We start from the raw sequence: 72089 nt of genomic DNA on the forward strand, positions 1-72089 counted from the left end.
TATCAGCTTCTGAATTCTCTGGCAAGAGTCACTGTATCTCAACTTTCTTTGAATCCTCACAATATCCTCATTATAATAAAAATCACCAAATATTCCATATACTAATATTTAATTTCTAATAATTAATAACTAAATGTTAATTGTCTTGAAAACACAGTCTGGTAGTGGACAGAGGTATTTTAGAAATCCTTTCATTAATATTGAACAAATACTTTGGGGGAGCAATTCAAATCACATGAACTTAATTTTGTTTATATTAATGAAGGAAAATCATAAAGGGAACACAAAATACATTGAAAATACAACTTCCTAAAGTGTCCCCCTAAATCCCTTCTCCACTTATCTACATAGCTTCATTGGAGAATCAGAAATGCAAACTCACAAGTGCTTTTACAGACCTTTTACAGAATCAGTAAAATCCTATAGAATGGGGACCCAGTAATCAGTGTTCTTAAAAGGCTTATACATGATTCTGATGTATGCTAAAGTTTGAGCATCATTGGGTTTGATGATGCAAACAGTTATTAACGCTTCTACAGAAATGATGGAGATAATGGTTTGCATGCACTAGCTCATCTACAGAACGTGGTCAGTAAGTTCTCAGCTCTTCATTATTCTACTTCTGAAGCCAATTTTGCTCACAGTTTTGCTTTCTAACTTGTTATCTCAAGGTTACATTAGGGCTACTACAAGCCCAATGACCATATTCTCATAAAAACAGGAAGGAATGAAACAAAAGAAAATGGGCAAGGCCATTTGGCTCTAGGAAACTAAATGCTGTAGAAGGCTACATTCTAAATTTTTCATATATGTAATTGAGCATGACTGAATCACATAGCTTTCTTGGTTCCCATGTGAATGATCAGATTTGTCAGATTTGGTTTTAGTATTGGGTTAGGAAAGAATGGGAGAAGAAGGAAGAAGGCAGACTATTTGGTTAGCTTGCCAGCAATGGTCTCAACTAAATGTAGGATGATAGCCTAATCCCAACAATTTAGAAGATAAATCTTGGCAATGAGAAAATGTATGGAAAGATGAGTATATCTGTCTTCAAATTCTGTACTTGAAAGGCTGCCATGTGGAAAAAGTTCAGATGTTGTATGAAGTTTCATGAAACAGAAACAATAGATGGAACTTGACATAACAGATGTTGGCTCAACAGAAAAGAATTTTCTAATGATCAAACCTATTCAAAAGAAAATATGAGGTTTGTGGAGAAATGAGCACCTCATCACTTTGTAACCATTTCTCAACTAGAGAGTGATGGAGATTCTGGTAGTGGATCTCTTCCAACTATTTTACTGTGTGTTTTAATTGACTAAAGAGAAGTACATTACAGATAATAATTACTGACACTCAATGTGCGTTTACTTTTTGACTGACACTGTATAAAGTATCTCATTTTCGACTAAAACAAACCAATGAGGTAAGCACTATCCTTACTCTCATTTGAAGAAACAGACAGAGAACTAATATACTTTACTCAAACACATAATACTGAATTATGAACCCAGGAAGTCTACTTAAAAGAATCAAACACCTTGCTCTTGCAACAATTTCCTGAATTTAAAAACCACCATATGTTTGATTTGTTGAGTTGAATCTTCTTTACATAACTACTTAATAGATAATAAAAGAAGAAGAAATTTAAAAACCTTTAAATTAATTAAATATTAAATTACCTAACCGATGAATTTAAAATGTACATTGTAAGTATCTCAGGACAATGTTCAATGCCTAATATGTATTTGTAGACTGTTTCTGTGAACCATAATGTTAATTAGAATGGTATACGATGGGAAAAAGTGAAAAATAATAATAAAACAGCTGCAAGATTTTGAAAACTTAAGACATAAAATATAAATCACTTCTTTAAGTGCAGTTGTCTTGCTTTATTCTGGTTAATCACAGTAATAAATTTAAGCCTTCCACTACTCTTCCAAGCAATGTTAATATTCTCATATGTTCATTTTTACAGCTTCTACATAGACTGTCATTTTCTGGAATTTAATTCAAATAAGTAGAACAAGACACCTCATTGGGTTAACTTGACTCTTCAGTGTTTTTATTCCAGGGAGATCATACCATTGAGTGATCAATTGACAATTACTTTTTCTGTGCATTTACTATGACAATTTGCCTACCCCTACTTCTGATTATTATATACTCATAATGGCTGACACAAGATAGATATTAACTGACAATTTGTTGAATGAAGAATAAATTCATGGATGAAAATAGCAATCGCTCTTTTCAATAAGATGCAATTTTATTCATATAAACTTCTAACCACTTTTCTGTGTCTATACACTAGTCTGCACATGATTGATAAAAATAAAACAAAATTAAACAAAGCTATTTGTTTTCATAGGATAGGGGTAATCATTTATCAGTATTTGCAAGTGCTGTATTTCCACACCAAGATTTGTCACTTGGAAATCATACAAGCAAAACATATAATAAGGCGAATGAGGACATGAAAGTTAACTCACAAACCTTAAAGGAACACTATGGCCACAGATGTAATTACTAAACAGTTTTACTAATTTTAAAATAAAAGCCTAAGCTCCCCTATGATCCAGCAATCTCACTTTTGGGCATTTATCCAAACAATCACAAACAAGGCTATACTAAAGCCACCAGCACAACTATGTTTATCGCAACATTATTTTCCATAGCCAAGATATGGAACCAACACAGATGCTCCTCAGTAGATAAATGGATCAAAGAAATGTGATATATATATATATATATATATATATTAATTCTATGCCTCCATCAGAAAGAATGGCACTGCCCCATTTGTTAGGAAATGGAAAGACTTGGAAAAATGAAGTAAGCCAGGCCCAAAGAAACATAGGTCCCAGGTTCTTCCTTATTTGCAATAACTAGTATATGTCTAGGACAAGCAGAAAAGGTCAAAAGCTATGTACATATGACTATATAAGATGATGCTAAGCAAAATGAACCCCAAGATAGGGACACAAGTGGTTTTATCTTTCTTGCTGTTGTTTTTAATGTATTTCTAATGTACTATGTGATTTTTTTGTTTCTTTTTTATGCTTTTCCCCCATGGTATAACTCCTGTTTTCACTGTATTTGATTCCAGTGCCTTGCATCATGTATATACACTTCTAATTTGGGGAGGGGAAGGGAAATAACAAAATGCTGAAATAAAGATACAGATTGACCCAGTGTAACAATGAGATGTACAAGACATTATGTTGAAAATGAACTTTACAACTTTGGAGGGGAAGGAGGAGTTGGGGAAGTGGGGAAGGAAGGGATGGTAGGGGAATAACAAAGGAGGGGGTAACAATGCTCGGTAGGAAATGAACTCATTGCCTTACTCATGTAACTGTAACCCCTCTGTACAGTATTTTTACAATAAAAAATATAAATACTAAAATTCAAATAAATACAATAGAGACCAAAATGGCTAGGAGTAGAAGATTGGTTGGTGCCAAATATAAAAGAGACCAAACACCTTACAATAAGAAGTAATGGCATGGGGCTGGGCTGGGAAGGTGGCTCAGTAGTAGAGCTCTTTCCTTGCATGCACGAGGCCCTGAGTTTGATTCCTCAGCACAACATAAGCAGAAAAAGATGGAAGTGGCGCTATGGCTCAAATGGTAGAGCGCTAGCCTTGAGCTAAAGAGCTGAGGGATAGCGCCCAGGCCCAGAGTTCAGGCTCCAGGACTGGAAAACAAAAAGCAATAGGAGCAACATCCCAGACCACATTGCTTTACAGTTGTCATTGTTTTCTGCTACACAACATAAAAATCAGAGTAACATTTTAGCCATGTGTAAGAATACAATCCAGTGACATTGAATTCATTTATACTGATGCCAGCAATTACTACCATCTATACCCAAACTTTCTCAAAATTCAACACTATATATTGTTAGCAAGATCTCACCTCTAACACTGAGGTTGCCAATGTCCCCATTGTACCACTCAATTAGAGTGTTTCTGAAAATAAAGATGCTGACACGAGAAACTTACTTTAGCAAAAAGACATTTGTTCTAGTGCCTTACAGAAAGAATTACAGATGTCAAACTCATGTACCTAAAATAGGTACATTAAAAATTATGCTTAGTGTAATTTAGAAATTAGTTCCATTAAATATGAGCTCATAAAAATAAAGTTGTTAGAGGGAAGAATAAAGTATACTTGATTTGCAAGTTATTTCTTCAAGACTTTAGTAAAATGCACTTAATAAATTTGCTAGCTGATGGTGTCATTTAATAATCAATGATTAGATGTCAAATAAAAATCAAATACCTTAAAATTCAAGCAAGTACCACGTATTCTCCATTTTTTGTATACAATCCTAAGGTGGCAGATGATGAACTTCAAGGACACTCCATGCCCTGATTCAACATTCAAGTTGGCAGCTCAGTAATTATGCCAGGCACATCTCTTTGATGTTCAGCAATCAGAAACAAGGTGTTTTAAGTAATTTTCATTCTACTATTGCTTGCTATCGGTTATGCAAACAAGACAGCAACTAGAGACTTCAGGCATAGAAACAACTATTTGTGTGCATAGAAGTGGAAAAGTCTGCAGGTGATGCATCCCTTCCCCAACAGCAGCAGCCTAGAACTTCAAAGCTGGGAAGGAACTTCGAGGCTCACCCTCCTCAATCAGAAATTACAGAAACTTGGGCTGGGAAGGTGGCTCAGTGGTAGAGCGCTTGCCTTGCATGCCCGAGGCCTTGGGTTCGATTCCTCAGCACCACATAAGCAAAAAGAAAAAAAGCTGGAAATGGTGCTGTGGCTCAAGTGGTAGAGTGCTAGCCTTGAGCTGAAGAGCTGAGGGACAGTGCCCAGGCCCAGAGTTCAGGCCCCATGACCGGACCCTCCCCAAAAAAGAAAAGAAATTACAGAAACTGATTATCCACAAAGGTCAATCAAAACTAAGTTTTACATCTTTTTTTTTTTTATAAATGGCAACATTGCATGCACATTTCCATGGTATGTATATATAAAACCTGACATTTTAATTATTCAACTGTCTTTGTAAAAGGATACCCATGTATTTTCTTTGTAGAAAATTGCATTATTTGAAGATAATACAACCTATTTCTTATTCTCCTAAGAAAGGGCTTTCCAATCATTTCTATTGGTTTCCTTGTTTCACTGCTCTTTTTTTTTACTATTACAAATGATACTCATTATTTTTCAGATATATGTTGACAATCTATATAGCTATTTTCTTGGGGCATGTGCTTGACAATATAATTACTAACCAGAGTGAAAAGAAATAGGTATCTTTAGATTTAAAAACCAATACCAGAAGGTATTGGTATTCTCTCTGTACACTCCCAGAATCAATAAGACTTTCAATTTCTCAATATTCTCACCTCCTGGACACCAACCAGTTCCAAGTTTTCCAGTCTAGTTAGTGTGAGTTGTATCATAGGGTGATTTAAATCTGCTTCTTGTTTAGAGATACTGAGCATCATTTTTAAAATGTATGATTATTACCCATTCAGGTTTTCTCTTTTAGAAAATGCAAGCTCATGCACTTTGTCTATTTTTGTATTTGGAGGATTTTTTTCATTTTTTTTTTATTGATTTATAGGGATGTTGTTTTCAAAAGCTTCATTGGTTAAATGTATTGAAGATATCTCCTCCTAGATTATAACTTGCATTTCAGGTTTTTACATTGTCTTTTGACAAATGGAATGTTCTATTTTAATATAATCATATATATCGTCCTTTTATTTATAGATAGTGAATTGTGTGTCCTGTTTATAAAATCCTTCCCTATACTAAAGTAGTAAGATCCTTATTCCTCCAATTACCATTTTAACTCTAGTCCTTAGTAAGCCTGGCCAAATACAACAGCCTTGCAACTGACCTTTGTGAGCCCATTATTCTATATTCCTACATATATCTTCCAAAGTGTGGCCAGCTGCCTGCCTCATACATTACAGTCCCACAGTGAAAACCTTCCTGCCTTCCTAACTACAATGTCCTCTCAGAACATTCTTTCCCTTCCTTGCTTGATGCCTAAGGAAAGGGAGATGGTGGAGTCTCAGCAGCATTTACCAGACTTGTGCTGTTCTTTGGGGAGACACATCAGACTCAGCAGGATCTTTATGATAGCTGTGTTCCCACCCAACAAGTCAGATACAAATAGCTCATTTTCCACCAGTAATGCTGGGCCGTGATGCATAACTCCTTCCTTGGACTTTGCTGTTACTTCAATCAAGGGACTCATGATTTTCTGGTATACTGGGGTACCTTCATTGGGCCGTGTTTGGCTCTCAACTGCTTCATCCTTAGGATGGGTAAATCCTACATTGAAATCCTTCTGATGTAAATTTTTGAAATCTTTTCTATTTTCTCAGTTGAGACCCCAGTCTCCTTAATCCACTTTCTAAATTAATCCTATACATCTAGTCTTATTCTGACTAGCTACCGTTTCCCTCTGCAACTTTATCCTTTGCCTCTTTTTACCCCTAAAGTTTGTGATAAAGGAAGCCCAACTTTATTTCCTTTTTTATCATTCTTTTACTTTTTTTTCCTGGAAGATGACTCTTCCATGCCACCACATTCCATTACTCATTTTGTGAGAGAGCTTCAAGATGAAGCTTAGTCCGCTGTGCATCTGTCTCCACCAAAGTCAGACAGAAGTAGTCAATTCTTTTTCCTTCAGATGCATGTATTATACAAGGAAGGGAGTGGATTCTGATGGCTAAGCACACCAATACTCATCAAATTTTGCTTGTTTCAAATTCTGATTCCATTGCTAAGAACTGTACATCCCTAGACACATAGCTCAGCCTCCCTTCATCCTCCCCAAGTTCTGAAAATAACATTAAATATGTTATGGGATAATTGTTAATATTTTAGGAATGTCTAAAATAGTTAAGAAGTTGCTAGTTGAGATTACAATCTCATGCCTTCTCATAGTTTGGATTTAAATTCCACTGTAGTTTCTATGAGTAGTCTGTGATTTCTGAGTATGCTAAGGATAAAGACTTTATAGATTTTTATAGGTGGTTGTTCTAGTTTTATTTAGCAAACCCTTAGCTTAGTACTCAGTTTTGAACCTAGCAAGTGTTCTATGCATATTTATTAAAAAGCACAAATCTGTTCTAACCCTTGGGTAGAGTAAAGCCAGGAACATGGATATTGGGGGCCTTCTCCCACTTTACCTTCCATTTGGTGTGCCCTTACAGGGGACTTACCCTCCTCTTCTTACACATTCAGGCTCTTTGTTGCCTAACAAATTTAAATAGCAAAAAGAATCACATATCCAGGTCTGTTTTATTGGCTTGTGCCTCTCATCCGAGCATTAGGGAGGCTGAAGCAGGAGAACTGAAATTTTGAGGCCACTCTGGACTATAGAGTGAGATGATAATCTTAAAAAGAAAATAGTATAATATGCCTTTTTTAAAACCTCTCTGAGATAGTGGATAAGCAGATAAGATAAGGTTTTCACTGAACAGCAAATGCTCAAAAACACTATTTACAAAGCACACACTTTTTTCAGGAATTAAGGGAACAATATTTCTCTTTTAAAATGTTACAGCGGAGAGTGAGAAACCCAGCAGGAGTCACATTGCTGGTGCACAGAGGAAGAGGAAGGGGAGTCTTCAAGGCAGGCAAGTGATAGATTTGCCAGTGACTCCATTCACGAGCCATCAGAATGACCACCTAGAGCAAGTCTGCTCAATAGCATACTTCGCTCTGCACAATTCCTAGGCTTATGCAATAGTCTACCAGTTTCCCTTAGAACACAGGGATCAACAAACTAGAAATTCGCAGACCCATGAAATTAGAGATGATTGTACTTGTTTATAAAGAGCTTACATCCTTAAAATAGGTGCCATATAAATCTTAAAAGCTTTGAAGAAACAGTTAAATCTAACTTAGTTTCCTAACACACAAATGGCATTTGGGGTTTAACAACTTAGCAGATGGAAATGATCAAAGGTAAGCTTATATATTCAGGATTTCTTAGTTCTTAAAAGAATTTTGCCAGGGCTGAAACATAAGTGTCTCGGTCCTCCTTGTACCTACTTGGCTGAGCCTTAGGATATCTTTTATCTTCCAACATTCTGTATATCAAGTCCAGTGAGTATAAGACAAACCATCAACTTACTTTGATAGAAACCAGTGTCATGTTACTACAAATCTTGCTAAAAATTAAGAAGTTACCTATGAAAAAATGCATTTATTCCATCAAAGCTTTTGCCTAGAATGTTTTTTGAGAATTGGTGTTGATAAAATTCACTGCAATTAAAAAAGAAGAAAACGAAAAAAGCCACGCCAGCATTAGGATTTATACCAATATTACTGACCAGCAAGTTCCCTAGCATCAGTAAACTTCAATGAAAAATTAATTTCATGCTTGTCTGCCCTGGTAAAACCCCTTACTGAGTTGTTATAAAAAGAGAAAATTGAGATAGGCTGTGGGAATACCAAAAAGAGTTGATGCAGCTAAAAAGAATTGTCATGTTTACATGTTTTATTGCTTCAAGACTCTCATCCACCTACAACCCCCAATAAGTTTGCCTCGTCTGTTGGTGTCAGAACACAAATATTTTGCTTTCAAAACTTCTCACAGAAATTCCAGTCAGAAATAATGCAAACTAAGTAAGTTGGCGATATCACAATTATAATAAAAAATGATTAAGCCATTTCATAGACAGTAGACAATATTTTCATGTGAAACCTCAGTCAATCATAGGCACAGTTATGTGTGTGTCATAGTTATATATGGATCGTATTCCTCCCTTTTTTAATATCTGCTCCTTTTTATAATTTGTTGCATCATACTAAATCTATTGTACATTTATTTTACTTAGAGACTGGCATGACTTGAAAGTCTGTACAGAAATTCTTGAATAGCAACCAAATGTATTGTTTTATTTATCTTAGGAAGCAATTTGCTTCAAGGAAAAATTTCAAAAACAAATTCACCTTCCAAATGATTTCATATTTTGGTTATTATGCTTTTGAAAACAGCTTGGGCATGACATCTCACACCTTCTGCTCTTCGGAATCAGACTGAGAACAGATGGCGACTGACCTTTATCTCCAATTGGTTCTGCCTGCTAGAATATTACCTTATTTGTAAACATTAATCGTCTTACCTTAAAATATATTTTAGATCAAATCAGTTGATTCCACAGCAAATCAGTAATCAACTGAATCATTAAGACCTCAACACACAACTCTTATAAATTGCTGTTTGGGAAATGAACATTTTAGTAATCTAACAATCAAAACCCAAGAAAAGAAAAGAAAAGAAAAGAAAAGAAAGAGACTGAAGAAAAAAAAAAACAAAACAAAACAGTGTCCTCCGAAAATGCTCTGGTACATTTACTAAACAAATGGACCAAATCATTCAGATATCAACATAACAAAACCAATCTCACTGGTTCAGGTCACATAGAAAAATGCACCATTGCGAAGAAAACACATTATCTTCATTTTAAAGCATGTAATTATTTATCAGAAAAAGAAAGCACTTTATAGGTGCAAGTTCTTTGTGAAATATGCTTTTGCTTAGCAATGAAGCATATATTTGATCAAGATAGAGTTGATCTGTTTCATAGCAAATATTCCCAGAATCTTGAAGTATATCAAACATACCCATTGGTACATACAAATCTGGAACAAAAGTAGCAGTAACCATATGGAATGAATATTCCATACACATTCTTTCTGGTGTTTATCTCATTAGCTTTCATATATTATACTAAGTGATATATGTTGTATTCTAGTAGCTTGCAATCTAGAAAACAAACACATATTCAAAAAAAATTAGCAGTATATTACACATTTCAGAAGATGCTCTTACAGAAATAAAACATGCAAAATTATCTAAAATTGTGCTTTGACTACAAAGGCTCAAGCATCGTATAATATATTCATAGAAAGATCAAAATAATGGCATAAAGTTTAGAGACAATGATCTTTCAAACCATGTGTTGCCTAACACACTTTTGTTTGTTGTTCATTCATTTTGTTTTGTAGGTCATGGGGTTTGAACTCTGGGCCTAGGAAATGTCCCTGGGCTCCTTTTGCTCAAGGCTAATAAAAATAAATGCTGTAACCACTTTGAGTCACAGTACTACTTCCAGTTTTCTGGTGGTTAGAAGATAGGAGTCTCATGGACTTTCCTGCCCAGGGTTGTCTTTGAACCATGAACCTCAGATCTCAGCCTCCAGAAGCATGAGCCACCAGTGTCTTGCTTGTTGGTAGGGTTTTTATGCCAATACCAGGGCTTGAATTTAGAGTCCATAGTCTGGCTTAATGTTGTTGCTCATGGCCAGCACTCTTCTACTTGACCTATATCTTCAGCCAGGCATTTGACTTATAAATTAGAGATGGAAAATATGACTTTACTGCCTAGTCTGTTTTTAAATCACAATTCTCCAGCTTTCAGCCTTGTGAGTAGCTAAGATGAAAGGCAGCATCCAACAACACCAATACCCAGCTTAGTAATAACTATGTTATCAGAAAATAACCCTTCTCAAATTAACAATGGCTATTGGCACATAAATAATTTCTGGAAAATAATTTAAATATTTGCTCATTGTATGATATTTTTGATTAAAAACAAATAGATATGGCTGAATATATTCCCTTTATAAACAAAAGTGTTAATGTTACCTATATACTTTTTTTAACATATTTTTGATTTGTTGTTTTATTTTTAACACTATATCATTATCCTGCTATTTTTTTCTCCTTGAGAAAAATGCAATGTTTTTTCTTCAGGTGAATATTACCGTAGAAGTTTAATCTCCTGTCAATGTCCCTACAGATTCAATTTAGTATGACAACTTATAAATAATACAAAGCAAATTGTTGCTCACTCCATGGAGTCTATGAGAACTTTTCTTTTGATCACAAAAGTAATTAAAATAATGTAGATTGAAAAGATCAGAGCTCACAACTCTTCCTGAATCAGTTTTCCTGAGAATTGACTACAAACATTCAAAACTCTTTGAAAGGGAAATTATAATCATTCACTGTTCCTGGCTTATTAATTGCTGAAAACAAAACTCAACAATTCAAGCTGCAATCATAAAAAATAATGGCACTACTATGTTCCTAGTGTATTGCTAGAAAATGAATAGTACTTAATCATTGAAAAGCACAAAATTTGTATTTTTGGTCTACACTTTGTTTCATTTGGTTCTTACAAGTCTTATAAAAGGTATGGATCTTAAGAAATTATGCAGTATAGCTATTTTATATCATGTGTGCAAATATAAAATGAAATACAAAATGAAAATCATGTTTCCTAACTATTTATTTTACAACTTTGTTAACAATTTTTAAAGAATATAATTATAGATGATAATACCTACTTGGATACTCATAATCCCAGCTCCACAGGAAAATGAGATCTGAAGATCAAGGTTGAGGTAGAGATCAAGCTGACAAATTCGTGAGATTTTTTTTTTTTAATCAAGCAGTAGATTACCAATCCTGATTGAAATAAAAAAGCTATTTAAATAAGAATGTGAGGTCCTGAGTTAAAACCACAGAATGGTCAATACCACACACACACACACACACACACACACACACACACACACACACACACACACACCTAAAATAAAATAAATCATAGTAACTAAGAACACACTAATTTTAAAGAAGCAAAAATTTCAAATAAATGATATTGTTAAGGTACATAAAGTCCGAGAGTAGTAAAAATAGGCACTGCAAATGAAAGAATTCTTGGCTCAGAGCCTTAGAAATGTTCAAACTTCTATCAAATTATATCTATAAACTTTGAACATACTCCAGACTACTTGAGGAACTAATTCAAATAAGCAAAGGTATTAATTCCAAATCTCCTTGAGTCATATATTCTGCTTTTAAAAATCTAACAATATGTTTATACCGTAGGTGTTTAGTTCAGTAACCAGAAATTATGGAAAGTGTATAGTAATTACTAGTGCTCATCATGAGGTAGACAGCATGGAAACTCAGATATTTTAAAAATAAAGAAAAAGGAAGAAGAGGAAGGCAAGCAACAAAGGAAAACATGCAGAAACAAGATGAAGGAAGTTAAGCAGATTGAAGCAAGATCAGGACCAGAAGGAGCAGAGGCCCTTACATCAATAACTAGAGGTTTCAGAATACGATGAAGGGAAGGTTAGAAGCTGGAGAATTAGGAGTGTTAGATTCTGAGTCAAAACAAGACACTGAAAAATCAGAAGAGTGCAAGTATTTCTGCACCAAAGTGGACTATGCTGCTAAGCCATGGGTTTCCTGGGAGGTGGGAAGAGAAAAATGGAGCCTACACCACCACATTAACTACACTCATAAAGCAAGCTGACAGCAAAGTCACTAGAGAGCTTCCTAGAAACCATAGCTATGCAAGGCCCAGAACTATGGCTCCAGATGCTGCAAAGTAAGATTGCAGTCCTACCGGAAGATGTATTAGACAAGGCAGAGAAAACTGTCCAGTCAAAGTCACAAGTGTGGTTTTTACTTGAGTTAGTTGCTATCCTTGTATAATGGGAGATTTCCCATTAAAATTCCAGACTTACAACTTTTCTTCAAAACTCTTCCTGTGACTTGAACAAACTATTCCCCAGCTCTTTCCTATTTTAGTGACTGCCCCAGTATGCAATTGAGAAACTTAGGAATCAAACTCTCATGCTCAGTGCTTCCCAGGTGCCCACAAACCTGGTTTCATGTGATTACAGAGCTACAGGCCATGTGGTTTGAAACCCACCCCTGTACTCACCCTGAGCTTATGACTCCCAATAGATTCCTTAGTAGACTCACTACTGGAGGCAACCAACTCTTCTCACAGCTACTTTGCTTGCCAAGTCGCTCACAAACAACTCTGAAGACATTTCTCTTTGTAGGCACAGCAAAACGGGTCACTTCCACTTGCTAGTTTCTTCTTCTCCTTTTCTTGGGGTCAACGTTGCTTGGTGATTAGCCAGCTCTCCTCATCTCGCTTCTCTCACTCAACTCCGTGTTCTGATTAACCAGTCCTTCAGTTTTAGCCCTGATTGCTTCTACTACTCACAACACCCCGGACTAACACACCATCTTTTCCCTCTTTTTTGAATTTATTCCCATCATCATTAACAAGGTCTTTCAGGCCACTATTAGCTTTTGTTCAGCTCCTTTCTGTATTATTAGAATATAATGAATGCACAATCATATTCACTCATTTAAAATGTACAATTCAATTATTTTAGTGTAGCACATAATTGGACAATTATCTCCATATTGTGCTTTCCTCAAAAAGAAACCCCATAAATTGCAGTCATCCTATTTTCTCTTGGTCTTGGAAACAACTAATCTACTTTCTGCCTCTGTAGATTTGTCTGTTCTGAACATGTCATAGGAATGGAAGCACATCGTCTTCTCTGGATGTTTTATTCCCCCCCCCCCCATTAGCATGATATTTCTAAGGTTTCTGTATTTTGTAGCTTGTTAGAAGACTTAATTCCTTTTCATCTTGATGCCATTTTTATTTATTGATTCATAAATGGATGGCACTGGTTGCATTCTCTTTTATATATTATGAATAATTTTACCGTGTGTATATTTTATTTTGTGTGAAGATATTTTTCATTTCTCTAGCAGTGGAATTTCATATCACTAGCAGTGGAATTTCTATGCCACATGATGTGTTTGTAGACCAGTTTTCTATGATGGCTCAACAATTTTACATTCACATCAGCAGTGTATTAGAGTTCCAGCTCCTCCAAATCCTCACCAATTCATGTCCTTTCTGGTCTTTTCGAGTGGACATAAAGTTATAGATCAAGATTTTGATCCACATTTTCTTGATGCCAGCTGATTTTAAGTATCTTTACGTATGCTTTCTGGGCATTTGGTACATCTTTGTCGAACAAATACCTATTCAAAATCTTTCCCCATTTTAATTGGGTTATTTACCTTACATTATAGAGTTTTCACCATTCATTATGTTTTCCAGATACAACCTGCAATGCCTATTACATATATCACTTGCAATATTTTCTTTCACTTCTGTTTGTCCTTCATGGTTTTACTAGTGTCATTTGAAATACAAGTTTTAAATATTGATAAAGTCCAACTTTAATTTTTTTCTGGTATCATATAAAAATTTGCAAATCAATGGGCAGACACATCTGCTTATATCTTTTTCTAGGAGGTTTTTTAAAAAATACATTTAATCTTTATTAATTTCGAGTTAATTTTTGGTCTATTCTAAGGTTCTGTGAGCTGTTTCACAGACACAGAAGAGCACCCATTAATACAGTCATGCCTTCAAATTTCTGTTCGTCATGCCCACAAACTACTGCCTTCCCTCAGAAAAACAAGACATTTGATAGAGGTGATGAATTCTAGACACTCTATTTTCCAAAACCATCTGTTATAAGTGACTTTTAATAGTCCAAGAGAAATTCACATCCTGATGAGAACTGAAACAGTTATAGTAAAGAAATAAGCTGGACTGGGAAGGTGGCTCAGTGGTAGAGCGCTTGCCTTGCATGCACGAGGCCCTGGGTTTGATTCCTCAGCACCACATAAGCAGAAAAAAAAAAAAAAAGCCGAAAGTGGTGCTATGGCTCAAGTGGTAGTGTGCTGGCCTTGAGCTAAAGAGCTGAGGGACAGTGCCCAGGCCCAGTGTTCAGGCCCCACGACCCTACCCCCCCTCCAAAAAAAAAAGAAAAACAGAAAAAAGCTACCAAGCATAGTACCAGGTCTCATATTACAACTCTGCTCTCATCTGCCAAACCCTGGGCCCTGTGGAATTTAGGAGAACTCTATAGAAAGTTGATCATGTGACACATAGATGCTCACATTTCTCAGTTTTGTACTATTTATCGGTACTATGAAGTCAAAGGCAGACCAGGACCAAGGCTGAATAAAAGGTATTAATTTCTGTAATGACATCTTCAGCCCCCTCCTAAATCCTTCTTTTTGATTTTATCATATATACATAGAAAAGATGGGAGGAAGTAATACTTCTGTTATTTATCTTACTGTGGAAAGGAGTTGTCCTGCACTTTGATTTCTATAATTTATACCACAGAAGAATTTACACCCTGATTTCTCATCACCTCAGGCCATAAATTCAAAGTCCTATGTTATATAGATAGCATTAGTAATGCCACCAGAGAGAGAAATACATCTATCTCCTTCCCCAAACTAAATCTTTGCTCATAGCATGCCAAAGTTGGTCCCTAGGTACTATTTATAAGGGAGAAGTTATCTTTATAACCATTATGCTTAATTTTCATATGATTTTATCCTAAATCCATCAAGATAAATTTACAAACTATAATTCTAGTGATTCAGGGATTAAAATCTAGAAGTAATAATTTTTACTTTATCTTTCATTAGTATATAAATCTAAGTTTTATGTTTCCAAACTCTTGGTAGTCATTATCAAATTTAGTTCATTAAATGCTAATAAATATCAGCCAGTTGTGATAATCCTATCAATCAAGAAGCTCAGACAGAAGGATCTGGGTTTTACAGCAAGTTCAAGGCCACCCTGGGATACATAATTAAACCTTCTCCCAAAAAGTATAAATGTTTAATAAATAAATGTTATTTGTAATTTTCTAAGTCATAGTTTTTCTAGGGATTAAAAAGGTCCTAATAGTGAGCCATGTATTGGTGGGTCACCTAAGTAATATTAGCTATTCAAGAAGCTGAGACCTAAGGATCAAAGTTTGAAGCCAGCCTGGATAAACAAATTCAAGAGACTCTCACTTTCAATCAACCAACAAAAACACTGGAACTGGAGTTGTGCCTCAAGAAGCAAAAGTACAGAATATGAATTCAAGCCTCTATGTAATCCACTAAATGGAAAAGAGAACTAGACAAAATTATAAATGGTTTTATAATCATTAAAATAATTAAGCCAAATGAGCTTGATTTTTTAAATTATCCTGTCCTTCCTTTCATACAGGTTGCAGAATCATAAAATACACTTGGAGAGCAGAATTAACAGTCCAACTTGATTCAGTCTGATCACTAAAAAATAAAGGATAGAATCAAATTACAAACTGGACTTCAATTAGATTGCCATAATTGGGGCACTTAAAACCTGGATGTTTTTCCTAATAATTCAAGTAAAATTGGGATGTATGGCTAGTGTCTTCTTTATATTTGTTTCCCAAGTCCTTGTTCTTTTCATATGTAGTATATATTCTCTAATTCTTAGGGTTTTATTGTCTCATATAATTATGCTGCTTTTCTACCTTTATAGCTTTATTTTTTAACCTGTATCACAGCATATTATTACTTAACTTGAAATCCCCAAACTTTTGAACTTCTGAATCAATTTATAACACTATATGGTTTACAATGGTGACCGCGGTTAACTACTTATCAGCCATCCATACACATTCCCTAGTTCCAAGTTGTGGAATTCAGCTCAGTAGATAAACACAGGATTCCCTTCCATTCTTAAGCCCAAAGATGTTTCCTGCTGAGTTGAAATAATCAGAGCAAAGGTGAGACAAACTCAGAGCTGAAGATTTCCCAACAGAGGGGAGGGAAGCAGCTGCAAAGAAGTTCTTCTAATTTCTATTGGACTCTAACTTGCCATGTCTGGGGTGAACCAACTGCCCTATAGAGAAGCCAATATCCTGCTTGACTGTGTTACAGAGTCTTCTGTTCTCAGGTCTTCTGATGACAATAGAGCAAAGGAAAATCCAAGGCCTTGTGGGAATGGATGCTCATACTTCATTCAATGTTCTCTGTTCCCCTGAAACAACTAATAACTCCCCATTGCCCAGCAATGTTGCTTCCTTATATATTCTCACTACATAAAAGTGACATTTGGCCAAGGTGACCACACAAAATCATGAAGTCACAACCAGTCTTGCATTCATGATTCAATGTCACATGGTTACACTGAATCACTATTCCTGGGAATTGCAGGCCCAAAGACTTCCAGAATTTATGGTGAGAAAATCTGACTAAATCTATTTACCTTTCAATAACCTAAGGGCATATAATGGACACAATTTTGGGCAACATGGGTACCAGAGCTTATTTTACCTAGATGATATTTTATGTGAAATAATGCGGTGTCACATAGTTATGGAATGTTGCTGTGGGTTAACTGTAGATGTTTAGCAAACCTGGATATACTATGTGTCTTCAAATTCTTTGTTTCATGATACCTTATTGAAAACTAATGAATACCTTCCCTTTGAAATATCTATTATTTGTCTTTCTTGAGAATTATTAAACTATTGATTTCCTTATGATGCTCAAATGCTTATAGAAGGAACCTTTTTTAATCTGGCTTCTTTGTGACTTCAACAATATTATCTATTTAAAGAATATATTGTTTATCTCTGGAAACAAGAATATCCTGGCTCATCCTAAATTCCTCAATGTAAGAAACATTGATTCCATTTTAGTTAAAGGTCAGCAGAAGACAGCAAAAACTGAGTATAAATAAAATTATTCCTCATGATTAATAGTGGTTTTTAAAAACATGACAGTTCATATAGATCCACTTAAAAATATTTTAAAGGTGATAATTCAGGTTTCTATCTCTGATTTAACCCTTAACAATCTTGTGAAGGATTTTAATCAAATATAAAAATATCAGCTGGGCATCAATGGTGCATGCCTGTAATCCTAGCTCCTCAGGAGGCTGAGATCTAAGGATCTTGGTTTAAAATCAGTCCTGTCATAAAAGTCCTTGACACTCCATTCCACTTAACCAGAAAATGCCAGACTGGAAGCATGGCTCAAGTGATGCTCAAGCAGCCAGCGATGAGCAAAAAAAACATGGGGAGAATGCAAAACCCCGAATTCAAGCCCTGGAGTCAGCTGACACACAAAACTGTCTATACCCTTTTAGATGTTTAACATTTCTCAACAGCTTATACCTAGGATCCTCTTGTTTTTGACAGTTCCTATTGCCCTATGAAACACCAAAGTGTAGTCACTTTAATAATAGATATGTTAACACTATTACCTGAAGGCACGAACAAAAAAGGGAAATGCTACGTGTAAGTTGGAGTATTTTAGGTTTAGAAAATATCAAAGAATAAGAGGAGAGAGGAATTCAAATTTCTGGCTAGCTGAATGGCTTCCAGTCTTCCAGAAATTTTTGAATATAAAAATCTTCTTATGATTAATATTAGGGCTCTGTTCCCTTATTCTCACTTAAACTTGCCAGCTTTCATCATACCATAAACCCTGAAATTTGGGAGATCCATAACAATGAACTATAGGCTTATGGAATCAACAATGCAGCTCCCCAGTGATGTATTGTGGCTGAAATAAACACATTTATAATGCCCCATAAAAAGTACCAGGCCGTAAAGCTATATATTTATATGCCAAATAAAATTTAAAAGCTTATACTGCACTCTGAAATAAACAGGTTTGCCAACAGATAATCTATAATGTGCCTTATTTGTGAAGGAAGGAAAGTGAAGATTAAACTATCAGAGATAAACTGTGTAGAGTATCAACCTGATACACCAGCTCTATGTCCTCCTGATGGGTTCTAAGGGAAAAATGCATGCTGGGTACAAGGAAGTGAGTAATTTTAAATACTAAACTATTCATATTTTACTGAAAATGCAAAACTAATTTTGTGTCACATTGTGTGATATTGTTAATATTGTGAACACAGAAATTTTATTACTTCTGAAAGTATAAAATATTCTGAACACATAAAACCAACATTACAGGTATTGGTCCTTGTTTTGGTTAATACATCTATTTTCTCAACAACACCTCTACAAAACTGCTAGAACACATCATGTCTTTTGAGACAAAATCCACCATGTAGATGCTGCTGCTGGTACAATCCTATGAGTGCAAGGACAAATAATTCCATGGTGAAGGAATCTTTTACTCCTCACATCAATGAGAAAAAAAATAGTTTATGACATAAGAAAAAAAAGTATAATCAAATACATTTTATAACCAAAGCATACCGATTGAAAGAAACTCTCAATAGGGTTTCCTAAGTTATTCTCAGAAGCACAGAGGTCTCAAGTTAGAGAAGGAATCCTGCATGATTTATTTGGATTAAGTCCTTGCATTAACCAACTTGAAGTCTAGTCTAGTAGCACATGTACTTCATAAGGATAAAGATTGTGGTGGTCCTTGAACCACGTACAGCCTCATGAATAAGTTATACCTAGAAGTTCACAAGCATATTTGCTCTCAGGATTTCTATCTACCCGGTAGTTTATACTTTTGAATGCTTGGCCAAGGTAGGCTTTATGAGAGCACAAAAACAAACAAACAAACAAACAAAAATAACCCAAGGGTCCAGACACTGAAGATTTCATGGACTTTAGAACTAATAATTTGTGAGTGGAGATCCTTATTCTATTACCACTGACCAACAATGTGGATTTGATGAGAGGTTTACATCTCTGGTATTCGTTTTCTACATACTAAGCAAGGATGATAATAGTGCCAGAACCATGAGTAGAAGAAATAAAATATATAATGCACAGAAATAGTGACACAGTACTTCAAGAATTCAGTCTATTTATAAAGCAGTACAAGTTATCTGTATTGGTTTTGTCCAAAAACAATGGAAAACTTCGAGATGTTCTCAAGTAAGTATTTATTACCTTGTCGTCGCCAAACTTTGTGGAGCACATCCAGAAATTGTGAAGTAAAATTGTTCTCTTTTTATGGTACCTGATGTTAATACTAAAAAGACTATGAGAAGTAGAGCATTTATGTGGATATTTGACATAATTTATGAAAGTCACCTAATGCAATAGGGAAGAATTCACTCTAAATTGTGTCACTATTTAAAGCAGAGAAAGAAGTAATTGGATATACTTGATATCTGTGTTAGTTGTGTATCACTGTGTAACAAATGACCCCAAGATTCATTGGTTTATGCCATTTATAATCTCAGTTTCTGTGAGCTAAACCTCCAAGCACGGTTGAGTTTCATCCGAAACACCAGTGAGAGCACATATTTAGAATTCGGCAAAACATAACAAATTTCATAAACATTAAAGTCACCATGTGTCCTATACAGTCAAGGAATATATGTGGGAAATGGGCACTTGGTCTTAGCTTACAGAATTCAGAAGGTATTAGAAGGGGTATCCATCATGTCCCATGTGACCGAGCACGTTGGCTAACATCCTGATGTTCATTGCTTCATCTTCTGGACATTGGCTTGTGACAAGTAAATCCAGAAAAGAGATTCTAAGCTCCAAACTTGAGGGCCAGTCTGCCCAACAGCCTATTCCAGTTCCTAGAAAACATTTTAGTTTATATCAGAGCTTCCTAGGCTATATGCATCCTTAGGGTAATAAGTATATCAGAGCTAAATGTGGATAACTCACTTTCAGAAAGTGACAACACAGAAAATATACTTTCCCCCTCATTCCTTATGATATGTACATCACAGGATTCACTGTGGAATTTTATGTGACTTAAAATTTAACCCCTGCAACCTGTAACTAGGAGAAAGAAAGAAAAGTCAACAAACTTCACAGATAGTACAGCTTGACTCAGATTTTCTGATAATTTGGAAATTAGATAATGTATAAATGGATAAATCAAAATCACATAAATTATAGGAAGGTCTTATTTACAAGTAAACTTTTCTTGTTTAAAATTCATTCTTTAGCCGGGTGCTGGTGACTCACGCCTATAATCCTAGCTACTCAGGAAACTGAGATTTGAAGATCATGGTTGGAAACTAGCCTGGGCAGAAAAGTCCTCATGAGACTCTTATCTCCAGTTAACCACTCAAAAACCACAGCTCCATTGTGGCTATGGTTCAAATCTGGTAGAGTACTAGCCTTGAGCAAAGAGAGCTCAGGGACAGCACCTAAGCCCTAAGTTCAAGCCCTACAACTGCAAAAAAAAAAAAGTTTTCTTTAACAAACTCTAATCCATTTCCATTTTTTGTTTATATATAACATATATATATATATATATACATATATATATATATATATATAAAACGTATTTGTGTATGCAATTGGTTGACTTTCCCTCATTGAGTTCTTTTTAAATGGCTTAAGCCTTTTTGTTTCTTTGAAGTCACATTAGGGGCAAACTATCCTTTTGTGCTTTGTTACTTCCTAATACAATTCTCAAGTTAAAAAGCATTGCGTTTCATTTTGCTGACTAATTGACTAGAAGAGTTTGAATTATTGCACTAGATTTCCTCATCCAGAAATTATGATTTGATCATGAGTTGGCCCATTCATAAACTGTATCAAGTAGAAGGGGATACCAGAATCTCATCTAGAAAATTGCTGCTTGAATTTATGTAGCTTCCAAAATGCCCAATTAATTCACAAGATGTAATTTATTCTCTGGAAGAATCTATCTTATTAAATTTATGTTCCTTCAAATTATAAGATTATTTTAAATAAAAATGTTACATATCCAATATCTCTTTGTTCTCCAGATGAAGTACTTCACATGTGACTACAATTACCTTAATAATACTTCTGTACACTATTTTATAGTTCTAAAGTACTTCTACAATTGGTCTACCTATGAGACAGCTAAGCTAAGCAGACTCATTATTAAGTAGACTTCATCTGATAGTAAGTCATTTTCCCAAGGTCGTATGACCAGTCAGTGAAAGCTTACACCTGTTCCAAGGCCCTTGTCATTATGCTACCCATTTTCCCACCAGTGTTTTGGTGATTTTATATACTCTTCATGAGCCTACCCACCTACACATGGTTTAGTCATAAGATGACAGAATGCCATTCTTTTCAAACAGTTTTTATGGCAAGAGAAGCCACTCCACATATATCTTATGCTGCAGTAGCAAGCCTCCAAGGTGCATATGTGTTTAATGATGCCCAGCAAAGCACGGTGGTAGAGGTAATGGGAGGAGGAACAAGAGCCCTTCTGCCAGCTTTCAGGACACTCTTCATTACCTCGTTTCTTCCCTCCATTACAGACACCTTGGAGTTTGAGAAAACACATCAGCCCAGTGCACCAGCATTATGTTTGCAAATAAGCAGAAAGGTGATGTGGTCATTGTCCTCCAGAGCTGTAAAGAGGAACAGCAGTCAGAGAAGAATGGTGAAGCAGAGCCTGACAGTCAATGTGTGTTAACAATGACAGAAATCTACAAAGATGATTCAGTGGAACTTCATTTGGATGTGACTGTTGCATGTTTTGACAGACCCGTATATCCTAATAAAATTAAAAAATGGTAAATTAAGTCAAATGCACTGCAAGGCCACAGCAATAGGGACTGTCATACAGCTGCTTTTTTCATGTTTATATTTAATTGTCATTATAAAGGTGTTAATGGTAAATGACTTGACGTTAATGTTAAATGAGTCAGGTCATGAGTACATTTCTTTCTGAACAGTGCCACCCCTTCCCTTACTTTCTCCCAGATTTTCCCTCCCAACCTTTCCCCTACAAACTGTATAGTTCAGTTTCAGCATAGTGTCTAGTGAGCATCGCTGCTGCATTTGTTCATCCTTTGTCCTATCATTTCTGTGCTCCCCACTTATCCTCCCCCAAAACAGATAAACTTACATACAAAAATAAGTACAGGGGCTGGGAAGGTGGCTCAGTGCTTGCCTTGCATGCATGAGGCCCTGGTTTGATTCCTCAGCACCACATAAGCAAAAAGAAAAAAGCCAGAAGTGGTGCTGTGGCTCAAGTGGTAGAGCGCTAGACTTGAGCTGAAGAGCTGAGGGACAGCGCCCAGGCCCAGAGTTCAGGCCCCACGACCGGACCCAAAAAATAAATAAATAAAAAAGTACAGAAAACAAAAACAGTAACAAAGGAAGCGAGAAAGAAAAATGAAACTACCAAAAAAAACCAAATAAACAAAAAACTCCTTGTTTCCATCTCCTGGAGTCCACCTCAATAAATACCATTTTTATGGTCATATGCACATACCTATTGAGCCTTTGTCATCCTCTCCTAAGAATATTCTCCTTTGGTTGCACTGTGTGAATGTCTAGCATCCTATATAGCTTAGCATGTCTAAGTTCTTTCCTTTGAATTTTTTCTCAACATTTCCTATTAGAAAAACTTCTTTACCTTTTCCAGTACTGGGGTATTAAGGTCATGCACGTGTTCTGCTTGTTAGCTTGGTGTACTACTATTTGAGCTATATCTCAGCTTTTTTCTGGTTGTTTTGGAGATGGAGTCATGTGAACTTTTCTGTCCACGCTGGCTTCAAACTTTCCAGATCTCAGCCTCCTGAGTAGCTAAAGTTACAGGTCTGGGCTACTAATATCTGGCAGCAAAACTTATTTTTAACATAGTTTTACTACAAAAATTATTTGAACTCTGTGAAATCCATCTTCCTCATTGCAGGGTACTTTGTTGATTTCCACAAGAATTAAGTCAATCAAGCACATGAAAATGGCGTAAAACTCTATTTATCCTTTTGCTCCACTGCTTGTCCAGGAAAAGAGCATAAACACCTTGGATGCATAGCCATATGTTCTAGGTTCATGGAATTCCTTAAACTATTATGAATTATGTTATTACATTAATGTAATTTTCTGCTTATCTTTAATATTTTGGGACCAATGATCAAAAACAGTTACATCAAACTGAGTAACTTGTATTTTTTTATTTTAAAACATTGTAGGAGACAGGATCTTTCTCTTGTCAAATCTGGAATTCCTTTAGGCCTTCACTTCCTCAAAAAGAGTGAAGTATGTCTCCAGTCAGAATATAGACAAGCTTGTGTATGACCAATCCAGGACTACTTCAATGTCTGTCAATATGGATGAGGCCCACAAGTCCTATGAAAATGACCTTGAACTTTGACCACAATTTTGATTCAGAATAAATACAAATAGATTTTTAGGGGCTTTAGGAGGTGTGATCACCAAGGGTAGTAATGGAGAAGAACAACGAAGAAGGTCCTGTAAGAGACTATTTCTATGAAATAGTCAATAGAGTTTCTGAGTGTGTTTCCACGCATAAGCTGACAGTCCTCAAACTAGCTTATCCTATTAAAAAGAAAAAAAATCGTTAATTGAATACTCTTCAGTAGGGGGTATGCACTGAAGCCCCATAGGACCTGTGCTGTCACAACGCAGGATAAACCCGCTGGACCAGCACATGGAGGGAGTTCTCTCCCACAAAACTCAAGCACTTATGCATTGTTCCCACCAGTATCTGTTATACTTGCCAGCAAAATGTGGAAAGAGAAAGAAAGAATGAGTCTAATAAGCCCTTGCTATATAAAAACAAGCCTTTCTGAAAGACCAGATCTAGCTTGGATAAAGTCATTTACATACCCATGTAGCAAGTAAATTTATTTTATTTTATTGTTTTTATTGTGAAAATACCATACGGAGGGATTACAATTACATGAGCAAGGTAGTGAGAACATTTCTTATCAAGCATTGTTGCCTCCTCCTTTGTTTCCCCTATCATCCCTTCCCATCCCCCCATCCCCCTTCCCCCTCCTCCCTCACCAAAGTTGTAAAATTCGTTCGTTTTTCAATATAACATCTTATACATTTCATTGTTTCAATGTGTCCACCTGTATCCCTATTTAAACAATTTGTTTTTTTCCCTCCACAAATTATACCAACATCAAATACAGTGAAAACAGGGGTTATACCATGGGGGAGGAACAAACAAAGCAACAAAGAAATAACTTATACATATGTTAGAAACAATAGCAAGAAAGACAAAACATTTGAGTCCTTATCTTGGGGTTCATTTTGCCTAACATCAACTTACCTGACCGTTTCTGCTTGTCTCAGACATATACTAGTTATTGCAAATAAGGGAAATCATGGGACCTGTGTTTCTTTGGGCCTGGCTTACTTCACAGACTTACAAGTAAATTTAAATAAGAAATGTTCCAATAGTCAAAAACTAATGTGGATGGCAGTGGGACCAGGCAACATGCTAAGTGTTCCGTGTGAAATATATCCAACTGGTTTCCTGATTGGTTTTATAGACAGATAGTGGAATGCTATTATGTGGTGGGTAGCTTTAAATTTTTTCCATTAAATCTGCCTCTTTACAAGAGATTGAACATTCCAGATGGGTCAGAAATGAAACATATTTAGAAAGAGGGCAGGCAATTAATATTAAGTCATGCAAGAAGGAATTCAGACTCCAAATTTTCCAAGGTCTTCATGATTCCAAGGGGCAGGATCAACCTTGTGTGGTGTCCTGTAAACACAGGAGTTAGTTGAACATGGGCAGTGTGCCACAGCATGATGCTAGATACTGAATGGGAATCAGATACAAGTGTGTGCGGATTGGTTTGTGTCTACAATGCTGGACAATGTAGATAAACAACCTTCCCATGTATGCATGATCTCATCTAACATACACATTAAGTATATTTGGTTAAAATGGAAGCAATGAGACATACATGAATGAGTTTTTTCAGTTTATGTAGAAGTAAGATGTTCAGAAAGGAGTATTTTTCCCATATCATGCAATAAATCCTTTTACCTGTCTATGTAAACATTCACCTCAAGTGACACTGAGATAAGCAAGTTAATGCATTGACTTCATTCAAATATTAGAGTAGCAGATCTATTACTTGTTTTGACAAATCTTAAAAAAAAGAGTTAATGCAGGGAACACTGATTTATAGCGTCGGTGGGGTTGGAGTGGAAATGGCAGTCTCCTTCTAGTAAACATGAGAGTATCTGGAGAAAGAACATCCCAGGAAGGAATAGGTTAGTGCAGGCCTCCTAACATAAGCACATCTGGCTCAGTACGGATCACTAAGGAACCGGGGTCAAGTAGGCTGGTGCTGGAACAGGCATGGGGAACAGATATTAGAAGACACCATGGGAAACTAGATCATGGGAAATCTTTTATGGCATCCTAAATAATGTTTGTTTTTAGTGGGAATGAACAAAAGAGCTATTGATGTTTTGCACAAGGTAAAATATTACTTGACAGGCTTTTATAAAGATCAGCGTGGCTACTTGGGTGAAAACGAATGAAACAGGGACAAAGAGCAAAGCAGGTAGAATTCCAGGTGGAATACTAATGGGGTATTGTGGTTAAAAAAATTGTATGTGATCACTGGGCACTTATGGCTAACTACTCAGAAGGCTGAGATCTGAGGATCATGATTTGAAGCCAACCCAGGCATAGACTTTTATCTCCAATTAACAGCTAAAAAGCCAAAGTGAAGTTGTGGCTCAAATGGCAGAGTACCAACCTGGTGTAAAAAAAGCTCAGGGACAACATCAAGCCCCCAAATAGGATTAGCTCAATATTAACACAGAAATAAACTAACCAACTAAATAAATAAGATGTGATTTTAAAATCTGTGGTCAGACTATCAATCAACTTTGAAAGTAGAATTATTGGAATTTTCTAATGTCAAATACCAACATCGACTAATGTTAAGCTGGTAAGTTACAAAAAATATATGTGCATAGATTCAAAGTCATACATGTCATATATACTGATATCACATGATTCTAATATTTTAAGGCATTATTCCAGTCTTCTCTGTCCATAAATACTCTTCGCCATAAAAGAAGGAAGATATTGCTTTAATCAAATTAAGAAAACTCTTTAAACAAATGCGGTTCATTTGTGACCCCTACTTTTGGAGAATTCATTGGTCATGAGGAAAGGCACATTTTAACCTCATATGCTAGCTGCTGTTGGCCCTCGGGTATTACAATGCTGTTGTTTGTTGTCTTCATTTAATAGTATTAATAGACATAGTCACAATTTTTAATTGAAGTGCTCCTTGTCCCAAGGATACAATAGATTGATTCCTAATTGAGCCATTTTTCAGGTCATGCACTTATGCTCTCTTTGATATTCTCTTTTAATAGCTGAAACTGTTTCACATTTCCCTGTTGAGAATATTGGAAACTTGTTTCTCATTAAAAAGTCTGGTAATCTTCCGAGGATCTTTCTCTTGTAGGAGAAATTCAAAACTTTGAAAGAGACAGACAATAGAGAGACTATGTTTTTACAACTCTTTTATTAACATAAGATGTGCGATGTATATTATAATATGAGAAAACTGAATCTAAAATTCACTAGTACATGCTAAATTATAGAGGATTTTAGGCATTCACACAGTGAGACCAAAGGAGGCTATTCTTAAAAGAGTAGGAGAGACACATAAAGGGACAATGCCTAGGTGCCTCTTATCATATAAAATAATATTTGTCAACATGAATTCCAAGAAATGGAAATTAGATTTTCTTAGTTGCTATTTTTGTTTTCTTCTCTTTTTGTCTTGTTGGTTCCTTTATCTTGAGAGGGTAGGAGGAGGGACACAGAAATAGAAGGACAATGGGTGAATGCAGCTGTGGTACTCACTAGGCACTATGTTGAAAATGAGCTATACAATCTGTGGGTAGGGACAGGAGGAAAAACAGAGAGGGCCAGGGAAGGGGTGACAGTTCCAAAAAGAAATTGTTCATTATGTATGCCACTGTAACTCCCCTGTACACCACCTTTATTATAACAATTTTAAAAATTGATAAAAATACATATTATATATTATTTTATGTATTTATATATTATTATATATTTATGTAATATAGATTATATATACCAAAAACGCCTATTTTTAAACAGTGATTTTATTTTTATTTTTGGTGCTGACCCCTAGGGTTTGAATTCAGGACCTGGGTGCTATCCCTGACTTTCTTTTTGCTCTTGCTTTGATTTGTTGTGTTTCTGCATCTTTGTTAAGAAAATTTTGGCCTGTACCAAGAAGCCCTAGAGTTTCTCCTATTGTTTCCTGTAATGTTTTCAGGGTGTCTGCTTTTATTTCGAGGTCTTTGATCCATTAGGAGTTGATTCTGGTGCACTGTCTGGTTTGCTAGGAAATGGAAAGACTTGGGAAAAATTATATTAAGTAAGTGCGCCAGACCCAAAGAAATAGAGGTCCCAGAGTTTCCCTCATTTGCAATCATTAGTGTATGTCTAGGATAATTTTATCAGATGAGCAGAAAAGCTCAAAAGTTATGTACATATGACCATATTGCTAAATGAACCCCAAGATATGGACACAAGTGGTCTTTCTTTGTTGTTGTTTTTCATGTAATATATGATTTTTGTTTTGTTTCCTTTGTATGTTCTTCCCACTATGGTATATTCATGTTATCACTGTACTTGATTTTGGTACTCTGAATCTTGTATATACATTTATCTAATTTGGGGAGGGGAAGAGGAATAACAAAATGCTGAAACAAGGATATAGGATGACCCATTGCAACAATGATATTCACAAGACACTATGTTAGAAGTGAACTTTACAACTTTGGGGGGGAAGGAATGACAGAGGTGGGAGAGGAAAAGGATAGTAGGAGAAAAACAAAGGAGGGGGTAACAATGCTCAATAAGGAATGTACTCATGACCTTACTCATGTAGCTCTAATCCCTCTGTACAGCATCTTTACAATATTCTTTTAAAGAGTCTCAATAACTTCTTTCTTGCCCTGTTTGGCTTACTCAGATCTCAGCTTCCTGAGTAGCTTGGATTATAGGTGTAGCCACCAGCGCCTGACCACTTATTGACATTTTTAGAAAAAAAAAAAAGTTCACATGTATTCCTTAATCAAAATTATTTCAGAAGGAATTAGTTAAAAAAAAAAACGCCGGGCACAGGTGGCTCATGTCTGTAATCCTAGCTATTCAGGAGGCTGAGATCTGAGGATCTTGGTTCAAAGTCAGACCGGGCAGGAAAGTCTGTGAGATTCTTATCTCCAATAAAGCACTAGAAAACCGCAATTGGCACTGTGGCTCAAGTGGTAGAGAGCTAGCCTTCAGCTGAAGAGCACAGGGACAGCGCCCAAGCCCAGAGTTCAAGACCCAGACAGACAAAAAAAAAAAAAAAGACTTTCAATGAGAAGCAATAAAAGTTTCAAAAATATATTAAGAATAAAGCTGGCTGGCATATAGTATGTTAGCTGCACTATACATTTGAGGGCATTTGTTATATTAAATACATAGAATCAAATATGTAATTCAGTACTGTGCCAATAACTATGTTGCACAGAGAAGACAGTTTATATATAAAAAAAAAATACCTCAGAATTCTTAACATGAAACCATGAAAATTATAATATTCATGAAAATGAAACATTTCACCTATAAGGCATTTAGATATATCTTGAAGTGAAAAAGTGACTGAAGGCAGAAGATACGGTTCTCTATCCTAGGAATATACATACATAAGTGGTCATGGGCTTAGACAAAGAAATTTATTGTTCTGTTGAAATAAGAATAATCTGTATAATACCTTACTGGAAATTTGCTGCAAAAGCAATGTTGACAAAAGATTTTTAAAAGATGTTCACAGCATGGTTTGTGTTTTTCTAATTAGCCCTAGTTAATTAACACTAGTTAATTAAGAGCAAGATGTGGAAGAGAGTGAGTCAAGGTATTGATTTTGTGTTCCAGGTTTAATAAATTCCTGTTCATCATTGCATTAGTAACTAAAGGTATCCAAAGAAAAATGGTCAACAGCCATGCTATTTCTTTTCCCAGAGGCCCACAGTTTACAAAAGCAAAGCCATCCAAAAGACGAAGTTAATATTACTCAAGTCTTCATTATGTACTTGCGATGACTCTAAAATGCATTCATCTCATGTGCTACTCCAAGCAACAAAGCCGGCTGAATGTCTTCTCAGCCTGAGGCCACAGATTCACAAACCACCCTTCCTTCTCTCATCCTTTTCATTATATTGACAAACCATTCCTTGGGTGAGCTTTTAATTTTATACCAGCTTTTCCTACTTTCTTTTCTTTGTTTTCTGTAACCAAGCTTTGAACTCAGGGTAATCTCAAGTCGATTTTTTAAAATTTTATATTAATTTTTCCCACTTTTTGTTTTTTGGTACCAGTCTTTGAGCTTAGGGCCTTACACCTTCTCAGCTTGTTTCTTTGGTTTTGGCTGGATATTCTTTTTTTTTGGGGGGGGGGAGGGTTCCTGGTTGTGGGGCCTGAAATCTGGGCCTGGCCGCTGTCCCTCAGCTCTTCAGCTCAAGGCTAACGCTCTACCACTTGAGCCACAGTGCCACTTCAGGCTTTTTTCTTTTTGCTTATGTGGTGCTGAGGAATTGAACCCAGAGCCTCAGGCATGCAAGGCAAGCGCTCTACCACTGAGCCACCTTCCCAGCCCTGGATATTCTTTTTGAAGTCAACTCAATTTTTATTCTACTATACAATACGTGGATATATGGGTACATTTTCCTTAAAGAGCTTGCAACCCTGAAGCATCGCCCTTGGGTGCATAATATATAAAGCAACAGCAAACAAATGCAAGAATGACAAATTGGACTTCAAAAACATAAGTTAACACTTATGAAATTACACACATACCAATAACACTCTATTTGGGCTGGACATTTTAGAGAGAGTATGTAAAGTAACCTGGTTGGCTTGTAAGCTCAATCCTTCCCCAGCCCTGTTTTATGTTGATTGCTTCGGAGATAGAGTTTCATAGTCCTTTCTGCTCAAATTGGCTTTGAACTTCAATTCCCTCAGATCTTAGCCTCCTGAATAGCTAGGATTATAAGTATGAGCCTCTGGTGCTGGGCATCCACATTAATATATTGGGTTAAATGCAACCCAATGCAGTAATGATTTCAGAGGGAGAGTGTAGACTTTCCATATTGATTGGCCAACCCATTACAGGTTTTGATCATATTAATGTAAACTACTCAAAGATCACTTGGCTAATTCTATAAAGTCTACCTGTAACTATCTTTACCCCTAAACAAGGTCTGAAATAAAAAACTCAACTCTGTTGCCAACTGAGATATAATGAATGAAAAATAGATTTATGTTCCCATCACATATTTTATCAAAGATAAAATAGATGAAATATTCAAGACAGTGGACTTCAGGTTAGCAAAGATGATGATCCCTAAAAAGTAGAAAACAACATTGTAAATTATGTAATTTCCCTAGTTGAAAGGGTTCCAAGGTTGTGGCACAGGGAAAGGAAACAGGCAGAATTTTGTGATCGCCACGAATTCCAGAGGTACAGGTTAGAGAATGGGCTACCAAGGCAAGTAGGCTTCAGGAGATGAAAGAGATACAATGAAAGAAAGCCTCCATGGAATTCCACATCTTTGTTCTTCAGGAGAGAACTAATGAGCACATGGGTGTATGGCCTAGGACAAGGATTCCTTACAAGGATTAACTAAGTCCTAGATCTCACACAGAGGGAAGAGAGCATATAACCACTGGCTAATTTGGAAAAGCTCATAATTCACAGCAGTACACTAAGGAAAGTCTTACCACAGCAATCAGAGATAAGCTCTAGGATTTGCCTCACTGCCTTCCCACCTAGACAAATCCTAAAATCAAGACTTGAAAAGATGAAACAGTAACTAGGGAATGGTAGGGGAACTTTTATAGGACTATAAAAAAAAACATTTGACTCCCGAAAGTCTGTCCTCCAAAGATTACACAGATCATTACAAATAAAATTATCCAATAAAAATGATTATGTATTGTTATAATTAACAGATAAGAAGATTAAAATATTATTATTGCATTCCACATTTACAGAGAATTAATTAGGTACAAAAAAGCTATTTTTAAATCAATTAAAAATTTAAAGCTACAGAAGAGGAGGTAAAAATAAATTGTATAGAAATAATGACAAATTAAATCACTGAAAGCCTCTCCTCCTCCTCCTCCTCCCCCCTCCTCCTCCTCCCCCCTCCTCCTCCTCCCCCCTCCTCCTCCTCCTCCTCCTCCTCCTCCTCCTCCTCCCCCCTCCTCCTCCTCCCCCCTCCTCCTCCTCCTCCTCCTCCCCCTCCTCCTCCTCCTCCTCCCCCTCCTCCTCCTCCCCCTCCTCCTCCCCCATCCTCCTCCCCCCTCCTCCCCCCCTCCTCATCCCCCTCCTCCTCCTCCTCCTCCTCCTCCTCCTCCTCCTCTTGCTGCTGCTGCTGCTACTGCTGCTGCTTCTCCTCTCTCCTGAACTCTTCTATTCCTGCATAGCTGGGATAACAGAAATGCCATACTGTGCTCAATTTTTTATTGGTTGAGTTGAGGCTTCAGTAGCTTTTTGTCCAGGCTGGCATTTAACTACTATCTTTCTGATCTTGAATAATTCAGATTATGGACGTGTTCCACTGCACCTGGCTCCAAAAAAAAAAAAATATATGTTCTAGCATTTCTATCCAAGCATTGTGGTGGAAAGTCTAGCTAAAATAGTAACAATAACAACAATAATAAGAATGAAAGTCATGTTAACTTGAAAAGGAGAAAAATAGTCTCTTATAAATACGTTAGAAACAATCGCAAGGAGGAAAAAAAATTTGAGTTCTTATCTTGAGGTTCATTTCACCTAACATCAACTTATCTGACCTTTTCTGCTTGTCTCAGACATAGACTAGTTATTGAAAATAAGGGAAACCATGGGACCTATGTTACTTTGGGCCTGGCTTTCTTCACTTAATATAATTTTTTCCAAGTCTTTCCATTTCCTAACAAATGGGGCCATGTCATTCTTTCTGATGGAGGTATAGAATTCCATTGTGTATATATACCACATTTTCTTGATCCATTCATCTACTGAGGGGCATCTGGGTTGGTTCCATGTCTAAGATGATTTCTTTGTTGCTTTGTATGTCCCTCCCCCATGGTATAACCCCTGCTTTTACTGTATTTGATGTTGGTATAATTTGTGGAGGGGAAGGGAATAAACAAATCATTTAAATAGGGATACAGGTGGATGCATTGCAACAATGAGATGTTCAAGTCGTTATGTCGAAAAATGGGGTGGGGGGATGATGGGAAGGGATGGGAAGGGGAAAGAAAGGAGGAGGCAACAATGCTTGATAAGAAATGTACTCATTACCTTGCCCATGTAATTGTAACCCCTCTGTACGGTATTTTTACAATTAAAAAAAATAAATAAATGAAAATAAAAAAGTCAGAAAAAAAGAGTAAAAGAATGAAGGTGCCATTCATATGTGTGTTGTCCAGCAAAATAGATACAAATAGAATATACTCCCCAAAGTAGATTTACTCAGGGAAAAATGCTTCTGAAGAACCAGTCACGTCAAGGAAAAATCATATGGATGATAATGCTTTTCTTGTTTGAGAAAATCTTTACACATACAAACTAGTTACCCAATAATTTCCACTTGTAGTCATTTTTATTTACCTTGATGCGATTCTTAATGAAATTCCATTAAATCCATTCACAGAAAAAAATCTGAGTAATGAAGAACTTACTAAAATATTCCATAGGGAGACATGGGTGAGAGTTTATCAAAACAGAGCACAACTCACCCTCAACTATCATCATTGAGTAAATCAAGCATCCAAAGCTTTTCTACTGTGTCAAGCTACCCTGAGTTCAACTTGTTCCCAAATTTCGTAACAACCTTCATCTCAGTGCCTAGCCAAACAAAGATCCTCTTCTGAGGAGAGTTTATGATTGTCTGAGCATGCTCTGTGGGAGTTTCACTTCCCACATCAAATTCTTAGCAAACTCTCTCTTCACAATAACTAAGCCTTTCCTAGAGAGCTGTGCTAAGTAAATACTCCATCATTTTGTGTAATGAGAAGTAACCATGCAACCCAGTGTGTTCTTTATGGGGAAAGTCAGTGAGCACTCTCATGTACATTTCAGTGCTCACAAATGCCCACAGCTAATCAATTGTTCTACTATGAAATATTTGAGTTTGAGTCTTGTATATTTACTCAGAAAGCCTAAAAGCCCAAGCAAGCCTATTGGAGATTTAGATTAGTTTTGCCAATAGTAGAGTCTTTTTTATTGTTGTTGGTGGTCATGGGGCTTGAACTCTGGACCTGGGCACTGTCCCTCAGCTTTTCAACTCAAGGCGAGCACTCTATCATTTGAGTCACAGCATCACTTCTTTCTGAGTGGTTTATTGGAGATAAGAGTCTCATGGAGTTTCCTGCCTGGGCTGGCTTTGAACTGAAATCTTCAGCTCTCAACCTCCTTAGTAACTAGGATTACAAGCATGAGCCACCAACGCCTGGCAAATAGAATCTTGACTATCTGTTTTTGATATTTAGGACTGTTTCATGCATTGCTGAATGCTGTAAGACCTGCTCATTTATTGATCCACACCAACCACACTGCCCAAGGGAGAGTTTTACTCCAGGTTCTGGGTCTTTGGACCCTGATTAAAATAACTCTCAAGCTAGATGGAAACTTTCTCAATATAAATTACAAAAGCAAAACATTTTCAAATATTGAACTTTATTTCAGCTCCCATGCTTTTATTTCTTATTTCCTTGATCTTTATTCAGTATAATTTTCTCAACCTGGAAACAATGAATACATAATTATAATAAAATACTAAGTATGCAAGATTGTGTCTTGTTATTTTCTAAAGAAAAGAAAAGAAAAATGCTCTTGTCAACATTTGCTTGTATTTGGTAAGAGAAAGATCACTGGGCTGGAAAATCATTCTTCTAGTCTGAAGGAAATTGTTCCCTATCTGCTTTTAACACATCATTTAAGATAGATTTTTCTCTTAATGGTAAAAGAAAAATCAGGAAGAATGACTATAAATGGTATCTTAAAGTTCACCTCTAGTCAGGCACTGGTAGCTCAAGCCTGTGATCCAAGCTACTAAAAAGGCTGAGATCTGAGGATCCTAGTTAGAAGCCAGAGTGGGCAATATAATCATTAAGATATCTTCTTGTTCCCAATTAGCCACTAAAAAGCTGGGAGGAGAACCGTGGCTTAAGTGGTTGACTGCTAGCCTTGAGCCAAGACAGTTCAGGGACAGCACTAAGCCCCAGGACTGACATTCACCTCCAATTTTCAAGGAAGTGAGATGAAAAGTTTAGTGTTTCTGAAGTACATCTACTCTTATTTGTATCATGTTTCTAGGCTTCAAAAGACACTAAAATAAACTTAACTGCACGTTGTATTTCCTGAAAGTGTTCATGAAAGGGAAGTTTAGAAAATCAAAATATCATAGTAATGCTAGATGTTTCTTTTGGTGAAAACTTTTATAACAGCTGTTATAGACAGAGAATTATTGCTTCCTAAGAGTCATTTAGATAATGGCATTCTATAATTTGATTTTTGGATATTGTTATCTGGTAGGTAATGTTTATTCCATATTCAGTATTGGAAATGGAGCTCATTTGATCAAACTTAACTCTTCAATTCAGCAATCCCTATGTCAGAGTCTGTCTCTAATTTATCCAAGTTAAGTCATTCATTCAATTATTTATTGACAATATCCACATAAGCATTAACTTAGCAAATTGATATTGTTAATCTCAGACTGGGGAGGGGGAACAATATCATTACTGTCAAATTACTGACAGCATGGTCAAATTAACTAAGTTTGCTGTTTCTTAATAAATCAAGTTAATGGCTGGCTTTGTAAATGTGTTAAAATTAATCTTTCCAGTGACATAAAACACAATCACTTGAAATGACATAGTTTAATGACCAAAAAAAAAACCACATTAGTTTTACCTCACCTGTTGAAATGGGCAAGTGAAAGCAGATGTTGAATTATGTTATTTACACTAAAAAAAAAAAATAAACCTAGATTTTCTAAGTTAACATTTGCCAGAATATGTCAGTATGTTGTGTGTATATGTGTAACTAGAAGACAAAAAGAAAAAGAACATAAGACCATAGCCACTATGTCTACCATATACTAAGTACTTTAAAATGAGTTTGGTATTGGAGCAATAAGACAGTGGCAAGAAAATGCTCTTGAAGTAAACGATGAAGTTGAGGCTTTGGCATGCACAGACACTGGCAGACACAGAGAGCAGCTCTAAGTAGTGATGGTAAGTGACCATGGTGGGGTGCTTTTGTGGGCAGAATGAGAATTGTGTGAAGGCTCCATGGTTAAGAACCATTGCAGTTGATTTCATGAATTTAAGTGCTGAGAATGTATTGCATCTGCTCATGAAGAAGCAAGAACTAAAGCTAAAGCGGGCTCATGTTTAGGATATTAGTAATTCTTTCCCCCAACACATAATTCCTAAGTAATTTTTAACTTCTAACTAAAGAAAACTCTTTATGGCTGTCTAAGCCTCTAGAAGGTCAAACTGACTTCTTTCTGGTGCCTTCTATCTCTTCAATAAAGGTTTGAGGGAGAATTTGTGTGAGTTTTCTTCCATTTACATTTTCCCTAACAGTAAATAACAGGGGTGGGGTGGGGAGAGCATCTCTGTGCATGGCTTTCACATGACTCCTCCTCATTGCTGACTGAATGAAACCATTGCCTTTTATAAAAAAAATAATTAGTAGGGTTGGGAAGGTGGCTCAGTGGTAGAGCACTTGCCTTCCATGCATGAGGCTCTGGGTTCGATTCCTCAGTACCACATAAGCAGAAAAAAAAGCCAGAAGTGGCATTGTTGCTCAAGTGGTAGAGCGCACTAGCCTTGAGGTGAAGAGCTGAGGAACAGTGCCCAGGCCTAGAGTTCAGGCCCACGAATGGACCAAAAAAAATTTAGTAAAATACCAGTGAAAAGAAACCATTAGTTGAATAAAATAACTGCATGCATAAAGTAAAAGCTCAACACAATGAGAAAACCACTACCTACCCATTAAAATTGTTAAGATCCTAAAGACTGATAACACCAAATGTTGGCAAAGATGTAGAACAACCAGGACTCATTCATTCCAGGTGGGAATACAAAATGCTACCACCAATTCAAAACAGGGTTTGGCATTTCCCCCAAACTAAATAGTCCCTTACCATGTGTTGGAGCACTTGTATCCCTGGATATTTACCCTGGTGATTTGAGAATATGCGGTCACACTAAAACTTGCACATCAATATTTATAGCAGCTTACCTCATATTGACACAACTTAGAGAACAAACCAGGATGACTTCCAAAGGTGAATGGATTTGCTTTTTAAACAAATTGTAGTATATCCATACAGTAGACTGACACTCGGTGATAAAACGAAATATTAATCCATAAAAAGACATGGAAAAACCAGGTTTTTTTTTACCCTTTGTTGTTGGTGTTGCCGGTTTTGATTCCTTTTCCTTTTGTTTTGTTTGTTTGTCTTTGGGAGGGTAAGAAGGGTGCACATGAAAATTGGAACTAAGGGAGAATGAAATACAGCAGTGGTACTCACTAGACACTATGTGGAAGATGAACTATACAACTTATGGGGGGATGAGAGGGTAAAAATGGGAAAGAGAGAGGGAAGGGGAGACATGGTTCAATAAAAATAGTACTCGTTACCTGACTCACATAACTGTAACCCCAAAAACATATTACAAGAAAAAGAAACCAATAACACCATACCTGACTGTGTATTATCATGTATAATTTCTACTGCATAAGATACCAGGAAATACAAACTATGGATACAGAAAAATACATGGTTTTCAGAGTCAAGGAAGGAAAGAGGAATATCAAAAATAGTGAATTTTATGGCACTGAATCTGTTCTGTATGGTATCATAATGACAAGTACATGTAATTATACACCAATTAAAATCTATAGTATATCTGAATACAGTGATTATGCCTATAATCCTAGCTATTCAGGAGGTAGAGATCTGAAGAGGGTGGTTTGAAGCCAATCTGGGAAGGAAAGTCTGTGAGATTCTTAACTCCAATGAACTATCCCAAAATTCAGAAGTAAAGCTGTGACTCAAATGATAGAACACTAGGCTTGAGCAAATAGCTCAGAGACAGTGTCCATGCCCTGAGTTCAAGGCCCAGGAGTGGCACAAACACACACACACACACACACACACACACACACACACACACACACACACACACACACAAATCCATACAATACACAACAAAATTGAACCTAAGTGTAAACAATGATTTTTACTTATTATTATTAATAAATTACTCTATCAATATCAACATTGGCTTCTTCACTTTTACAAAGGCACCATACAATTCACTATGCATAGGGGAAATGTGACGGGTGTAGAAATGTAAGGCCACTCTCTGGACTTTCCACTTACTTTTCTATAAACTTAAAACCGTTGGAAACTAAAGTCTACTCATGTAAGACTTACAGGTTCTAATCCCATCAATGAAGCATATTACCATAGTATTTCCTTTCAATAAAGGAAGATTAGAACAATGACCTCCCTTTTGCTCATTTCTTGAATATTTGCAGTTTACACTTGATTAAAAAATGTCATTTGGGTGATCACATGTGAGAGGAATATGTGACTTTTTGAAACTCCAGTAAGTGGGGTGATCCTTTCCTATAGGATTCAGAATAGACTGCCCAGTGATCCAAGGACACACACTTTTATTTCTCCACAGCTGCTAACAAAGCCGGTGGTAGAACATACAAGAGCATCATAGGAAAGAAAATAATTTATCTGACATAAAAGCCTCTTAGATCCAAATTCTAATCTCAGATGAATAACACTATTTTGAAAGAGTTGAATAGATTTAATCTTTAATAGACTTTTTTGTGAGGTACCAAATTTTCACCCTGAACACAACATAAATAGCAGATTTTTTGGTTTATTGATTGTTTCAGCTGAAGGACACACATATCAGCAAGACTACTTCCTCTATTTTGTACATTTTGTTAATAAACTTTTGCAAAGCACTGGTGATAATAACACTAATTTTGTTAACATTTTGTTTCTCATTTGACATTAAGTCCCAGTAACATTCACTATATGTAAAAATAATATGAGATGCCCATCACACTGGGAATTTCTCCAGCACTTGCTGGTTCTTTCCGACATTTTATACAGGTCCTTTCATCCATTGGTCTGTACATGTTGAATCACAGAGCAATGGAAGTTTTTATCTCACAGTTGCCATAATTAACACCGACTTAGTCCAAAACATCATATTATTCATGCTACCTATCCAAGCAGACTAATAAATCTTAAGAGTGAGTCAGTATTTTCCCAATAGATACAAGGAAGGGATATAATGTTATTTTCTATTCAAAATACTCTGATCCCAAGTCCCCAAAGGGGAAAGGATTCTAAATTTTATTTGTTTCAATGAATATGAATCATTTAATACAAATAATAAATACAAACATTGTACAGGTACTGTAACACTAAAGTTGAATTGCTCTGTCATAATAAATTAAAGCTAGTAGTGCCTACAATAAATGAGTATTTTCTATATTTTAAGAACTTTACATCTATTCACTTTCTTATTCATCATAAAAACTTTTTGTTTTTGTTAGCTTCTTTCTGGTAATAGGGTTTGTATTGGTGGATTCATTTTCATGGCTAGTTTGCTCACCAGGTACTCTGTTGATTGAGTCATAATTCCAGCCCAGCTTTTGCTACTTACTTTGGAGCTGGGAGTCTCAAAGACTTTTCTTCTTGGGCTAGCTTAAACCAATATTATCCTCATGAGTAGCTCAGATTACATGCATGAACCACTATTTTTTTTTACAGTACTTATTCTCAATTGGCACAAATTTTATCCCCCTTCCCACAGAGGGGCTCCTGACATTGTCTGGAGATAGATTTGATTGTAAAGACTGATGGAGTGGTGTGACTTACACACAGTGAAGATGGAGGCCAAAGACACAGCTCAGTGTTCCACAATTCACAGGATGTCTTCCAAAACAAATAGCTATCCAGCCCCAAATGTCAATGATGTCACTGTTGAGACATCTTTCTTGGGGGAAATCTTTGATTTATGTCCTTGATATTTAGACATCAGATCCTCAGAGAAAAGCTGGGAACTGATAGATGGAGCTGAAATGGTGACTGTTCACTGCTCTGTCTCTTGGATAAGTTTCCAGCTCCTTGGAAAAAGAATTTGGGGGATGAAAGCTGAAAGAGCTGTTTGGAGGAGAGATGTGAGAGACCTGTGGGAAGTGATCCCATTGTTTAGAATTCAGGGAACAAAGTACAAGCAAAGATTGCGGGAAAGGGTTGTTTTCCCCTATCTCTACTTGAATCACAGAGTGAAGAGGCTTGAGACCAAAATATTAGTAGTTAATCACAGTCATAACACTCTTAGGTGGCTCCAATGAGTTTATGAAGGAAAGACATCCTCAAGAGTCAGCTGGAGAAGAGGAAAATTGAAGCAGGTGCACCATAGGCAGAGTCAGTCGCTGGGGTATGTGAACATCAGATTTAGCTCCCATCTTCCACCCATTTGACTGCAAGATAATTTTTTAAGAGAAGGACTTTGGTGGATAACTGGAGGACTTTAATAATAGCCACAAAGAAAAGCAGGAAAGTGAAGGTTTCCGTCTGTATAGCTACATTACGAGTACATTCAAATAAAGCCTTGAAAGCACGTACATTACACAAAATGGATCAAGATAGGGCATTTCTGAAGTAGGATGTTTCATGTAAGATTTCTTTCAAATATCCAGACTGACCCACATCCCCCATCTCTACCTTACCAGTGTCATATTTGATCTCAAAGTCAGGCCATTATGAAAAGGCAACTCAGACACCACTTATGGTTAGGGTTTCATCATTATTCAAGACAACTTTATGGAGTGTGTTAGCTCTAGTGCCCAAACTTTGATTTAGCATACTATTCTCTACCAAAGGGTTCCAGTGAAGAATGGCCGGCTTCAAGGACAAAACAAGAAAAGTCCACTCTGAACTTTAAGTATGCTGTTCTCCAGAGAAAAGGAAGAGGATGAAGAGTGATGAAGGAATGTCAGAAATCCCAGAAGTCAGCTTGAAGGATTTCTACTGACAAAATACGAAAATAAATGTTAATGAAATAAATACAATAGAAGCTGGGCACCAGTGGCTCATGCCTGTAATCCTACCTACTCAGGAGGCTGAGATCTGAGGATCTCTGTTCAAAGCAGCCCAAGCAGAAAAGTCTGTGAGACTCATCTCGAATTAAACCACCAGAAAACTGGAAGTGGCTCCATGGCTCCAGCAGTAGAGCACTCACCTTGAGCTGAAGAGCTGAAGGACAGTGCCCAGGCCCAGAGTTCGAGCCCCATGACCAACCAAAATAATAAATAAATAAGAAAGAAAGAAAAGAAACGTAACCTACTGAATAAAATAATAATCCAGGAGTCCATACTGATATAAACAAGTAGATATTAAAAACACTCCTGAAGTAGAATATCCAGACTTTATTAAGAAATCATACTTTTTCAAACACCATAGTAACAATGTGTTCACTCAAAAATTATCAATATGTAATATACAGTGCCAGAGAATTTATAGGTGAAGGAGTATTGTGTCTCAATTATATTCAAGTATCTAGAAAAGAATAATTAGTGAATATAATATATAACAAAGATTAAAAATAATTAAGTAAATATATTAACAACTAGGGAATCTGTATATAGGGAAATGAGAACTCTGAATTATTCTCAGAAGTTAGCTGGAAATTTGAAATTATATAAAAATGAAGAGTTACAAAATAAAGAAAGATATTTCTGCAGGACGGTGGTGATGGACTCAGGAAGCTCACTAGTGATAAAAGGTTTCCTATTTCTGGGGAAGACAGAACAGTTTTCACTCTGTGGCTAATACGTAAAGGCAAGAGAACACAAGATTCTTTTTTTAATTTTTCAAAATATTTCTATTATCTTTAAGTAGCTGAAAAAGAAGTTGCCATTCACCAAAGCAGTTTATGAATACAGTGCATCTTGATCATCGTCACCCCTGCCAACATCCTCCCCACCCCTCCCACCCCACCCCTTCCCTTACTTATCTTAATTTTAGGTTAGGTATTTAATTGTTTTGCCTATTAACGAAGCAGTTTATGTGTGCAATGCACTATGATCTGTGTCATCCCTTCAATATTTTCATCTCCCTTCCACCCACCCCTTCCATTAGGTTGCATGGTTTCCCTCATTTGTGGTGGCTAGAATGTGTGTATAAATATGCAAATAAACAGACTGGGTGGTAAGCAAGGGGTTACAAATGAATTCACTGAAGCGTAATAGACTGTCTGGGGAGCAAAAATTGTGTCATTGTCTAAAAAGATTAAGTTGAGACCCAACAAATAAGTACCAAGAAATGGGTACTTATAAGAGGATAGGGTGGGGTCAAGGGGGGGAGGGATATAAGAATAAAATAGGGCCAAAGAAACATAGGTCCCATGGTTTCCCTTATTTGCAATATCTAGTGGATGTCTGAGTCAAGCAGAAAAGGTCAGATAAGGTGATGTTAGGGAAATGAACCCTAAGATATGTATTCAAATGTTTTTTTTCTTTCATGCGATTGTTTCTAACACATTTATAAGATTATTTCTTTGTTGCTTTGTATGTCCCTCCCCCACAGTATAACCCCTGCTTTCACTGTATTTGATGTCGGTATAATTTGTGGAGGGGAAGGGGAAAAACAAATTGTTTAAATGAGGATACAGGTGGACCCACTGCAACAATGAGAAGTACAAATCGTTATGTCAAAAATGAACTTTACAACTTTGGTGTGTGTGGGGGGAGGGGAGGATTGGGTTGCCGGGAGAAGGATGGGCAGGCATGGGAAGGGGAAACAAAGGAGGAGGCTACAATGCTTGATAAGAAATGTACTCATTATCTTGCCCATGTAATTGTAACCCCTCTGTACAGCATTTTCACAATAAAGAAAAAGAAAAAAAAAATAATAAAAAGGGGAAGCAGGGAGATTGCAGGCAAAAATTCATTGTATATTCCATGGAATTGAGAGCAAGATCTTTACAAAGCCTCCACTCCTAGTCCCAGAGTAAGTAAAAATTACAAAGGTGAAAATAATAACATTGAAGGAAGGAATCTGGCAAACCTCATCTTAAGAAATTGATCAAAATACCCTTCTCCTCATCCTCACTCCTGCCCAGCAATGACACTGATTTGATTTGTCTCCTCATAAAAATAATCAATAAAGACACAGAATGGATTGTGTGGTATTTCTGCCAAAAACAAATCCATTGGATAGAATTATGGCAAAACAGCCAATAAAGCTGAATATCCAGATCCTCTACACAATAACTGGCTTCCCTGCACTATTCAAAGGTCATAAAAAGTCAGATGTCAAATGAAGGGTATTAAGTGTATGTTCAAAAGGTGTTAATAAAGTCCGTAACTGGTAACTGCATTGTAGTAGTGTTAATTATGTTGATTTTGATAATTTTCATGACTTATAGAAGAGAATGTTCTGTACATATTAGAAAATGCACATTGCATGAGTATTTAGCAGCAATGGGACATCAACTATCAAGTTAGTCTCACACATTCAGAAAAAATAATTTGTTTTATATAGTTTAAAAATATAAAGAATCATTGTGTAAATATAAGATATTAATGCTTGGGAAATCTGTATTAAGGGAATTGGGAGTTATTTGAATTAATCTTGGAACTTACCTAGAAAGGTGAAATGATTTCAAAATCTGAGTTATCAAAATAAACAAAACTTTAACTGGAATACTTCTAATGACAGGTTATTGTGGACACAGAGTATTCACTACTGATTAAAGATTTTGTGTTTTTCTCACTTTGTGACTGGTTCTAAAATCAGATAAATATATTAGTAAGGATGTCTGGGAAGATGGTGTGAAAAATCCTGAACATGTTACTTCGAAAGTTCTCACATTTCTCTGGGTCTCATTTGTGCTACCTTCCCAATGAAACAAAGAGCAACATCAACCTCATAACATCCCCAAGAGGATAAACTGAGGCACAGGAAGTCCGGTGCTACATTGGAGCATTTATTGTCTGTTATAGGATCATCCCAAATATCTGCTATTGTATTTCTTAGCTTTCTTAAGAATCTAAGAAAGTGAAAGAGGAAACAGTTTTAACAAAGCTCATTATGAAACAAGAAAAAAAAAAAGAAATGGACATTAGAAGGAGAAGACAGCTTTCCCCATGAAGAAAAGATGATCAACTGAGTTTTGAAGAACACACAAAGGTACAGAGTTTTACCAAAGGATACGGTTGGCACTACCTTAGTACAACTCCAGGTGAAGGCAGGAAACCTGTTGTTTCTGAGTATCCAAGAGCCAATCTTAGTTCTGCATGCTGACTTTGTTTTTTATGAAATGTAATACATAGATTCCTACAGAAATGGCTCTGTAATAATAGAAACATCATTTTCCAGTTATTGGGCACATACGGCAGGACCTGGTGTTTTACTTATCTCTGTATAGATTAGCTTCCTGAGGAGACTTTTATATCACTATGCAGCTGGTAGAGTTGAAATTTGAAACTTAGCAGAAAGTCTTTATAATTTAGTACTATACTAAATTTTACCATGTTCCCAGTAAACAATCAGAACAGAGTCAAGGGACTCCTACATAGACAGGAGAAGGATACTTGGATATCTAACTTGCAGGCTTCAAGGAAATCATCTGGGAAGCAGCAGAACTTTCTCAGCTTCTGTAGATAGAGGTTGAGCACAGGGCCTTTGAATAAACTTAGAGCAATGATGAAATTAGAATCTAGAGCAACAGATCATGGAGTTCAGAGCAATTCACCAAAGAAGATCATGAACCCAAGCTGCAAGGTAGAGTTTTGAGGGAGTACTGGAGCATCCATGTATCTGATTGATTACAGTACCTAGTTAGGGTATGCTAAGCTAGGGTATAAGCATTGAAGTGAGACCAATTTTAGTTGCAATCAGCTTCAGCACTGGGAGCTTGTAAAATTTTATGCAAACTACATCTCTTTCTTAGAGACTTCTCTTCATGTGATAACACTTAGTCTACAGCATTGAGAGAGTTAGAAACCATATTTAAAGACTGCTTTACTATCTAGCTTTTATTTTTCCTGTGGATTTTTGGCAATACTTGGGTGTGGAGTTTATATACAGTGCCTTGTGTTTTCTTGGAAAGTGCTCTATCATTTGAGCCATCATGCCTTTAGTCCATTTTCTTTTGGTTATTTTTTTTTCCAAAAGTTTTTTACTTTTTCCAGAAGCTGGCCTCAAACTGTGATCCTCCTATGTTTCTCCACTCCCACAAAGCTGGTACCACAAGCATGTACCATCCTTCCATTCTGAGATAAGGTCTTCTTAATTTTTTGACCTGATTTCCCTTACATAGTGATACATCCAATCTCAGCCTTATCTATATCTAAGATTTTAAGGGTGCACTATAATACCCAGCCCTGTCTGGCTTCCATGGTAAAAAACAAAACAAAACAAAACAAAACAAAGAAACAGTACTCTCTAGCTGAGAGAATGGGAATAGCACTGGAGCTCTGATAGCTCCTAGTTACCTGGCAGAAATCCAGCAGAGATTACAAAGATGAGTCACAAAGATTTTGCATCCAAAGTTTACCATTTGTTGTTACTCACCATTCATTGATCCTACAGATGACTAAATCCTAGCTCACTTTCAAAAATCAGTTGTTTTTCTACCCGTAATCCACACCTTATGCATGGGATTAATTTTACTTCCTCCTAAGCACACAGCCTTACCTTATCCACTCAGATTATTCCACACCCACAGGGCAACAGATAACTTAATGATAAGCAGGCCAAAGCCACAGTCTAGGAGGTACCAAGAATATTTTGCTTTGTAAGACTTTCAGGTCAGAATTCACCTCCCTCTGTCACACACAAATCATCTTAGAGAGTAAGTGGCATGAAGATTTCACTGTGGATGGGAGTGAGGAAATAGAATCCAGACATAAAGAAAAGTCAACATTCTGGAGCCATTAGTTGAACACTAACAACAGTAAGCCATGCCTGAAGCTAGCAGGAATCCTTAAGTTTCCATTTAGGTACGACAATGAATTATCTTTTCTTGCTCAAATCAATTTGGGTCAGATTTTTTTGGGACTTACCACTTAAGGTGTCTAAACTAATTTATCCTTTACACTATGAAAAGAAAGCAAAAAAAGCCTTTTTACTCAACAACTTATTTCTTTTTCTATTAAAATTTTAACTGGCAGATTCAGAACCTTGGGTGTTTTTTCAGCCTGAAGAATGTAGGGATAAGTAGTTATTCATTCTCATACCAAGAGTACCATTAAGTGAACGCAAGTAATGTTTTATATGGGGAGAAATTAATTATTCTAGCCTCATATATATTACGTACATGGTGTATGTGCATAATGAAATAGGGGAATCTATGCAAATAATTTATATAATTATTGACAATAAATTATTAACATTTCATCTTTGGAGTAAGCTTGTGTTTTAATAAGTTCAAAATGGTATCTATAATAATGGTTAAAAAAGAAAACAATCAAAATCAGTCTATAACAAATACGCACATTGTACTTTTGAAAGAAACTTATCTGAGTAAGGAAGAAAAAGGACAAGAAGAAAAAAGGCAGAAAAGAAGGAGGGAGAGAGGGAGAAATAAAGAAGGAAGACAGGCAGCAGAAAGAAAGAAACATGAGATAAAACCATGCCAAGTCAAGAAGGAAACCTGGCAAGCAATCTACTTAATTTTAGATCGTTAATGTAATGGACAGACAACTGACATGTGAACTCAGTATTCTGGGTGGGCCTCCCCAAAATGTTGGATTAGAAGCAGGCACTGCAGGAGGGGAGGATGGGGGTGGGGAGTGTAGTTGAGGAGGTGGGAGGAAAAAACAAAGGAGGAGGCAACAATGCTTGATAAGAAATGTACTCATGACCTTGCTCATGTACTTGTAACTCCTCTGTACGGTATTTTCACAATAAAAAAAAAAAAAAAAAAAAGACTCCCACAGACTTAACTGCCTGAGCTGGATTCAAACCATAACCTCAGATCTCAGCCTCCTGAGTACCTAGGATTATAGGTGTGAACCACTGGTGTTTGGCAGTAAATACAGATTTGTTTTTTTAAGTATTCATTCCCCTGACAGGACTTCTCAAGTAGCTTAATTTTTTGTTTGTTTGTTCATTTGTTTAAACATGCCTTAAGAGGTTCTTGGGTTTTTTTTGTTTTTCATTATAGTTATATTTTAAATAGTTGTACAAATGGTTTCAATTCAGTATATCAGTTCATGTATACAATGCATTCTGATCACAAGAAAGAATATGAAGTTGTGAAATAAAAAGTTTGGTAAGAGTTTTATCATCCATTTTTAAAATTAGAACTTGTCAGTGCACCAAATAATCCTAACAAGGGGACTCCATTGGCTGGATAAGCTGCTGCCATTTTTAGTTTGTCTTCTTTGTTTTTTTTTTTGTTTTGTTTTGTTTTTTTTTTTTTTGGTGTGGAGTTTGAACTCAGGGCCTGGGCACTGTCCCTGAGCTTTTCTGTGTTCATAACTAGTGCTCTACCACTTGAGCCACAGCATCACTTCCAGTTTTTGAGTGGTTAATTGGAGGTAAGAGTCTCCCAGACTTTCCTGCCTGAGCTGGCTTCAAACGTCCATCCTCAGATCTCAGCCTCCTAAGTAGCTAGGATTACAGGGCCCCAGTTTAACTAACCTTTTTTAAAGGTTTTAACCTGGGGAGACTTGGCCATGAGCTGCAGACTGTAAAGAACAGAATGATTTGAGAGATCCAACTCACAGGTGAAACCCAGGAAAAACTTGTTTTTGAGGTGTCCCCCTGAAGAAAACAGCAGAGAAACCAAACCAAAACTTGACAAAAGAAATATGGCTGAGCCTGCAGGACTATTTCATCTTGTATATATATATGTGTGTGTGTGTGTGTGTGTGTGTGTGTGTGTGTGTGTGTGTGTGTGTGTGTGTGTGTGTGTGTGTGTGTGTGTATGTATATATATACATATATTTATATATATATATATATATATATATAATTTAGGGAGGGGAGGGGGAATAACAAAATACTGAAACAAGGACACAGGATGACCCATTGCAACCATGATACTCACAAGACACTATGTTGAAATGAACTTTACAACTTTATGGGGGGGAGAGTGAGGGAAGTGGAGGGAAGAATAGTAGGAGAAAACAACAAAGGAGGGGGTAACAATGTTCAACAAGAAATGTACTTATTACCTTACTCATGTAACTATAACCCCTCTGTATGGCATCTTTACAAGAAAATACAATTTAAAAAAAAGAGTTCTAAGTTCTGGCTGGGATGTGGCTTAATGGTAATGTGCTTGCCTAGCATGCATGAAGCCCTGGGTTCTATTCCTCAGAACCACATAAAAAATAAAGCAAAAAAATTAATAAAGTTGCATTGTTATTAAATGTTAAAAAATTGAGAAGAAATCAGAGCTGGAGGAAGTCTGTAAAAATAAGTTATAGATAAGGGGAAAACTCAGGAAAGGCCCATTTCACAAATGTTCACCAGGACTATGCAGGTAATAAGAATGAGTAAGTGGGGTCTGGCATGAAAACATTCCCTTGTATCTCATATATTCTCATTCTTGAGGGAAGGTTGCTAAGGCAAAGTCTGCAGTGCATGCATTTTCAGAAAGGGAAAGGTGATGGAAGCAATGGGGAACAGTGAAGACTGGAGAATTTGAGTTACTTCATCAATCCATGTGTAAGTATGAAGTACACCATGGTAGGAAACTGAAGAGAAAATAGAAGAAGAATCCCCCAACTGTATTTTAGAAAGCCTTTAATTCTTAAATCTTGAAAAATAGAGAGGGGAAAATATATGCACACACACACACACACACACACATCTAAACCTAGGTATCAACCCAACAATAGTGAGCAAAGTTGATGATCCTTTTCATAAGTGTAAAAATAAATGCAAGAAGTTACAGTTCGGCCAAATTGCTTATTTGGCAACAATAACACACACAAGCTCTGGTTGAGTTAAGCAATGAAGAGTTTGACTAGATGTCTATTGATTGATCCATAGTCATATAAATCCCAATAATCAAGGATAGAAAATAGCTAGCCCTTCAGTTAAAGAGCACAGTTGAAGCATATCCCTACAACATATTTAACTAGTACCCCATCTGCAGTGTTCTAGGATAGCAGGAAAGTAAGTACACATGCGGAGCAAAAAAAACACAAGCTAGAACAAAGTAGAGAGAAGAAATGAATTCCCTCATACTTGGGGGTCCATATTTCCAATGCAGGAAGTAAGACTTAACAGATGCAACAGATTTGCTAAAAATGATCACTGAGCCCGCAGAAGAAATGAGTACAGCTCTTGCCATAGACTCTCCAAATGGTTAGGAGATTGGCAAACCACTTCCTGATGGAATTGGCATTAGAAAGTTCAAGAAGCATTTGAGCCTCAGGTCTCTCAGGCAGCCAGGCAATTTCTCCTCTAGCAGTATGAGTCAAAAGGTTGATTTTGCATGAAGAAACATCAGATAAATCTAACCAGATATGCACTCCTGGAATCTCAGCATGTAGGATAGGGTGGGAGATGGAACATGAAGATTAAAAGTTTAAGGTGAGTCTGGTCTACACAGTAAGTCCGGGGTCAGCCTGAGCTGCATAGTGAAGCACAGCTTCAAAAACATGGAAACTACAACAAAAGAATATCAGATCCAGTTGAGAATGAGCAAAACAAGATTAAATATTTACACACTGAATATTGACACTTTTCACCAGGATCTAAGTGTAAAACTTTGAGACAGGAGATGAAAGCTGTGTCCTTTGGGAATGTGACTGGTTGAAGTGATCTAAAGATTCTGAGTCAAGTTGTTCCCAGTTACCCCAGTGTCAGGCTGTGAGGCCCACTGTTGTCAAAATCCCCTTACATAGGAACGCAGGAGTTGACTACACATTTGAGAAAATCTCTAACATACAAGGAACACATGAGAACAAATAATAATAGGGGAAAAATAAATGATTTCTGCAGAGAATTTTAAACAAAAATAGGAAACATAGAACTTGGATATATACAATTCAGCAGAAGTAAAATCTGGTTCCATGAGTACAGTAGCTCACACCTGTAATCCTAGCTATTCACCTGGAGAAATCGGGAGGATTGTGATTTAAGTCTACCCAAGGCAAAAAGTTAGCAAAACCTCCACATCAATTAAAAAGAAATGGATGCAATGGTTCACATCTGTAATCCTAGCTACAAGTGAGGCAAGGGAATGAGGGTTGTGGTTCAAAACCAGCCCTAGGCAAAAATGCCATTACTATCAGAAAAATGCCAAGCAGAAAAGGGGTGGGAGTGTGGGTTAGGTATGTGAGCACTTGCCTAACAAATGTAGGTGCCCTTGAGTTCAAAACCCAGTACCATGAAAAAAAAAATGATAGTGATAAAAATTTGTTAGAAATAAAATATTCAAGTAAACTTGAAATGTGAGGAACTCTCCCAGAACAGAGTATAAATAATCAGTGATTGAAAAAAAATTAAACAGTAAGCAAAACTAAAATTGGAGGAATACAATTAATATAACTAATTATATTAATTATAAGTTAATTAATGTAAGTTCTTAAAAGATAAATGAATGAAGTATATATTGGGGGAACAATGTCTAAGAAAGATGTCAAGCAAGCTTCTGACATGCAGAACATAAGATTCCATCCTAATATTAAATGAAAATAATAATAAAATTATCTACTACAGCCCTACAACAAAAGCTTCCACAGCGCAGAATAGATACGGTGCCACAAGAAAGTAAAGGAGTCAGAATTGGTCAACAGCAGCATAAAAACAGTAGTTAATGGATTGATAATTTCAACATTCTTTATTAAAATGGTTTATATTTGAACTAAACTCAGAGATGTACAGAAAGTCTAGATGAATTTGTAGATGATCAAAACTCGGGAGAATTTCCATCTATTCCTAGAAAATAAGGGATGGTATTCCAGAAAAAATCAGAGTATGGAGGAGGGAGGGAGTCAGGGAGGAAACAAGGGTCTAACACAGAATAAAGGAAGCCAATTCCTAGGAAGAGGGTAAGAAGACATCCTGGGGTAGATGTGGAGCTTTAGCATGGAAAAGATTCCCTCTGGAGATGGTCCGAATATTGTAGGGAAATGACTCAAAAAGAAATTCCAAGAATAACTTAGTATCTAAATGAATTTGACATAAATGAGAATCTGCCAGTAAGTATTTTAACAACTGAGCAAATTAGAAAATTAGGCAGTTGTTCCTGTAGGAGAGGAAATGTTGGCCAAGAGAGAAAAGGCAATCATTATATATAACATGTGTCAGCCAAAAAGTATTTGCATAGTGACAAAAATGTAAAAGACTCATTATTGATCTACATAATATCCTGTTGTAACTATACTGGAAATAATCAATATCAAAAAAACCAGCAAGTGTACCCATTTGTGTTGTGGGGAAGGGATGTGACAAAGAGTTAAGTCTTCACCTCTGATAATGAGAAACCAAGAATCTTAAAATTATTAAATGATGAAAAATATTTTGTTGGAGAGATGTAGAGCCTTGGATTACTTGTCTCTGAAAAGCAGAAAGTACAGCAAAAGAGAAAGCAAGAGTTTTCTGCTTTCATTCATTTTGCTGACTGTCTTTATAAACCATGTTTATGTGAAACAGAAAACTATAGTAAGAAATAAAATTAAGGAGACAAGCCAGGCAGCATGCATCTTTAATCACAGATATATGACTGGATGCCAATCAGGCAAAAGCTAGAGATCCTACCTGAAAAACAAACAAAAGAAAAAAACGGCTATGACCATGGCTCAAGTGGTAGAGTACTTGCTTAACAGGCATAAAGACCTGAATTCAATCCCCAGTAGAGAAAGAAAGAAAGAAAGAGAGAAAGAAAGAAAGAGAGAGAGAAAAAGAAAGAGAGAGAGAAAGAAAGAGAGAGAGAGAGAAAGAAAGAGAGAGAAAGAGAGAGAAAGAAAGAAAGAGAGAGAGAAAGGAAGAGAGAGAGAGAGAGAAAGAGAGAAAGAGAGAGAGAAAGAGAGGAAGAGAGAGAGAAAGAGAGAGGAAGAGAGAGAGAAAAAGAAAGAAAAAAGAAAGAAAGAAAGAAAGAAAGAAAGAAAGAAAGAAAGAAAGAAAGAAAGAAAGAAAGAAAGAAAGAAAGAAGGAAAGAACCAAGACAATTTTTGTTCACAAAATTATAGGCAAACCATGGCAAGGCTATCGGTGTAGCTGAGAAAGATGGAGGGAACAATGGAAGGAGTGATAATGATCAAGATACTTAGAAACTGACCAAGATACCTACACAATGACCAAGATACATTGTACTTACATAAACTAATTTGTGGAATTGAAACCCCTTTGTACAATTTCTTAAAGATAGATATATATATAGATGAGAGATAAATAGGTAGGTAGATAGATAGATGATAGATAGATAGATAGATGATAGATAGATAGATAGATAGATAGATAGATAGATAGATAGATAGATAGATAGATAGATAGATAGATAGATAGATAGATTTTTAAAAGATAATAACAGCTGGGTACCAGTGGCTCAAGCCTGTAATTGTAACTATTCTGGAGGCTGAGATCTGAGAATAGCAATTCGAAGCCATTCCAGGCAGAAATGTCCATGAGACTCTTGTCTTCAATGATGTAGCACAAATGCTGAAAGTGAAGCTACAGTAGAATGTAGAGCACTAGCCGAGAGGAAAAAAAATCTCAAGGACAGTACCCAGGCTCTGAAATCAAGCCCCAGAACTGGCACCAAAATATTATATAATACATGTCATATATTATATTACATATATTATAATTATAATTTTAAAATATAATTATTTTTATAATTACAAACTTATATACTATGATATAAATTATGTATATAATTTTGCATCATTTTATATAACTATATAACTACATATTATATAGTATATTATTATATTTATGTTTATAATTATAAATTATAACATATAATATATATAGTAAAAGTGAAGCAACATAAAGGGGCAACACTTCTAAAAGAAAAACCCTACAGTTAAAGTCCTGCTACACTAAGAAATTAGGAAGCTTGAAATATGTCCCTCTAAACTAGTAGCACTAGTACCACCTTCAGGATTCTTGGACAAGCAAATTCTTTACCTTCACCCCTGAGAACTATGCTATGATTCCTAATACAATGTGAGAGACCCTAAATGGAGGAGAAATTTTCCTACCTAAGCATGGAAACAAAAATTATATTTTCTAATCAGAATTAAAAATTCCATTAATCATGAGCTATCTACTTGATTATTATTTATAACTATTCTTTCATTCCATTCTTCTTCGAGAATTACTCAGAAAAATACTTCATATGCATTTCTATCGAAGCCACGGCTTTAAACTAGCTTAGAGTCTATTATTAAATGTTTCCTTGGGTCTTTGGTGAGAGTGGCTTTGTTTTTCAAACAACCATGGCTGTGATTACCTGTCTACGTACTTCACCATTCATTTTGTAGTTAGAAGCTATCAGCAGTCACAACTGACTAACTGCCTGCAATTTAACAGCATCCTGAATAGCAGGATGCTATTCTAATGGAATTATTATTTTTCCTTGAGTCAAGCAAGTTTGCAAGAAATTTGTTCCCAGAGCCATAGGGAACAAACATTCTCAGGTGAATGCAGATAGGCAACAAGAATAATGCAGACCAGTGGAAGATTAATTTATGAGCTCTGTAAGTACAAAGCTGCAGAAGGAATGGACTCAAAAACTCAAAAAATGACTACTCTAAACAGTAGTTTCCTCAGCTGATGACAGTGTTCAAAACAGTAGAATAAAAAGGGGAAAACTGTCCTTGGAAGGAATCTACTGTAACACTTTATATGTTTGCTCAGAACCATCCCCTTGGATATGAAATATAAAAAGAAAAACCAAATCACATGCAAATCAGAATATTACTATTGGTCCTGATGTAGATATTAAACAGTAAATAACATGCTGTATTTAGATTCAAAAGCATTGTGAGATGAAGTATATTTAATCCAGCATCAGACATTGCAGTGTTCTATGAAGAAAGGATGGTAAAATAGCAAATTATTGTTCCCATGGAAAAATGCTGTTTTCTCCACCTCATTTCTCCTATCTTCTTAATTAAAATCATAAAAGAACTGAGAGTTCAACACACTTGAAGTCTGATCTGAGAAATTTCCCATTAGTAATGACTTTAGTAGATTGTGTGTGTGTGTGTATCAGTCCAGGGGCTTGAACTTGTTAAAGGCTGAAGGCTAACACTCTATCACTTGGACTTTCCTGCCTTGGCTAGCTTCAACTGTGATCCTCAAATATCAGCCTCATGAGTAACTAGGATTACAGTCACCAGCGCCTGGCCTAATACAGGAATTCTTTTTTTTTTTTTTTTAAATATTTGTTGTTGTAAAAATAGTGTACAGAGGGGTTACAGTTGCATAAGTAAGGTAATGAGTACATTTCCTAATTGAGCATTGTTACCTCCCCTTTGTTTGTACGTTACCATCCCTTTCCTCTCCACCTTCCCAACTCCTCCCTCCCTCCCCGCCAAAAGTTGTAAAGTTCATTTTCAACACAGTGTCTTGTACATCTCATTGTTACAATGGGTCAACCTGTATCCTTATTTAAGCATTTTGTTTTATCCTGTCCCCTCCCCCAAATTAGAAAAGTGTATAAACAAGATGCAGGGCACCAGAATCAAATACAGTGACAACAGGGGTTATACCGTGGGGGAAGAACATACCAAAGAAACAAAAAAATTACATAGCACATTATAAATATGTTAAAAACAATACCAAGAAAGAAAAAGCCACTTGTGTCCCTGTCTTAGTGTTCGATCCTTTTATATCACCTTGCACCAGAATCAACTCCAAATGGATCAAAGACCTCGGAGTCAAAGCAGACACGCTGAAGACATTACAGGAAGAAATAGGAGAAACTCAAGGGCTCCTTGGCACAAGCTGAAATTTTCTTATTAAAGACCCAGAAACACAACAAATCAAAGAAAGGTTGGACAAATGGGATTGCATGAAGTTGCAGAGCTTCTGCATGGTAAAGGGCATAGACAGCAAGATCAATAGAAAGCCCACAGATTGGGAGAAGATCTTCACTAACCATACAATGAACAAGGGTTTCATATCTGAAATATACTTGAAACTCAAAAAATTAAATCCCTCAACAACAAATCCTCAAAGAAACAACTGCCCAATAAATCAGTGTGCTAAAGACTTAAAGAGAAACTTCTCTGAAGAGGAAAGAAGGATGGCCAATAGACACATGAAGAAATGCTCCACCTCTCTAGCCATAAAAGAAATGCAAATCAAAACAACACTGAGATACCACCTCACCCCAGTTAGAATGGCTATAATCAAGAATTCTAATAACAATAGATGCTGGAGGGGATGTGGACAGAAGGGAACCCTACTGCATTGTTGATGAGAAAGAATTCTTAATTTCACATTTCCTTTTGGAAATGGAACTCTACCAATGCCTGCACTAGGAAGATGGTAAAAACAGGGCAACTATCAAGCTTCTAGAACCTTCTAATCTAACCTAATGCTGGTGTGTCCTGGGTTGAACAGAACACTGCTTACATCCTAATATTTGCTTTCATCATAGGGGATTTTTCTGTGGTTACTAAGTTCCTTGAAAATTGGCAGTGAAAACCCCTCCACCCCCTGTTACTACATCTAGTCCCTCTAATCTTTCCTGCACTACAGACCAAAAGTAGAACTTCTCATGATGGGTGGGGGACGAGGGGGATCATTATTTTCCCCATCTTGTTCTTCTGCTTTTCCTTCTCAGGAGTCTGAAATGTGAATGAATGAACAAATGAGTGCACAGGAACAAATGTGCTCAACTGTGTAACAAGCCTAAGGTGATCTTTTCTCAAGGTGGAGATTCAGTTCACTAGAACTGTTCACTAGTTCGCTTTGGTAACACACATGTATTTAAATCAACCCATATTATAAACAGACTTAGGCCTAAACACTCTTGTATCTTATTTTCTAGCTTAGTTTTCATGCTTTTTTTATTGTGAAAATACCATACAGAGGGGTTACAATTACATGATCAATGTAATGAGTACATTTCTTATCAAGCATTGTTGCCTCCTCCTTTGTTTCCCCTTCCCATGCTTTCCCATCTCCTCCCTGCACCAAAGTTGTAAAGTTCATTTTTCGACATAATGTCTTATACAGCTCATTGTTGCAATGGGTCCACCTGTATCCCTAGTTAAACAATTTGTTTTTTTCCCTTCCCCTCCACAAATTATACCAACATCAAATACAGTGAAAACAGGGGTTATACCTACCATAGGGGAGGGACATACAAAGCAACAAAGAAATCATCTTATAAATACGTTAGAAACAATCGCAAGAAAGAAAAACCATTTGAGTCCTTATCTTGGAGTTCATTTCATCTAACATCAACTTATCTGACCATTTATGCTTGTCTCCGACATATACTAAGTGAAGTAAGCCAGGCCCAAAGAAACATAGGTCCCATGGTTTCCCTTATTTGCAATAACTAGTATATGTCTGAGACAACTTTTCATGCTTTTAAGCCCAGGTAGATGACTATGATAATAGCCTGCAATGTCATTTGTTGGTTTCTAGAACATGGATAGAAAGAAGTAACCTTCTCCTCATGGAGTTATGGATGTTTCCTAAAATGTAAATATTACCAACTCAGTGTTAGCTCCAACTCTGGGTGCCATTTGAAGTAATTGTCCTACTGGACAAGCAAGTTAATTATCTTTGCCCAGATCCAATACAAACTAGGACTACACAGTTGCTTTTGACAAATACCATGGTGATATAGGATGAGTGTGTGATCTGCTTCTAGGCAGAAAGGAGCTTGCAAGAGTGGGAATGTGCATGCTGATAACAACAAAAAAATCACTTTCATGATAAGTATTTCACAGAGAGGGGAAAAAATAAGTAGAACTCTAAAATATTCATAAGCATTAAAATCTAAAATCTGTTCTGTTAAAATGAGAAAAGAATTATAGCCAAGAGATCCAGAGTGAAACTGCTTTTAAAGGTCAGTTTTCCCCTTTTTTGACCCTGATGAGTCCCATATATTTAATCAAAGGAGAAAGTCAGCATTATGGAATACGTGTCATTAATATGCTAAACACACTGTGTTATTTTATGATAGCTAGAGGTTTTATGCCATAATCCAGAAATCTTAAACATATGTCTGTTCACCATCCTAGTTTTGTTTAAAAATAAAATCTTTCAGAATGACCATAGGGAGAAGAGTGTATCAAACTTTTCCACTTCCAAGGTAATGATTGTTTTCTATTGAGTTGTGGGAGATACTTACAAATAACTGCACAGTCAATACTTGATTGATCTCCAGCATACTAACAAGCCGGTTGTAACAAAAAGAACTAAGAACTAACTTTCTGAAAAGAAAGCAACAAAAATTCACCCAAAGCTCAAGCCCATGAGATTCTTTCCTCCCCCCTCCCTCCTTTTCTCTTCCTCCCTCCTTTCCTTCCCCTTTCCCTCTCTTATTCCTTTCTTTTCTTCCTCCTTCCCTCCCTCCTTTCCTTCCATCCTTCCCTCCCTCTCTCCCTCCTTTTTTCCTTCCTTCCTTCCTTCCTTCCTTCCTTCCTTTCTTCCTTCCTTCCTTCCTTCCTTCCTGCCTTCCTGCCTTCCTGCCTTCCTTCCTGCCTTCTCCTTTCTGACTTTCAATAGGCCTTGGGTTTGTTAAACCTGGCAGAAATGGACATGTCAGCTTTCATTGCAAATCACTGTCCAGCTAAAATGGGATTTTTGAAAAGATGTGCCACCTGATTCATTAATAATAACATCAAATTCTTCTTTCTTAGTTTGTTTTCTAGACATCTACTTCTCTGTTCCACAAATCATTTCTCTATGTGACTGGGGTTCTAAAATAAACCTAGACTGATTTTTTGGCTGTCACCATGGACTACATAAATATAAGATGCATATCAATGTTTTTCTGTTCTCAATACCAAGAAATCTCTTTCCAAATAGGGAGGGGAGATGAAAGGAAAGAGATTCATTTCGCCTAACATCAACTTATCTGACTGTTTATACTTGTCTCAGACATATACTAGTTATGGCAAATAACTTAATATAATTTTTTCCAGATCTTTCCATTTCCTAACAAATGGGGCAAAACTAACCCCAAGATAAGGATCAAATCGTTTTTCTTTCTTGCTATTGTTTCTAACATACTTATAAGATGATTTCTTTGTTACTTTGTATGTCCCTCCCCCACGGTATAACGCCTATTGTCACTGTATTTGATGTTGGTATAATTTGGGGAGAGGGAAAAAACAAATTGTTTAAATAGGTATACAGGTGGACCCATTGCAACAATGAGATATACAAGATGTTATGGGGAGGGGGATGGGAAGGGATGGGAAGGGGAAACAAAGGAGGAGGCAACAATGCTTGATAAGAAATGTGCTCATTACCTTGCTCATGTAATTGTAACCCCTTTGTACGGTATTTTCACAACAAAAAAATGTAGAAAGGAAAGAGAGGAATTAAGGAAAGAAAGTAAAGGAGAATAAAACGAAATTATGAAAGTAGCATTATTCATAGAAAGAATATTAAATGACTGATTTAATTATCAAACTCAATCCAGCAGTATATTTATAAATGGCTTGAATTCCTCAGCTGCATTGTGCAGAAGTCAGAGTAACATTAAAGCTCAAGGCAATTTGATTTCACATAATCTGTTGTCATGGAAAGACAAGGCACTGCACTATTTACAAGGCACACATGGGATTAACATTAGTCTAACCCCAATAACAATTAGCATCTCATGCTCCCTGAGTTTTCTGTGGTCATTGCAGATTGCTTTTCTCTCTCATCAGCATTTGTCTGATGTTTGCATAACCCAACTAATATTTGTATTTCACAGGTATAACCATCAGGCTGTCACTTTTGCCTCTAGGTAAACATACAGGTTTCAAGCAATTATTCTTTACAATTTCCATACCAACCCGTGATTGATGGCATGACAAAGTTATAAAATGCTGTCAGTAAAACAAAATACTTGGCCCAGGTGTTTTGTGATTCTTTATGGCCGTGGCTTTCAAGGGCAAAGCAATGCTTTGCAGTCATCCTTCAACTCAGCTCAGAGAGAAATAGTGGAATCTCAGGGAGAACACATCCCAAGCAGCACAGGAGCAGCAGTCTCTCTTCTTTAAGCTTTTAGCAGGGCAGAAGCTCAGGTTGGGTCCAGATTGCTCTCTATGCACTACCAATTACCAGGGGATCTTGATGTACTTAAATTTTGAGAAGCTTGGTCTGCAGGTTGTTCTCAATTGTACAGTACATTCTTAAGCTAAAAGCCTTTAGGATAGGCTCTGAGTATGGTCCCTTCCAGCCTGAATTTAAGACTGTTCTACCCTGCTCCTTGTACCAAGGGACCAATCTCTCTGACGTCATCTAATATCAAAAATGACATTCATATGCATTCAGTTCTTTTTTGCCAAGTTTACATTTTTTAATTGTGAAAATAATGCACAGAGGGATTACAATTTCATGAGCAAGATTATGAGTACATTTCTTATCTAGCATTGTAGCCTCCTCCTTTGTTTCCCCTTCCCATCCCTTCCCATCTCACACATCCTCACCCACAACCCACCCCTCACCCCAGCCAAAGTTGTAAAGTTCCTTTTTTGACATAACAACTTGTACATCTCATTGTTGCAATGGGTCCACCTGTATCCCTAGTTAAACAATTTGTTTTTTCCCTTCCCCTCCACAAATTATACCAACATCAAATACAGTGAAAGCATGGATTATACTGTGGGGGAGGGACATACAAAGCATCAAAGAAATCATCTTATAAATATTTTAGAAACAATTACAAGAAAGAAAAAAATATTTGAATACTTATCTTGGGGTCCATTTCACCTAACATCAACATATCTGACCTTTTCTGCTTGACTCAGACATATACTAGTTATTGCAAATAAGGGAAACCATGGGACCTATGTTTCTTTGGGCCTGGTTTACTTAATATAATTTTTTCCAAGTCTTTCCATTTCCTAACAAATGGGGCAACGTCATTCTTTCTGATGGAGGCATAGAATTCCATTATGTATATATACCACATTTTCTTGATCCATTCATCTATTGAGGGGCATCTGGGTTGCTTCCATATCTTAGCTATTGTAAATAATACTGCAATAAACATAGTCATGCTGGTAGCTTTAGTGTGGCCTTGTTTGTGATCATTTGGGTAAATGGCCAAAAATGAGATTGCTGGGTCATAGGGGAGCTCTATGTGGAGTCTTTTGAGGAACCTCCATACTGCTTTCCAAAGTGGTTGAACAAGTTTACACTCCCACCAACAATGCAGTAAGGTTCCCTTCTGTCCACATCCCCTTCAGCATCTGTTACTATTAGAGTTCTTGATTATAGCCATTCTAACTGGGGTGAGGTGGAATCTCAGTGTTGTTTTGATTTGCATTTCTTTTATGGCTAGAGAGGTTGAGCATTTCTTCATGTGTCTATTGGCCATCCTCTTTCCTCTTCAGAGGCATACATTCTAAACTTGTGAGCCAAAAGGCAAAATTGTCTAATATACACACACATTTAGTGTTTGCTACCATCAATATGTGAAAATCACTCTTAACAGTTAGCACTACAGGCATAGACAGTGGACAAGATTTGGCCAACAAGCTCCAGTTGCTGATCTCTGCTTTGTAAACTGTACTTGAGGAATGGAGATGTACTGCTAGGAAGGGTCCTACTGAACAGGACTCAGTGGCCACGGCCATATTCAAAAGGTGATGGCAGCAGCCTAGTTACCACTGTGACCCCCCCATCCCTCCCCAAAGCAGTTGAAGTTTTAGTTTGGTGTGGCCAAGAGGAAAAAATGTCATATTTCTATGCTTTCAAAAAGAAGAGATAACACGAATTTGATTATCATATTTCATTTCAATAGCAATGAACACCTTCTTAAGCTTGATGTGAGTGATTCCAGCAAACAAAAGAAACTGTTTCCTCTAAAAGAAAAAGCAAACTTATTAGACACTTGGCAACATGAAGTGATGAAGATGGTGTGTTTATAAACCACTTGAAATGATCAATGCCAAAGATGCTAAAAATCAATCGTTAAAATTTTGTACAATATCACAGTTGGAAAATGAACAATTTTGTATTTTCTTTTTTTGTCCAATAAATATTCTGCAACTGAATTTGTGTCGATCTCCATTTACATTATATTCAGCATTAAGAAAACATGCTTCAGTTCTCCTTTAACATAGTAAGTTAGTTTTAGAGGCTCCTAATAACTCAATGACCTGCCTACACCTTGGCGAATGTTGCTAAGCCATCACAATTATTTCCCCTGACCTGCACAACCTGAAGCTCTGTGGTCCTCCTTGGGCTATATCAATGCTATTCCATATTGTAGGACTTAGTGTTAAAAGCAAACATTATGCCACTAGATATGCGCATGAATTAGACAGAAATTAGTCCTGGAAGAATGTGGATTTGACTTCTGCCCATTGAGTTGGTACTCTAAGGTAAGACACTGGAGAAGCCCAGTACAACCCCACCTATCCCCATAATTCCAGGGAATAGTGACAGAACTTCCTAAGAAGTTGCATATCCCTTCCCTAGCCCAGTTTCATGACCTACTGATTCTTTTTTTGGGGGGGGGGGATCTGGTCATGGGGCCTGAACTCTGGGCCTGGGTGTTGTCCCTCAGCTCTTCAGCTCAAGGCTAGCACTCTACCACTTGAGCTTCAGCGCCACTTCTGGCTTTTTTCTTTTTGCTTATGTGGTGCCTTGCATGCAAGGCAAATGCTCTACCACTGAGCCACCTTCCCAGCCCAACCTACTGATTCTTGATGCCAAGATATGTACCCAGTTTTGACTTCTTGCTCAGGCTTTGCTCTTGTCTAGTCTCTAAGAATGTTAATATCTGATTTAGACCTATCTGTCCTGGCCTCACTTATTAACCTTTAGGACATTTCTCCTAATGTTTTCTCAACAGGTCAAAAATAGCAATGCCCCAAAACATAGGCTAAAAATAATCATTAGACCCTAGTTCCTAGTCTCTGATCCAAACAGAGTATTTGAACTCCAACACCATCTTCATGAAACCCAGAGGATTCCAACACTTTTTCTCTCCCATTCCTGGAGCTATCTCTGAGATATTGTTCTCACGACTAGTGCTCTACCATTTGAGCCACAGTTCTACTTCTGGCTTTTTCTCTAGGTTAGTAGAGACAAGAGTCTTACAGACTTTCCTGCCAGGGCTGACTTCAAAGCACAATTCTCAGGTCTCAGCTTCCTGAGTAGCTAAGATTACACGTGTGAACCACAGGTGCTCTGCAACTCTTCCCTTTCTAACATTAAAGAGAAAACATTCAAATTTTGTGTTACTGGTAGAGCTAAGAGTTTGTATATTCAAGTGAGCAATTTACATAAACAAACTCCCACATGATGAGAATATCACTATGTTGGTCTGTGACACCAAAGTCCAGGTAAGATCCATGGCCAGTCTCTGCACAGGCATTCTACTTTTGCTTCCTAAACTCAGCAAATGAAACTCACTGAAGATAGTCAGTGATCAACAGTGAAAGTCCACAAGTTGACAGAAGTAAAGTCAGAGGAAATGATGTGGTAACAGGTCAGAAAATGGCTACGTCCAGCCTGCAAATTGTTAAGATGAGAGCAAAGAAAAATAGTACAAATTACTCGTCTGCTTTCCTTAGAAGAGAAAAAAATTTCAAAACAAAACTCAGGGAGGGTGATGATGCACACTGGTTATCCCAGCACTTGAGATGTGGAAAGCAGGAGGAACACAAATTGGAGGCCAGCCTGGGCTACCCCCCAAAACCAAAGCAACAGCTAAAATCCAACAAAATACAAACAAATAAACAGTCAAAGACCTTGCCTACACGGAACTTACAGTCTAGTGAAAGGAGGGAGTGTGAAGAGTAGCAGAGACAAACTATAGTTGATAGAAACGAGACATTAATAAATGATGCTGAATGTTAGAACTAAGAGAACAAAAGACATCAATATTAAAGGCAAATAAGGAGCAAAGTGTATGGGAAAATGCTGAAACAGTACATGTCACAGGTGATAATAAATCATCTTTCAACTCAGCACCTGACAGCTCTTATTGGACCCATCTTGGCAGTATTTTCCTATAAGAAAATTCACTGAGGCAATTTACCACAGTATCTAAGCCTCTGAAGTTGGAGTTCATCCTACGTGTCAACTCTAACCTCACTTATAATTTACCTTGGTAAATTATCTAACATCTCCACACATTAGTTTCTGTCACTTTTGTATGTTTCTGTCATTCTTGTATTTTTTTTGTCAGTCATGAGGCTTGAACTCTAGGCCTGGACACTATCCCTCAGCTCTTCAGCTCAAGGTGAGTGCTCTACCACTTCAGCCACAGTGCCACTTCAGGTTTTCTGGTGGTTTATTAAAGAGAAGACTCTGAAGGACTTTCCTGCCTGGGCTGGTTTTGAACCACAGTCTTCAGATCTCAGCCTCCTGAGTAGCTAGGATTACAGACACAAGGCACTGATGCCTGGCTAACTCTTGCATTTTGCGGGGAGGGGAGGAAAGTAAAGGAAAATTTAAAATGGCACCTAACCAATACATAAAGTTACTACAGACTAAGTAAATGATAAATGATATTGCTCATGCCCACAAAGCAAATAACTTGATAAAAATCATTTGTCCACCCACTTTTTCCTTCTGCAGATCTAAGCTCCTAAGAACAGGACTTGAGCAATGTCTAGCAGGAGGCATACTGAATTAATAAGTAATAAAACTTGTTTGCATTCCAACTCCATAACTGCATTTCAGATTTCTTAATCAGCACAATAAGAACTTCTAAATAAATAAATATTATTCTAAATAAATATTTAACAAACTGATGAAGTGAATAATAATGTAAAAAAAAACCTCTGAAATGTGGGATAAGTAGATGCTTAGTAAGTAGATGCTTAATAAATGCCTTCCTTCCAATGGAGTCAGTAAAGACTGACTACACCTGACTATAACTTTTCTGACTAACAGTTGAAATTAGTCCACTATGGGGGAAAGAGGGTTAGATAGAGTTAGTATCCATGTCTTCTCTAGAATGACAGTGATTCTTTAGAATCTCCAGTATAAGAGTTTAAAGATGGCTTCTTGCTGGCAGTGTTGGGTATATTGCAATCTTGTAATTTTCAACAAAAGAATAAATAATATGACCAATGGTTCTGTACCAAGCTTAGATTTCAGGAGACAACTAGTACCTCTCCTGGCTAGTAAGTTTTCAAAGAATTTTGCACACAGTTCTATTCATTATAGCAGTTTAAAATGACAAGGAATTTCCCAGGCAAGAAAATATTGCCTCTTGTGTAACTTCTGTCTTTTCCATTCCTCCTAGCCCAGGATTGCTCCTTTCTCTGTATCCCAGATGCTTCCTTAATATGTGGCAACACTATGCACATTTTCAGATGGACTTCCAAGTTGTAATTGCTACTCTGACTTCAAAGCTGCTGGTGAGTCTATCAGAAAATAAAGATACACTGTGGAAGTGAATAACAGTCCGTGACTTTCACCTAGATGCCCAGCTGTGTAGCATACCAAATAATGAACCAGAACTTACAGTAGAATAGCTTTTATCATCTTCTAGTTGAAAGGCATCAGCATGGACAAGAAAAACGGCTTAATAAAACAAGTGCGAGGGGAAAATATACACTAAAAAAAGTTCTGTGGGGGAGGGACATACAAAACAACAAAGAAATAATCTTATAAATGTGTTAGAAACAATCACAAAAAAGAAAAAAAAACATTTAAATACGTATCTTAGGGTTCATTTCCATAACATCAACTTATCTGACCTTTTCTGCTTGATTCAGACATATACTAGTTATTGCAAATAAAGGAAACCATGGGACCTATGTTTCTTTGGGCCTGGCTTACTTCACTTAATATAATTTTTTTCAAGTCTTTCCATTTCCTAACAAATAGGGCAATGTCATTCTTTCTGATGGAGGCATAGAATTCCATTGTGTATATATACCACATTTTCTTGATCCATTCATCTACTGAGGGGCATCTGGGTTGGTTCCATATCTTAGCTATGGTAAATAACGCTGCAATTAACATAGTCATGCTGGTAGCTTTAGTGTGCTCTTGTTTGTGAACATTTGGGTAAATGGCCAAAAATGGGATTGCTGAGTCATAGGGGAGCTCTATGTGGAGTCTTTTGAGGAACCTCCATACTGCTTTCCAAAGTGGTTGAACAAGTTTACACTCCTACCAACAATGCCGTAAGGTTCCCTTCTGTCCACATCCCCTCCAGCATCTGTTACTATTAGAGTTCTTGATTATAGCCATTCTAACTGGGGTGAGGCGGTATCTCAATGTTGTTTTGATTTGCATTTTTTTTAGGGGTAGGGAGGTTGAGCATTTCTTCATGTGTCTATTGGCTATCCTTCTTTCCTCTTCAGAGAAGTTTTTCTTTAAGTCTTTAGCCCACTTATTTATTGGGTAGTTGTTTCTTTGAAAATTTGTTGTTGGGGGATTTAATTTTTTGAGGTCCAGGTATATTTTAGATATGAGACCTTTGTCCGTTGTATGGCTAATGAAGATCTTCTCCCAATCTGTGGGCTTTCTATTGAACTTGCTAGCTCTTCCTTTGCCATGCAGAAGCTCTGCAATTTCATGCAATCCCATGTGTCCAACCTTTCTTTGATTTGTTGTGTTTCTGGGTCTCTGTTAAGAAAATTTCGGCCTGCGCCAAGGAGTCCTAGGCTTTCTCCTATTCCATCCTATAATGTTTTCAGAGTGTCTGCTTTGACTCTAAGGTCTTTCATCCATTTGGAGTTGATTCTGGTGCAGGGTGATATATAAGGATCTAGCTTTAGTTTTCTACAAGTAGTTAACCAATTTTGCCAGCACCATTTACTGAAGAGGCTGTCTTTCTTCCATTCTATTTTTTTAGCTCCCTTATCGAAGATAAGATGGCTATAGATCTGTAGGTTTATTTCTGGGTTTTCAATTCTATTCCATTGGTCCTGAGGTCTGTTCTTGTGCCAGTACCAAGCTGTTTTGATTACTATGGCTTTATAGTAGAGTTTGAAATTTGGTATTGATATTCCTCCAACACTGTTCTTTCTGTTGAGGAGTGTTTTTGCTATTCGGGGTCTTTTATTGTTCCATATGAATTTTTGGCTTGCCTCTTCTATTTCCTTGAAGAATAAGGTTCAGATATTGATAGGTATTGCATTGAATTTGTAGATAGCCGGAGTTCTTTCACGTGCATCATTAATATTTTCGTTAAACTCTAGTTCTATAAGACATACTAAAAAGGCTCTTCATGCATTTTCTGGTTCATCTTGTTTCCATTTACATGGGAGGGCTGTGCTGCCTGACTTGTTTTTTTTTTTCTTGTGTTTTTTCTCCCCCAACCCCTCTCCCACCTCGCGCCAAAGTTGTAAAGTTCGTTTTTTGACATAACGATTTGTACATCTCATTGTTGCAAGGGGTCCACCTGTATCTCTATTTAAACGATTTGTTTTTTCCCTTCCCCTACACAAAGTGTACCAACATCAAATACAGTGAAAGCAGGGGTTATATCATGGGGGAGGGATGTACAAAGCAACAAAGAAATCATCTTATAAATATGTTAGAAACAATCGCGAGAAATAAAAAAACATCTGAATACTTATCTTGGGGTTCATTTCACCTAACATCAACTTGTCTGACCTTTTCTGCTTGTCTCAGACATATACTAGTTACTGCAAATAAGGGAAACCATGAGACTTATGTTTCTTTGGGCCTGGCTTACTTCACTTAATATAATTTTTTCCAAGTCTTTCCATTTCCTAACAAATAGGGCAATGCCATTCTTTCTGATGGAGGCATAGAATTCCATTGTGTATATATACCACATTTTCTTCATCCATTCATCTACTGAAGGGCATCTGGGTTGATTCCATATTTTAGCTATAGTAATAAACATAGTTGTGCTGGTAGCTTTAGTATGGTCTTGTTTGTGATCTTTTGGGTAAATGCCCAAAAGTGGGATTGCTGGGTCATAGGGGAGCTCTATGTAGAAACATGTGTTTTCCAAGCCAGCCCAGGGTTACCATATTCCCTTTGCCCCATTACAGTGTTTTGAAGGCATAGGTGAAATGAAAGCTCTACCATCCTTGGATTCTGCTCACAAACAAACAAACAACATATATAGTAGAAATGCAAAGCAAGCTGTTACTACTGGTGATTGGATACTGAGATCCTGATTGATATGGAGTCCTTGTAACTTGAAAAAGGTTAACTTGAAAATATTTAACTTGACTTTGAAGATGGTCTGGGAATCAAACACTGTAAAGTAGAAAGTCATTCTCAGGACAATAATACTACAGCTTTTACAGGTGCAAGTTATTTACTAAAGTTTTTGTGTTATTAGGATATCTTATAGGTTATATGGCACAAACCTTCATACATGTGGCTTGGTGATCAAGACTTCTAATGTTCTCAGAAGGATGTAAATCCTCAAATGTAGTAATCACATACAATTTCTTTCACTAATTAAGCAGTAAGTATGAATTAGGCCCAGTGGAAGTCTTTTAAAGAAATGTGTGGCTCCTAGACACACTCAGTCTGTGCTTAGTGAATATGAAAGAATGAATTGTAAGCTCCTCCAGCAGTCTTTAGTCAAAAGCAGCCATCAGACCTTTAAAGGCTGACCTGGTGCAGCATACTGTTATAAAATTAATAGTGACAGCTCTAATGAAATTCTTTAATATGATGATTAAAAAGATCCCCTGAAATAAAGTATGAGAGTAATTTAAAAATGCATTCTTAGCCCTGGAGAAATGAAGGTTAGGCAAATGATCTGAGTTTTTAAAACTTCCTTTCATTAATAATAGCTTTAGATTTGTGTAGGGGTTTTAACTTTTCCAAAGCACTTTCTTAACTTCCATCTAATTGTAACGTTACACTATCTCTGCTAAGTAGTCACAGAGGGAATAATAATTCCCATTGACCAATGAGGGAACTGTTTCTTAAAGAAAAAAGTTAGTAAGACTTGCTCAAGGCTAAGCAAATCAGTAGAGAAAGTAGTATTAGAAGTCACATGATATAACTTCAGACCCAGTTGGACCTCCAATTCCACTGAGCAATTGTATCTGTTCAGGAAAGATAGTTCGCAGAAAGAAATATGAATTCTGTTAAGGGCCCTGCTTCTTAAAGTAAGAGAAGAAATGTTGAAAATTATGTATGTTTGAGAAATACATCCTAGTTAGATAGCACCCTGAAAGTGATTGCTTGGTAAATTTTAGCCTTATAATATGAACTCTGAAGAAGCAACAAATAGTCTTTCCTGCTTAAAATCTATCACGGTACAACATATCCAAAGACAAGGTCAAGGTAGATTGCTAAAAATACCTTAGGATAAAATGTTTTCAGCAAAATTTAGACAGTCTATTCCTGAAAGATTTTTAAACATTTGGAGTTTGAGTCCAACAAATTTGGGTACAACAGACTCCATTTAATTTGAGAAATTAACCCATGATGATTGATCTTGTTTTCCATCCCTAATTACTACCATCTTGACTAATTTCTAGGAAATAACTAGTCAATTCAGACATCACAAAGCATAGTCTGTGCATGAAATATATTATGGCATATTATGAGTGGTACATTATGAAGAAGAAATAAAATATGACCAACCTATTAGGAGAATAATAATTATGGGACAGTTTATCATAATAAACTGAAAAAAATAGAAGGGTCATTACAGATAATAATAACATGCCATATAACCATAAAAAGTTACTCTGAAAGTTCTACGTTATTTATATATACTGAAAAACTCACGCAGTACACATAATTTTTATGGGACAATTAAAACAAGGCAATAAAACATTTTGAACTATTAACTAAACTTAAAAATAGACTATAAAACAGTTCTTAACTTACCACTACAAATGTGCATAACCATTATCTGCATGTTAAGAGAAGAAATCTGGTCAATTTAAGATGCTTGCTCACTCTTCGACATCTTTGGACTTGGTGTATTCTTGAGTCAGTCAAAGACAAGTTAGAGTAGTCATTAAGTGATTGGTTTGATCAGTCCTGTAATGGCTGTGTTGAGTCTCCTTTCTCTTCCCATGCACACCTAACATTCTTCATATTCTTTTTTGTTGGTTATGAGGGGCTTTTGTGCAGGGTCTGGATGCTGTCTCTGAGCTTTATGAAGCTTGCGTGCAGGGTCTAGATGCTGTCTCTGAGCTTTGTCGCTCAAGGTTAGTGTTCTACCACTTTGAATCACAAAGCCACTTATGGTTTTTCTGTGGTTAATTGCAGAGAAGAGTCTCAGGGACTTTCCTGCCCAGGCTAGTTTCAAACCCTTATCTTCAGATCACAGTCTCCTGAGCATCTAGAATTACAGGCATGAAACACCAGCGCTTGGCAACTTCTTCATATTCTGTCTCTATAGAATGGATACGTTTTGATGTTATTTTCACGCTCAGATGGTAAAATTCACCTCCATCTAATTAGTTGATAGTGCAGTCTTTCTTTGAGTGGGGAATATACCCTCTGTAACTCTGACTATGGTATGAAATGTGTATTAATATCAGAATTTCCTAAAAATATCCAGGATGTTTCTAGATTTGAGATCCATGATTCTTCCTGTTAAGAATTGAATTGAAAATAATCCAGCATTCTATTGTACCCAAATTATACTTCCTAAATTATATAATAACACAGGAGCTCAGTGCATGGCTGGCATCTCATTCTATCTTCAATATTGTGATTAATTCACAGGGTTAGAAGAAAGCCCATGTGCAATATTCCTGTGAAAACTATAGATTCTGAGAAGAATCTACTCTCCTTACCATTTCTTTTCATACAGCTCTCTTCTCTATTCCTTTATATTACCTTCACTTCTAAATCAAATTTTATCTAAAAAGGACTTGCTACAGGAGGGGCAGAGACAAAGGATTTATTGCTATTTTATTAGTAGTGATACAGTCAGTTGATTGTAAAATAATTATACTTACTCTATACTACCAATGTGAGGATTCAATGAAATAAGACAGTGAGCACTTTGCACTAAGTCAGACATTTAATAAATAATCAGTGAAACATAGCGATCATTACCATTACTTCCTCAAATGCCACAGTTCTTCCAATATTTCCTGTAAAACTTACTTTCATTTCTCTGGAAAACCTAGCATTTGCTCAAGATTCATCAGAATACTACCAAAGAACTGATCGCACAATAGCATAGCCCTCCTTGGAGATCAAGGAAGAAGAATGTGAAGTAACACTGACCAAATCCACTTGTGTTAATGGATGGAGGAAAGAATGAGAACACACAAACACTCATGTATTTTGTCTTTTCCATCTCCATGGAGACCAGGATGATTATGATGAATGAGACAAAGGGTCACTATCTCTCCAAGCTCAAGTTCCAGGCTGTGACAATTATGAAGTTTGGTGAATTTGTAACAGGAAATGTAACTTAGTCAGTTCCTGTGTATGGTGATGGGAAGAAGAAGGAAGGGCATTTATGGAAAGTGGGGCAAAGTTTATGTTGGGATTTGATAGAGCAGTTGGGATTGGATGGTAAGGTACAAACTATTCTAGAAGAATATTCCAGAAGGACCCCTTGTACTGAGAGATGTGTGTGAATGGTGTGTGAATGAGTCATGGTGAGTGCAAAAGAGTGAGAGGTAAACAGTAGAGGTAGGCAGGGGCCTTATCACACAAGGTCTTGTAGGGCCTGTTGCCTGGCAGAATGGTTTAATATACTGTAGCTATTCATGAATATTTTTCATGACGGTGAACCATGGCTGAAAGCAAGCAAGTTACTCAACCAGGATTCACTGACTAAGGAAACTGTCTTTGGATATGATTCCTGGACTCTAAACACAGTTTCCTTCATCTCTCTCGATTGGCCATGTACTCTGTAGTTATTAGCTTTTGGCTCTATTCTGTGCCAGCATCTATAGCAATCCTTATATTAATCAGAGTGATTCAGGCAGGTAGTGATTATATTGGATATAGGAATCTCTGACATTAACTGGGTCCATGCAAAGTCCAGGCTCTAAAAGAGGAAAATATGATGGGAGAGGCAATACATTGAAAGGTCAAGTGGTAAGGACTCAGGCTTCACTATATTACTATTTTGCATATCTGAATATTCTTTTTTTTTTTTTTGCCAGTCCTGGGGCTTGAACTCTAGCACTGTCCCTGAGTTTCTTTTGCTCAATGTTAGTATTCTACACTTAAGCCACAGCACCACTTCCAGCTTTCTCTGTGTATGTGGTACTGAGGAGTCAAACCCTGGGCTTCATGCATGCTAAGCAAGAACTCTACCACTAAGCCACATTCCCAGCCAGCCCTGAACATATTCTTTTTTTTCCTGAATATATTCTTAATGAAAGAATTGTCAAAATCCAGACTCTGATATTTATAAGGAGCTTAATCATAGCTCAATTTTTAACATTTCTGAGATTCAATTTCTTGACTTAGAAGTGAGAAAAGTACCCCTCTCTTGGTCTTAATATAAAGATAAAAATGAATAGTATAAGAAAATAAATAAAGCTGGGGAAAATGCATGAAGGAGAGCTTTGTAATTGACGGTATTTGAAAGACAACATATATACTCAATATTGAAGACAAACTCTTGGGCCTCTCACCTTGGCCTAGGACATTCTATAAATTTAATGCCCAAATGAAACACATGGAGAGCTTGTCCAAATGCAAATTCTGACACATTGCCCGGCAAGGCCCAAGTCTCTACATTTCTCTCAAGCTCCCATGAACCATAGTTCCATGAACCATGCTTTGTGTAGCAGGTCTTCATTCCTGTTAAGACTCAGTTTATAATTGTGTCCAATTTTAATTGCTAGATCAGCCAATGCTTTCTCTGTCTTATTGTATGTTCAGTCTTAGTCCATGTGTAGATCATTTACCCAGAACGTCAAACTCTGTAGACTCATGCTACCAATTGCCTTCAGGATACTACATCTTGCCCTGAGCTTCTGTGTGGAATTTAACTGTCTGGTTATATTTTCTGTTTTGTTCGAGGAATCTGTGCTTCTGACTTCACTGCGGCTCTCCTATCTGCACCTCTCCTAGACTAAATAACAGCTGGAACAGAACTTGGCATCTATGTTGACACCATGTGGACCTGACCAATAGAATATCTTCCAATTGCCTACATCTAGATTTATCCCTTCATTGTTTCTCAATCCCTGGTGGGGAATAGACAGTTTCAGCTCTGTATCCTTTCTTGTAACCCATTCCTTAAATGGCAGTCTGTGCTTTCAGACCCATTAGTGTCAAGAGAGAGCATTTCAACACTGGAAGTGATAGAAACTTAACACTATCAAAGATCTATATTCAGCAATATCTTTATAGGTAATAAGATGCCTTGCACAAGGTAGTTCTAGTGCATACAAATAGGAACTACACTAAAGTATATTATGCCTAAGAATCATCATTGCTTCAGGCATTATCATCATCATCATCATCATCATTAATATTGTTAGTACTAGGGTTTTAACTCAAAAACGTGTACTTGCTCAGCTTACTTGCTCAGTGACCTTCTGCTTGGTTGGCACTCTATTACT

Source organism: Dipodomys spectabilis, unplaced genomic scaffold (genome assembly GCF_019054845.1).
Source record: "Dipodomys spectabilis isolate Male_0828 unplaced genomic scaffold, ASM1905484v1 ptg000054l, whole genome shotgun sequence".
Classification (NCBI taxonomy): Eukaryota; Metazoa; Chordata; class Mammalia; order Rodentia; family Heteromyidae; genus Dipodomys; species Dipodomys spectabilis.